The sequence below is a fragment of the Erigeron canadensis genome, chromosome 3 (assembly GCF_010389155.1).
Source record: "Erigeron canadensis isolate Cc75 chromosome 3, C_canadensis_v1, whole genome shotgun sequence".
Lineage (NCBI taxonomy): Eukaryota > Viridiplantae > Streptophyta > Magnoliopsida > Asterales > Asteraceae > Erigeron > Erigeron canadensis.
Window position 1 is genome coordinate 8,520,004 of NC_057763.1, and position 72,089 is coordinate 8,592,092.

The 72,089-nt window shown below is 35.5% G+C and overlaps 4 protein-coding genes across 4 annotated transcripts; all 4 read right to left on the bottom strand.

The window, feature by feature from the left end:
* Positions 1 to 24,837: 24,837 nt before the first annotated feature.
* Positions 24,838 to 27,455, bottom strand: LOC122592773. Its single transcript, XM_043765082.1, has 5 exons — positions 27,262 to 27,455; positions 26,052 to 26,136; positions 25,423 to 25,536; positions 25,196 to 25,297; positions 24,838 to 25,116 (listed from the first exon to the last, which is right to left on the bottom strand). The coding sequence occupies exons 1-5, from the start codon at positions 27,384 to 27,386 to the stop codon at positions 25,072 to 25,074; spliced, it is 471 nt and encodes a 156-aa protein (XP_043621017.1). The 5' UTR covers positions 27,387 to 27,455; the 3' UTR covers positions 24,838 to 25,071.
* Positions 27,456 to 33,855: 6,400 nt separating this feature from the next.
* On the bottom strand, positions 33,856 to 34,901 carry LOC122594565. Its single transcript, XM_043767003.1, has one exon. The coding sequence runs from the start codon at positions 34,880 to 34,882 to the stop codon at positions 34,139 to 34,141; it is 744 nt and encodes a 247-aa protein (XP_043622938.1). The 5' UTR covers positions 34,883 to 34,901; the 3' UTR covers positions 33,856 to 34,138.
* A 506-nt stretch (positions 34,902 to 35,407) lies between these two features.
* LOC122591466 lies at positions 35,408 to 36,385 on the bottom strand. Its single transcript, XM_043763734.1, has one exon. It carries the CDS (start codon positions 36,383 to 36,385, stop codon positions 35,408 to 35,410), a length of 978 nt encoding a protein of 325 aa, XP_043619669.1.
* A 22,075-nt stretch (positions 36,386 to 58,460) lies between these two features.
* Positions 58,461 to 59,132, bottom strand: LOC122591467 (EG45-like domain containing protein). The gene is made up of 3 exons (XM_043763735.1): positions 59,024 to 59,132; positions 58,646 to 58,904; positions 58,461 to 58,549 (listed from the first exon to the last, which is right to left on the bottom strand). The coding sequence occupies exons 1-3, from the start codon at positions 59,130 to 59,132 to the stop codon at positions 58,543 to 58,545; spliced, it is 375 nt and encodes a 124-aa protein (XP_043619670.1). The 3' UTR covers positions 58,461 to 58,542.
* Between the last annotated feature and the right edge of the window lie 12,957 nt (positions 59,133 to 72,089).

The following is a 72,089-nucleotide window of genomic DNA, read 5'->3' on the forward strand; positions in this document are numbered from 1 at the left end:
TTTATGATACAATTTATATAGCTACCGTACATCGTACGGGTATTAGGGCTAGTAATATAACTAAAAGAGGGGTTTGGGGTACACTTGGCACCCATAATCCCCCTCCTTAAGCCTAATACTCTCTTCTCATTAATCCTCTAAATTTTTAATATTAATCTAAATTAATTTACATTTTTTGGTTTTTCATCACCAATTTACACTTTAACCCAATTTAAAAATAATTAATTATACTTTTTGGTTTTTCATCACCAATTTACATTTCAAAATAATTAATTTACACTTTTTGATTTTCCATCACCAATTTACAATTTCACCCAATTTAAAAATAATTAATTTACGCTTTTCGGTTTTATTGGTAATCTATAATATAACTCACGTACGACAACAAAAAAATAAGCTACGATTAACTACAAAAGGGTTTTTCTTTTTATATACTTTGCACATAATTAATCATTATTATTATTTTTTAACATTGAATTCTTATGTTATTGTTATGATTATTTCTTTTAATTTAGTTTGTTGTCCATTATAGGTTCGTTATGGCTTTTTCTTCAACAACATAAAATATGACCACATTAGTTCATCTTAAAGATTTTAAGCTAACACATGTTAAACATCATTTACGACTCTGTGTTGTGCATGTATGGACTGTTTCGGAATGAAACAACCCAAAGAAAATCAAAACGTTCGAGATGGTCTTGGTTGATGAATTGGTATGTATTTTTCAAATTATATAGTTTACACTTTTAGAATATAAGAAAATGTAAAATTTTTATTTAACTAAAGTTGAAAAAAAAGGATAAACTGAAATCAATATTTATATGGAGTTAATTTTCATTTCTTTCTTCTTTGGCTTTCGTATTGATTAAGTTGTGATATATGTATTGTAACCGATATTAACTCTTAGGATTTACGATTACATCTAAATAAGTTGTGATATATGTGATATATGTTCTTCTTAACTAATCTAAATATTATATATTAAATTTTGTATTGTAACCTATATTAACTCTTAGGATTTACGATTATATCTTTTTATAACCTTTTAGATATAAAGTCTAAATTTGCTATGAGTACGGTTTTGATTACTTTAATATATCGACTATGATTATTTTGAATCTGTTTTGAAACTAGCTCATTAATGGTGTAATTTTTTAGCCGCTGATATTCTATCAAGGGAAAATGCTACATATTGAGATGGTATGATTATTTAGCATTGTGTATGACAGATATACTTCGGATCTTATGAAAAACATGATATCAATTTTAAATAATACCTTCAGATAAAACCCTTTGAACCACGTTATGTTTAGGATTTAATACCTTCAGATAAAACCCTTAAGATAAAATCATTTGATCTACGTTTAAAATGTCCTTGGTCCTGGATCTATATGCAAAGATGTTTATTCGATTCTTATGATTAGTTTGTTTGGAGTTTATTTTTTTAAATTTGTTTATTTTTCCATGTTTTTTTTGCTATTTGCAGGGCACTGATAATACATGGCTCGGTCAATAGTGAATGAGTGGAAAATTTTAGGAGAATTTTGACCGATGTAGTGGCTATTGAGCTAGCAAATTTCCAAGTTAATTTCGGTATATCTGTTTAATACATTTGAATTTCCAATTTTTTAGCTTTCTTTAATATATTTTGAGACTACCCATCCATTGGATGGGTCTAAACACTAGTAAAAAATATATATATCAAATTTAGAGTTTTAGATTACAATATATTGTAGCACAACGAATCATATACATATGAATATTTACTTATTAAATTAATAATATATTAATACAAGATGTAGTTATTAATAGATAAAAATAAATAGAAAGTCATTTTTAAATGCATAAGTTTAAAGAAATTAGTTATTTTTTATTTTTTTTTATCATTATTGCTCGATGTATCTAATAGTAACCATTATAATTAATTTAAACTATCAAATATATAACATATATAAATGCAATGCTTTTGTTATTTGACAACTTATAGGGATCTAGTAAAACTAATGAATTATTTTTTCGTAAGAAACACGTTGACGTATTGACTAATTTGACTAAATCATTATCTTGATCTCTATTTTTATGTGTACTAAAAGATAACAGACCTAACAAATAATAACTTATTTATCAATCATAGTTCTCCATCCCTTAAATTTGTTAGAAATTCAAAATAGTGCTTAGTTGTATTTCTTTACATTGTTAATTTGTATGTTTAATATAAGGTTGAGGGGGAGCTTATGTATTTTACTTAGAGTATAAATACCCCTCAAGCCTTAACCTTTTGTAACCTTTTGTCACATTTTGCCAATAACATTTTCCAAGCTTTCCACACATACATATCTTCTCTCTCAATACACACACTAACACACACACATCCACCATTGTTATACACCTTACTTCCGCACCCGAACACGAACAATTTTTGGTATATTACATGTGGTATCAGAGCTAAACAACAATCTGTTGACGATCCAGAACAAATTCAATACAGATTCGTTGAATTTTTGTTCAAATTCTTCTTCTTCGTGTTCAAAGCAAACTTTTGCCGCCATTTCTGTTCTTTAACAATTTACCTTCAACTATCATTCAATTTTCCAGTTTTTGTTCACAGAAACATTCCAAATCATATTTAAAAACATCTTGTTAAGTTTCAGAATCAATTTCAAAGTTTTGATTAAAAATCAAAATTTTAGAAAATTTGATCAAAATTTGATTTTCACAATTAATTTGATTTGAGATATGGAATTGTTTCTAGGGTTGTGCGCGATCATTTTCTGAGCATTTTGATGTTTGATCAAATCCTAATTCTCAAAATTGAGTGAGAATTGACCAATTTTATATCAAAAACCAACTATTTTGTCTGTTCTGTTTGTATTTCTGGTATACAAAACGATCTCTTTTGGAGGAACTAAACGATCTTTTTTAGATCGTTCTAGTTTTTGGCCATTTTGAAGTTAAAACGATCTAATTTAGATCGTTCTAGCTTTTGTGATTCTGTGTGAATTGTGTGTTGTGTGGATCGTGATTCTGAAGTTGTTGTGATTCGGAATCACACACTTCCTTGGGTAACTGATCTCCTTGAGATTGGTTTTGCTCAAAAACTTCCAAATCATTGTGTTACTCTGCCCAAATTTTCAAAGTTTACATACTTAGAAAATTTTTCACCCAAAATTGTTAAAACGATCTAAATTTAGATCGTTCTAACTTTTCTTTACAATTCCTCAAAACGATTTCTTTTAGAACGTTTCATTTTTTTTCTTTCTTCTTTCTTCTCCATCACTTAGAAAAATTTTTCAAGATTCTAAAACGATCTAATTTAGATCGTTCTAGTTTCTTTTTTTTCAATACTTAGAAATTTTTTCAAAAAATCTAAAACGATCTAAATTTAGATCGTTCTAGTTTCATTTTCTAATTCAAGTTTTTTATAAAATTCAAAATTTAAAAAAATATATTCTTTTTCAAGTTGTAAATCAATCATTTCAAATGACAACAATCAACATCAATTCAGACATTTCATCTAGAGAGGTACAATTTTTTACTCAAACTGACTACTTGTCTCTTCAAACAACTGCTGATACTTTGACAAAGCAAAATCTTACTTTGAAAAGAAATTTGAACATAGCTAAACAAGAGTTTGATAAACTTAACGAAGATTTTTCTCAACTCTCAATAGCTCATGATGCTCTCAAAGTTAACTATGACTCTTTGAAATAAATGCATTTGTCAAGTAACAGTTCTCAAGTTGTTTCACCCAATGCCCATTTAACCAATAAATGTCAAGACCTTGAAAAGACTGTCCATTCACTCAAGCAAACCATTGAGACCTTACAGCTTGAGAAAACCAATGAATGGATAAAAGCAAATGCAAGACAAGCAGATGTTGAGTTTCTCACAAACAAAATGAAAGATATGAGACCAAATTGTGAAAAACATGAAAGACAGATTTTTTGACTTAAACAGTTCTTGTTTTCTCAAAGGAGTTGAAATTGAAACTCTTCAAAAACAAATTGAGGATTTGAAAGCAAACATTTTGTTCTACCAATAGAAAATCTACAAAATAGAACAAAATCCTTTTCTGGATTTCACTGCTTATTACAATAAATCAAAGATTAATAAGCCATCAACATCAAAAGCAGCTCAAGATTACCAGAAAAGAAAGAACAAGAAATGACGAGCAGAGAAAAGAAGGAGGAGAAACAGGAGGGACCGATGAAAGACAACCAAGCACTAAGGGGGAGAATGTTAGAAATTCAAAATAGTGCTTAGTTGTATTTCTTTACATTGTTAATTTGTATGTTTAATATAAGGTTGAGGGGGAGCTTATGTATTTTACTTAGAGTATAAATACCCCTCAAGCTTTAACCTTTTGTAACCTTTTGTCACATTTTGCCAATAACATTTTCCAAGCTTTCCACACATACATATCTTCTCTCTCAATACACACACTAACACACACACATCCACCATTGTTATACACCTTACTTCCGCACCCGAACACGAACAATTTCTGGTATATTACAAAATTTGAACATTTATGATGTCATTATTAATCTAAATATATACTAAAAAAATTGTAATAATCATTATCCAAATATATTAGTATATTAATATTTATATTATTATTTGTAGGAAAAAACTCACTAACTTACAAATTTTTTTTGTTTTCTATCGATATCTTATATTTTTTAGTTCTATCAAATACTTAATTTATAATTATTATATTTTGTAGTCATCAACTTGAAATAAAAAATATTCATTTTTATCATTTATGTGAAATCCTAATCTTATAAAGGTAATAATTAGATATATTGATAGTATTTATAAGTAACATGTGATAATTATTTAACTTAATAGTTAGGAAAGGACTTAAAATGTTAGAGAATAAGACCTAAAATGTTACAGAATGAGTGCAAGGCCTAATTTTGTAAACTAGCTCAAAGTTTAGGGCTAGATGTAACACCCCAAATTTTGTATTATTAGTATAAACTAAAAGTAATATCTATCAAATGAATAAATGCCGAGTTATTTAAAAAGTCGCATAAATAAAATGTCGGGCCTAGTTTTTAAGCGACGTTTACTAAAAGGACTAAAAGTGCAAGATAGTTATAAAGAGAGAGGTGTTAACGAAAAATTGAAATTAATTCAATCTATATAATAATAATTAAATGGTCATTTGATCATTCTAAAACAAAAACAAAAAAGAGAGTAAGTCGGCTAGAAAGAAAGAAGCAGCGACAAGTCGGCCGAAGAGGAAAAGAGAAGAAGAAGAGGAGGAATAGCGGGTTTCAGGTCAAACCAAATATGTCAAATCATTCCTAATCGATTATAGGCTTTGATTATCATCTTTTTAAGGTATTATTTCTTAGTTTTCTAGTTTGACTAATAGTTATGTAAAAATATATTAGGTTAAGAAAAGGTGGTTGTTTGGGTCTATATTAATTTCTTAGTATCTGGACTGAGCTATGAAGCATATATTGAAATTTGATAAAATCTGGAGATAGATTTTGTCACGTTATGTGACATAAAAAGTTTAAGAAAAGCTATGATTTTGTAAGGTAATGATGAAATAATGATAAGGAAGTGAAAATAATTGGCTTGAGAAATATTGGGAAAAGAAAAACTAGAAAAGACGGTATTTCTCAATATTGATGGGTTATATTAATTTGGTTAATAGGTAACCAAGGATTTTGAAGAATACAAGTGTATGCTGTAACAGGATCACATGTGAGTATATAGGATTTAAACTGGCAGGTTGATTATCTTATGACAGATTACTTATGCATAAGAGATCTCATATTATCGTATAGTTATATAATGCCGTATATAGTTATATAATGCCGTATTTGTTTAGTTGTTCTAATGCTTGGAAATATATGTTGAAATTGTTGTTATTAATTAAATTATGCAAGATTGAGCCGTAACATTGAATTATATGGAACTCGGTTATATATGTGTGATTGATTGTATGTAATAATGAAGTTGTCACTAATATAGTAGTAGTTGTGCAGTCTTGTTTAGTTATGTGATATGGTTTTGTTAAAATTTTGAAGATAAATAAGTCATAGCAATGAGATTACTCATTTGATAAGATTATGGTAATTAGCAGGGTAATAGAGAAGTTAGTGGTAAAATTGGTTGTTATCGATAATATTAAGCTTATAATATAATGAGCAGAAGCCTTATTGTAGTTGTAAGTTTTAGGCAATAATTAAGCAGCCTGAAGATTAATAGCCAATATTTGCAGTTAAACATTGTTATTGGCCTTAGATAATGATCATGCCAAAGGCAGAATCTAGATAGTTAATGTTGTATATTGAGGTATGATTATATCGCTAAATCGACTTAATTGTGAGCTAGAACGCTAAGGAGGCTAGATTGGTGATATCCGTGCTATTTGTTGGATTAACAATGGGTTACCTAGATGTTTTGTTGTGTCAGTGTGTATGTTATGTAATCACACATGCCTTAAATGTTATGTGATTGTGTATTGTTAATTTGGATACGTGAGGCTAATGTGCAGATTTTGTGGATATATGCGGTTTGACGATGTAGAAGCAGTTAATCCTTGATGCAAAGAGCTGTATTATTTACTTTTTTTATAGTTTGTTACGATGAATCTATTTTAGCAGGCAAAGTCAGAGTTGATTATATGGAGGTTGGCTATATACGTGTAGTTTGGTCCATATAACTGAATAGTTGGCTGATTAGAGTTGAAGACTATCATGCAGTTTATCTTACGCAGTACGATATACACACAGTTTATATAATGTAGAAGGTTAATATATATACACACAGTTTATATAATACAGAAGGTCAATATGATTCCTTTCTATACATTCACCAAGCGATGTGCTTATTCCTTTAACTATAATGTTGTAGGTGCTTATGGATTTAACGTTTAATGATGAGCAACTGGATAGGATGAGCATGAGGAAAGTCATAGCCGTGGATGATCACTTGCCGAAGGTTAATGCAAGTGGTACCTTTAAATTACAACCTAGTATATTATGCTTGTTACATTAATAGCCCATATTTTCGAACTAAATATGTAATTCCCTTTAAGTTAGCAATGTGGTCATTAAACTAAGCCGTGTCAAGTATTTTGGCTGGTTAAAGCAGGTTATTTTGAAAACTAGCAGGTATTGATTGTTGATATCACGAGGAGGTCATGCCGAAATATATAATTTTTCATATGGTCGTTTTAAAATAAAATGGCATTCATTGTGGTTAAATAGATATGTATTTACTGAATACATATTTATTTATATAAGTTAAATGAAGTTTAAAAAAAATGGGCGTAACAAGTGGTATCAGAGCTGTGGTTTAAGGGATTTAGATGATCCACGATAGGATTGTCTGGACTTAAACCAATAGAATATGCATGATTAGTTGTGTTGATTTTATGTTGTTAACTTAGTTTTTGTTTCGAACTGCTATGATGCCCCCTAGATGTTTATTAATTGATGATTAATTACTGTTATATGATTAGTATTGCTTTAAGAAATTTGGGTAATCCAATGTGGGTTATCTAGACTTAAGTTGTTATAATATGCATAATTAGTTAAATTAAATGTCTATAGCATGTATTTAGTATGAGGACAATTAATGAATAAAGTTTTGTTGGTTTGATGATGATCAAATGTCGTTGTTAAGTCCTCGAAAGTAGATTTGATATATGTGATGTAAAATGAATAGTCAAATTGCCTATATATTAGCAAATAAGGTTATTATATTTTGAGAATTCTTATGAATAAATTACTGATTTTCTTGTAAGAAATTATTAAAAGGTAGAATTGCAGTTGACCAGGAATGGGTAGTATGTGATGTGATTAAGAATCATCACTTCTAAGAAGTGTACGGAAATGCTGATGGCTGATTATATATGTGTGTGTAGACAGTATAAGTGGTTGTAGAACAATAATCGCTCCTAGCTTTAGTATTTAGTTGATATTTAGCCGTGATTTTTCGTGTAAATTAGTTGAAATTGTTATGTATAGATTGTTGTTAATTATAAGTACATTTTGTTGTATACATGCTGAACTGGGACAATAAATATTTGACTAATATGTGATTAGCAGATTTTATAACTATGGACTGAGATGTTTTATGTTCACGTAAGATTATTTATTGTTATGTGTTACATTAAGACAAATGTTTACTCTTCCTGGAGGATAAAGTATAGCAGGATAGAAAATGATTGATTGTAGTATATAGATGCATATTTATGTATACTGGGAACAAATAAGCAAATATGGATGAGAAAACTGATGAACATGTTGTAGATAGTCCCTTGTAAGCAGAATATGTATTAAATGTCAGAATATGGACAGTAAATCTGAATATTTGCAGGTTTGTCCCTTGTAAGCAGAATATGTATTAAATGTCAGAATATGGACAGTAAATCTGAATATTTGCAGGTTTGTTCGTACGGTGAGTACGATGACTTAGAGTTGTATCTCAATGAATATAATATGTCGATAGCGAATAGAAGTAAGATTGACAAAGGAAATCGAGAATAGATGTATCGACATCATGTGATTATACGTAAGTCTACTGGCTGTTAGCAGATTTCAGTATAGGGAGTAAATGAATAAATAGCCATATTTTATTGATAATTGTTGAATATGCCGTAAATAAAAGAAATCTTTCAAAGTATAAGATGATAGAAAATGATAAGCTGGAGTTAGAAGGAAATGATGCTTGCAGATGGTGTTTGTACCATATGTACATTAAATGGACGATATTTTGTATTGAATGGACTACGTTAGTAATGACTAATAGGCTAACTAATAGCTGAAAAATCGATATAAGACATCGAAATCTTTTGGTTCTTGTAATCTGATCTGGGTAAGACTAGCAGTCAGCTTGGGATTAGCCATAAGTTTGGAAACACTCAGACAGCTTGATGCTTTGACAAATGGCCTAATGTTCATTGTAAATTTGGTGATGACAAATCTGATAGATAAACACTTAAAAATCTTTTGGTTCTTGTAATCTGATCTAGGTCAGACTAAGCTGACACAACTTACGATCTGTTTCTGACCCAGATCATGCTTCATGTTTTGTAATTGTAATTTTTATGGAAGCAAGTGTTGTTCAAGCTGCATCAACAATGATTAAAGCATTCAATCCAATTCGAAGAGGAGGATTGTAGATAGAAGACCAAGCTGAGAGTGGAAGACAACTTGTGATTAGTAGTCAGCTTGTTAGACAGATTGGCGCTTTGACAAATGGCCCAATCTGTGTCTGACAATCAAGTGAAGATAACAACCTGGATTTGTTGATAAGGACAAATGACGTGACTAGGAAGGTTCCTAGGATCCAGGTTGGTGGTTTGTTTTAAATATGAGTGTCCATATTCTCACTGCATGATAAAGAATGTGATGCGGTATGTTGAGGACCACAAGTACCATGAAAGATACGATCAAATATTCCTTTGTCATCTAGCAGAAAAAGAATACGTGGCTTGATTGAATACCAAGAAAGAAGGGCTTTCGCCTATAAAAGCCCCATTTCTGGATCGCATATGTGTGGTATTCCTGAGAATCATTCTTCACAAAAATTTTCCTTACTCTTACACACAACTTAGCCTATTTGAGATCAACTTCGGCTGATTCTCTTGAGTAGAAACTTATTGATTCAGTATTTGATCGTCTCACAACTTAAAAAACACCGTCATTGTAACACCCCACTTAACCACAACACAATATTGTCCGCTTTGCCCGCAGGCTCACAACTTTGTTTCTCGTTGCTCGGGCAAACTTCCCAAAAAGGTCACCCATTTGGAATTGTTGCCGCCCGAGCACGTTTAACTGTGGAGTTCTCATCTCATCCACAGCCAATACGCCCAAAATGTGTTGTGTTATGCTAGACCAATGATGTCACTTATAGACACGATTCCCCTTGTATGTTAAGATGTATGATGGGGGCAGCAACAATGTCATATGGATGACCCTTCAGGGAAGTTTTCCTGAGCAACCAGAAACAAAGCCGTGAGCCTACGGGCAAAGCGGACAATATTGTGTTGTAGTAAGACGGAGTGTTACAAGTGGTATCAGAGTAACCCTTGCGATTGTTGGGAGTGTATGACGCACTTGCATAACTCAACGAGGACGTTGAGTTGTGTTGAGGGCTGTGAAAGCATACATCTTAACATATAAAGGGATCCTGGATATAAGTGACATCATTGGTCTTACATAACACAATGCGTTTTGGGCGCATTGGCTGTAGATGAGAGGAGAACTCCACAATTAAGCGTGCTTGGGCGGCAGCATTGCCAAATGGGTGACCATTCTGGGAAGTTTGCCCGAGCAACCAGTATCAAAGTCGTGAGTCTCCGGGCAAAGCGGACAATATTGTGTTGTGGTTAGGCGGGGTGTTACAAGTGGTATCAGAGAAACCTTTGGATTGTTAAGAGTGTATAACTCAACGAGGACGTTGAGTTGTCTTGATGGTGTGTGAAAGCATACATCTTAACATACAAGGGGGATCCTGGATATAAGTGACATCATTGGTCTTACATAACACAACGCGTTTTGAGCGCATTGACTGTGGATGAGAGGAGAACTCTACAGTTAAGCGTGCTCGGGCGACAGCAATGTCAAATGGGTGACCCTTATGTGAAGTTTACCCGACCAACAAAAAACGTGTTAGAAGTGGTATCAGAGAAACCCTTTGGGATTGTTAAGAGTGTATGACACACTTGCATGCCTCAACGAGGACGTTGAGTTGTCTTGAGGGGTGTGAAAGCATACATCTTAACATACAAAGGAGATCTTGGATATAAGTGACATCATTGGTCTTACATAACACAACACGTTTTGAGCGCATTGGCTGTGGATGAGAGAAGAACTCCACAGTTAAGCATGTTCGGGCGGCAACAATGCCAAATGGGTGACCCTTCTGGGAAGTTTTTCAGGGCAACAAGAAACAAAGACGTGAGTCTGCAGGCAAAGTGGAAAATATTTTATTGTGGTAAGGCAGGGTGTTACAGTCATAGTTAAATCTGACAATGGACATCACTTGTAAGTACATGATTTAAACTTTCCATAGTCACAAATAAACCTTATCACATCAAGAAATAAATAGAATTGCACTTTCTTAAAGAATATGAAAACGAAAAAATTAGAAACAAAGACTAAACACACTTAATAAAGAAGTCGGAAAAAATTATACTCCTTCCGTCCCAATTTAAATGTCATAGTTTGACATTTTTGGTCTTTCATGGTAAACTTTGACCATCTAGAATTCTACTTGTATTATGTAATACTTGATGTAATATATATGAATCGATTAAGTTTTCAATATATTTTATAATGATATAACTTTCGCCAAATATTATAAAACACAAACAATAATATTAATGGTCAAAGTTACGAAAAAAAGACTTGGAAAGTCAAACATGGACATTTAAATTGGGACGGAGGGAGTATCATTCAGTATGTAGGGTTGTGATTCGGTATGTAGGGTTGTGATTGAGAACAGTTGTAAACATTGATGTATTGTAAAAGGAACTACTTACTAGGTAAATTGATACCATGTCAATAAAAAGGTATAGTTGTCTAATACATATCAAATGAAAATATTGGGTATATTTGTTATTTAAGTTTTTAGTTATGGATATTTATAAATTTAAAGGTGTCTTTAGGGATATTTGCAATTGTCCCTATTTTTAATTTGTGTAGTTGTGGTGAAAGTTATATAACTAGTTTATAATCAACAACAAATGTGAAGCGGATACAAAAAAGACTATTTCCTTGTCTCATATTAAACGTCCAATTTTTACTTGTCAAGTCTTCTGTTTTAATTTTTGATCGAATATGTTTATTTATATTATATAACACTTCATATAAAATATATGGACGAATTGAGTTTTTAATATACTTTTCATTGATATAATTTTTATCAATTAATATATAAAACAAACAAAGATATTTATGGTCAAAGTTGTAAACAGAAAACTTGTCAAAATTAGACATTTAATATAGGACGAGGAGTATTTTTAAGGGTGATTAAATTTAAAATTTTTTTAATGTAGCATCGTTACTTTACAGGGAAATGACACGTCAGCCGTTGAATGGTCGAATGGAGGGAAATGCTCACGTGGATGGAGTCGCTAGAGTCCCAGCTTGCAAGGAAAATTGGAAACCTTGTTGGACTTGACACCATGCCTTAGCTCTTCAATTATTAATTGTACTTTATCTTCTCTAAAATTATAAACTTTATCAGCACCAAACGAAATGCAATCTGTCATATTCTGATCAAAGTTCTGGGGAGTTTAATAACAAATCAATGGAATTCTCAACATCGAACACAGTATAGAAATAAATTTGACAGTATAAAACAAGTATTATTTTTATATAGCAATACATTTTGGACAACAACTCCAACTCATCAATATTAAGAGTAATCAGACACTACAAGATGTACATAATTGTCTTAATTGTGCTCCGCCTATTATAGAGTGACTTCTTAAGAAAATCCCTAAGCTAGAACTTGAACCTCCGTCTCGTAGGTAGAAGCCCATAGATGCACCGGTTGAACTGACATCATCGACTTCAATTTCTTATACTTTGATATATGAATTGTAGGGTTGAGCAAAAAAAAAAAAGTAAACCAAAAAATCAAACAGCCAAAATTGAGAACCGAACGGAAGCGAGTGGTTTAGATTTCATTTTTTAAAAACTGAATGAATCGGTTCAGGTTTAAGTTTCATATGCGAAAAGACCGATCAAAAATCGAACCGAACCAAATATATTTTAATTTATTTTATATTTAAATCATATTACATTTATATCTGTTACTTATAGTTAATAATATGTTAAAATAATTAAACTTCTTGCTTTTTTAATGTACTATTCAAAATAAGTTTTATGTTTTAGACGGTAACACATAACATTTTGGTTTATAAAAAATTTAAACCGATTTTAATACCTAAAAGATAAAATTAGTTATTACTAAAGCATCCGTATATTTTAGTTTTAAATTATAACTTTTTCTTAACAATGGAAAGTTTAATTTATAACATAATAAACTAAAAGTATAAAGAAAAAAATAAACTTTTAATCTTGACAAGTGGCCACTTGGTCTTGTTTGAGGGAACGGGTGAAGGATGTGCTGCTTTGGACACTCGGAATCCAATCATGAATTTCTGTGGTTTCGAGCATTTTTCTATTGAATGTATGGACGTGTGTTTTATCACTCGTGTTATGTGAAAGTGCGCACATTTCAACTTCCAACATACTGTTAGAATGTAAGTATATAATCAAACATATAATCACGAGTATGCGCAACGGAAGAATCGAAACATATATGCAATCAAATTAACTAACAAAGAAAGGGAATTGAAATGTGTACCTTAAGCAAAACTTCCAATATAGTTATTAATAATACCGAGCCCTTGCGCTTCTTTGTGCGTTCAAATTAATTGAAACCTTTGCCCTTGCACTTCTTTGTGCGTTCAAATGGAGCTACCGAGCTCTTTTGTGTTGTTAAGACTATACAAATGATTTTATTGAACATTATGTTATGAAGATTATGCATGAGTCTTCATACATAAACTTTTGATTCACATCAAATGCATTACCCGGTTAAAGTTAAGTCATTGCCACCCACTTTGATTAGAACACTTGCCAGTGCTTTTCGCTCCTATGTGAGACCATAGGTGAATTCTATCTTTTCAAGGTAGATTAGCACTCCGTTGTGAGATCAGTGGTGGACTATCTACATGTTCTTAATTGGGTGACTTAAAACGAGTTAAGAGGTGAGATCCTTAACCCGTGGCATAAGATGAGACAAACATGTTTACAAAATACTTAACACCCCTTTAAAGTGTTGTTGTAAGTCCATAACTCTAGGAGTTACATGAATGCAATTATCGATCCTCGATTACCTTTTGAATACCGTCATTTCTAGATGATCAACAGATGAAATGATTGTATGTCAAGTTGGATCTTAGCCTTAGTGAAAAGTAATTGTTAGATGAATTTAACAAGGGTAATTACATTTCTTAAGGATTTATTATCGAAAATACCGATAATGAAACTTTTTGTCTATTTTGTAGATGGCAACAACGAATCCTACTCAAAACATACATCAATTGGCTTTTAGGTCGATGCTAGAAAGGGAAAAACTTTCTGGACCTAACGTCAATGATTGGTATCGTCAGCTAAGGATTCTTTTAAGAGCTGAGAAGAAATACCAAGTCCTTGAAGAGCAGACACCCGTTTCTCCGGGAGTCAATGCTACTACAACGGAATTGGCGGATTATAATGTTGCGTAAGATAGAGAAAATGAGGTTGCTTGTTTGATGTTGGGAAGCATGAATGCCGACCTTCAAAAGCAATTTGAAAACTATTTTCCTCGTGATATGCTCGACGAGCTCCAGTCTTTGTACGAAAAGCAAGCCGGAGTGGAGTTGTTCGACCTAGTTGACACACTTCATGACTTGCGAGATGAGTAAGGAGCACCGGTTAGCCCTCATATTCTCAAAACGAAGAGGTATTTTGAGCAATTGGAAAGGTTGAATTATGCTTATCCACTGCCTATTGCTATTGGCATGATTCTGAAGTCCTTATCTAAGGATTTTGAGGATTTCGTGCGCAATTACACTATGCATAGCATGAATAAAACCATTGCTGAACTTCATGCCATGGCGCATGAGTATGAAAAGAAGCTTCAAAAGAAGTCTGCTACACCCCAAGTTCTCATGATCAAGGGGGGAAAGATCCAGAAAGGCAAACAACCGAAGGGAAAGGGCAAGAAAGAAGGTAAAGGAAAGCAAGTTGCTACTCCTAAACCTAAGAAGACTCCTCCGACGAAAAAGGAAAGTTCTGCTAAGGACCAAGATTGTTATCATTGTAATGAAGTGGGACATTAGAAGCGAAATTTTCTAAGTATCTAGCTGAGTTGAAGAAGAAGCAAATCGGTTCGGCCAGTACTTCAGGTATCTTCACAATTGAATTATATTCATTTTCTAAGCGTAATTCATGGGTTTATGACACTGGATGTGGTACTTATATCTTTAATTCGTTACAGGGGCTTAGAAGGAGAAGGAAACTGAAGTCGGGACCTTTACAACTGTTCGTGGGAAATGGCCTACTGGCAGCTGTAGAAGAAATAGACGATTATCATTTGGTTTTACCTAGTGGTTTAATAATTGTTTTAGACAATTGTCATTATGCACCGTCAATTACTAGAGGTGTCATTTCAGTTTCTTTGTTGAAAAACAACGGATTCATTAATGTTTTTAATGATAATGGTATTTCAGTTTCTAGATATAATGTTCATTATTTTGATGTTATTGCTTGTGATGGTATTTATGAAATTGATATGCGTGATTGTGATTCAAAGGATAATTCAATGTATAATGTTAGCAAACGAGTCAAGCCCAATTTGGACTCGACTTATCTTTGGCTTTGTCGTCTTGCACATATTGGCAAGAAACGCATTGAAAGACTTCAAAGGGACGGTGTCTTACAAACAAATGATGAATCATTTGATAAATGTGTGTCTTGTGTTTCCGGCAAAATGACAAGGAAACTGTTTCCAAATAAACCGGAAAGTGCTAAAGAGCTACTTCGACTAATACACATGGATGTATGTGGCCCATTTAGGCATGTGTCAAGGAAAGGTGCTAGCTACTTCGTCACTTTTACGGATGATTTCAGTCGTTATGGTTGTGTTTACTTAATAAAGCATAAACATGAGGTGTTTGAAACGTTCAAGGAATTTAAAAGTGAATTGGAGAATCAACTCGGTAATTAAAACCATCAAGATCCCTCATTCGGATAGAGGTGGTGAATACTTAAGTCAAGAATTTAAAGATTATCTTAAAGCTTGTGGAATTATTCAACAGCTTATTCCTCCATATACTCCTCAACATAATGGTGTTTCGGAGAGGAGGAATCGAACATTGTTGGAAATGGTTCGATCAATGATGAATCATACAACTCTTCTTTTTTCATTTTGGGATTATGCCCTAGAGACTGCTGTTCGCATTCTCAATATGGTTCCAACCAAGAAGGTTGACAAGATACCGCATGAATTGTGGCATGGGAGTGTTCCCAAGTTGTCTTACTTAAAGGTCTGGGGATGTGAGGCACTCGTGAAACGAGATACGCCTGACAAGCTTGAATCTAGATCTGTTAAGTGCATCTTTGTAGGATGCCTAAAGGAAACAATGGGTTACTACTTCTACTTTCCTACGGAAAACACTGTCAAGGTACATCCATTTGCTGAGTTCCTTGAAAGGAAACTCATATCTCAGGAGGACAGTAGGAGGATTGTTGAACTTGATGAGGCTCAAGAAGATGTGTCAACTTCTGAAAATACTAGCAATCTTCAACTTGGGGGGGGGGGGGGGAATGTTCAAAGAGATGAATCTCTAGGTGAACTACAACTTGAAGATGAAGTGATTCCAATTCGTAGGTCTTCAAGGACAATAGGTGCTTGTGAAAGATTAAATCTTATGATTGAATCTGACGAACACGTATTAGGAGATTTGAATGAACCTCCTAATTTCAATGCTACATTATCAGATCCGGAGTCTGACAAATGGCTTGAAGTTGCGAATGTGAAAATAAAATCTATGAAAGATAATCAAGTATGAAGCTTGGTTGATCTTCCACCAAATGGTAGAACTGTTGGGTGTAACTGGATCTTCAAGAAGAAGACCGACATGGATGGAAATGTACACACCTATAAAGCTCGTCTTGTAGCAAAAAGGTTATACTCAACTTTATGGAGTTGATTATGAGGAAACGTTTTCTCCCGTTGCGGACATTAGAGCTATTAGGATCATCTTAGCCATAGCGGCATACAATGACTATGAGATATGGCAAATGGATGTCAAAAACCGCTTTCTTGAATGGTTTTCTAGACGAGGAAGTCTATATCGTACAACAGAAGGTTTTGTCGATCCAAAATATCCCAACAAAGTGTGCAAACTTCAAATGTCTATTTATGGATTGAAGCAAGCATCAAGGAGTTGGAATAAAAGGTTTGATGAGGAAATCAAGAAGTTTGGTTTTGCTCAAAATCCTGATGAGCCATGTGTATATCGCAAAGCTAGTGGGAGTAATGTTACTTTCCTAGTTTTGTATGTCGATGACATATTGATAATAGGAAATCACATTTCAATGTTGAAAGACGTTAGATCTTATCTTGGAAAGTGTATGAAAGACTTGGGTGAAGCGGCATTTATACTTGGAATCAAGATCTATAGAGATAGAAGTAAACGGTTGATTGGATTAAGTCAAAGTGCTTATATAGATAAGATCTTAAGGAGATTCAAGATGGATAATTCTAAGCGCGGGAATTTGCCGATGTAAGAAGGACTTAACTTATCTAGCAAGAACGGTGCTTCTACACCTGAAGAGGTGCAACATATGAAAAGAATTCCTTATGCTTCGGCTGTGGGATCTATCATGTATGCGGTAAGATGCACTAGACCTGATGTTGCGTTTGCGCAAAATATTGTTAGCCGTTATCAGCAAAATCCTGGAGAGGATCATTGGACTGCTGTGAAAAATATTCTTAAGTACATGCGGGCTACTAAAGAATTATTTTTGGTGTGTGGAGGAAATCCTGATGAAGAGCTTAGAGTCACTGGATACTGCTGTAACACCCCAATAATTTTAAGATAAATAAATTAACCCCTTTTTGTAGTTTTGACATTAAAATAATTTCCCAGTATTTTCTTTTTGGATATGGGGTTTATTTAGTTGGAACTTTAACGGATAGCGGGTAAAATACCCACTATTTTTTATTTTGGGTCGTGGCATTACAGGAGGGTGCCAGCCTCCCATCTTTTTTTTGTTAGTCACATTTCCACTTTGCTCCCCACCATTTCTTCATGCATTTTCTTCCTAATTCTTCAAAAATCAAAGCTTAATTCCTTCAAATTCAATAATAGAAATCATAATAATCATCACCATCAAATAATCTTCATTCAAGAATTGAAAAGTTAGGATTGGTGGGTTTGGTGTGGTGGCCGAAATTCTAGAGGAAGAAAGGAAGAATAGAAGTGTGATTTTGATTGTTTTCAAGTGTGTTTATCCTAATTAATCAAATCCTTCAACAATAATAATAATAATCACTACATTCAGTTAACTAGTGAATTGGAGAATTGGGGGTGTGTGTGTGTGTGTTTATGTGTCGAACCACACCAAGAAAGAAAAGAGGAAAGAACTTGATTCTAGTTGTTTAATTTCACTATAGTAGATTACTTCTCCAAGGTAAGAATTTATTTAACCTAGTTTTGATTCTTGTGAAATTAGGGTTCATGTATTCACCAAATTTGGGGTTTTTGGGTTGGATGATAATTTGGTTAGTAAATTCCCCATACTCTAATTACATTTTGATATATAAACTTAGTATTGCATGAACTTATTGGTTTGAGTTGTTAGTGACCATTATGGACAAAATGAGAATTTGATAATTTTGAGCAATAAGATGAAATGGCCACATGATGGTGGTAAAATGAGATTTTTAGCAAAATGATAGATATTTGAGATTGATGGGTTTGAAAGATTGAACTTTGTTAAGTGAAACTTCAATTTAAGCCAACTCAAATAAATTGAGTTTGGAAGATTAGGAATGCTAGTGAATTGATGGTGGCTATGTGAGCTAGCCAAGTTGTGAATAAAGTCTTATGCATATTGTATTGATTTGCTAGGTTGAAAGCTTTGCACTTGTTGTAGCATTCTTGATTGTTGTTAGTCGCGGAGGAGGTGAGTACTCTTGCATACTCTTATATGCGCGTTGGGTCGATTACCATACGATAGTGGATTCCATGTGTGGTAATCGATTCGGCGTTAGGGCCTAATTTGAGGCCGGGGCCTAAGAACCCCATAGTTGAGATGAGATAAAGGCCTAAGAACCTTTGAGGCCTAAGAACCTCTTGAGATTATTGTTTAGCGTATATGGATCCATGTATGTTTTGTCAGCGCAAAAGTGAGTATGCAAGTGATGATATGACGGTATCATTGGCTACATGCGATAATCTTTTGTGTTTTTGCCCTCCTTCGTATGTACAATTGTATGCAAGTTTATTCACTAAGCATTCACTTACTTTTTAGTTGTTTACCATTTTTATAGGTAGTTCCGGAAGAAGGAACTAGTTGTTGATTTAAAGCTTGAAGTATTAGAAGTAAAGATTTTGCAAGACTTGGAGGTATTTAGGTCATTCATGGATGAATGACAATCTTGTGGTTTAGAGGCTTAGTCATCCCTTTCCTTATGGCTCTTGGTACATTTTGTTTTGATGGTCATTCTATTGTCAAATTTCTGTAAATGGTCAAGTGTGGTTCCATGAATTTGCAAAACTTGTATTTTGACTTAAAAAGCGTCAAAATGGGTAAGATGACCCATTTACTTGTATTAACTTGGTTTGTATAAATGGATGGTATGGAGACTTTTGGAAATGTTGTGTTAGATGATTTATGTCAAAACTAAGTTGCTAATCAGTCGTCGGAAGCTCGGTTTTGAGAAAAAGGGTCGAAAGTTGTTTAAAGTGTCAAAAGTACGAAACCTGAAGAGGACGACCTTTGTGTAGAGGACGGCTCTTGTGGACGGCCTCTACAGGACACAAGAGCCGTGCTCCTCTGTAATTTTTACACTTTTTTTTACCGAGGCTTCGTTCGACCTTTCCGGGACCTGAAACTCATACAATAGACTTATATTAACATTCTAAGAAGGTTCAATTTGTCATTTTTCAAATTTGAGAACTTTGATTTTTGGCGAAAATTGGCTTAAATTTTCTAAGTATAAAATTGTCTAGCTTGTTTAACATGAGTTTTCAAATGATTGTATGCCTTTCGAGTTAATATGGTTTGGGGCGTTTCAACTGTGATGCTGGATTTCAGACTGATAAAGATGATACAAAATCTCAGTCAGGATATGTCTTCGTTTTAAATGGAGGAGCAGTAGATTGGAAGAGCAAGAAGCAATCTACCGTTGCTATGTCTGCTATAGAGTCTGGTTATATAGCTATTTTGGATGCGACCATGGAAGCTATCTAGATCAGAAAGTTTATTTCTAGGCTTGACGTGATGCCCCTCAAATAAACCTATGGATCTGTACTATGATAATTCGGGAGCAATTGTCATTGCCAATAAACTGGGAGTTCAAAAAGGTGTCAGACATTACTAGAGAAGATATCACTATGTTCGTGAGCAAATCGAATCGCGTGAAATCAAGTTACTCAAAGTTCACACAGATTATAACTTAGCGGATCTTTTTACAAAGGCATTGTCAAAAGGAAAGCTCAATAAGCATGCCGAGGGCATAGGTCTTAGATATTGCTAGTTATCTCATGTAAATCTGTGATTGGTATTTGGATAATGGGATGTTAAACGATTGTTATTTTTAATAAAGGAATTTTTATGCGTGATATAAGTGGTTTCATTTTTATAACAATTGTGTCGTATATTTGCATGTTTAAATCGTTGAATATTTGGAAATATTCTAAATGTCCATTGTCTATTAGTTATATGGGAATATAGTTAAAATAAGGCAAATGTGAAAGATTGGTGAAAATATTTAAGGGAATATTTTGATCGTACCAAATTCACATGGTATTCAAAGAGGTGAATATCGGACTTACCCCACTTGATGAATTTTCATTTTATGGATCGACATCATTAAATGAAATTCGTGAATGGTTACTTTATTTATCCTTAAACTTGAGATACAAGTGAGTTATGCATGTGTGGATTGAATTTTTTAGATGTAGTTCTAACTGTCCTGAACAAGGTAGTAATAAAGGGCTATTTTCAGAAATGTTAAGAAACGACATGGCGAGACACTTGTAGTCAATATAGGATTTATTCCTTCAATTTGAAAATGAAGTATGATACCATTTGGCGTCCTCATTAATTAATTAAGATGTTTGTATGGCCATACCCAAATGAACTCAAAAGGAGGTCTTGATTAATTTGGTAATCTTGATTAATTGTAGAAATGAGAAACATAATCGTTAAATTATGAAATGACATTGATCTATATTCATAATTAACAAGGGCATTTGAAACAAAGGGATATTAAAGATTAAATCATCTCAAATGATGGCTTTAAGAAACTATTCTTAAATATTTCTGGGAGCATTAGCGTGTTGCTAGACGCTAACCAATGTTATTGGTTTTATAATAACATGCTCAAGTGGGAACTGTTGGTATGTGATCACGTTATAATAATCGCATGTCCGGAAATAATTTAAGCCTACCGGGTCACACGAAATGACAAGGTAACTCTATATTATTAATTAGTATATTGTGAAATATATTAATTAAAATATAATCACGAATTAATTAATTATGGATTTAATTAATTAAAATGGAGGTGTTTAAGTGAAATTAGGAATCAGTGATGTTTCCTAATTCTAAAAGAGGGGGTCGAAATCTCACCCTTAAGATTACTTGGTCACCAAGTTTAAAAACCCTAAGAATTAAGCCTATAAATAGAGGGCTTAGGCTTAAGGGTTTTTCATTCTTTCATACACAATAACTCAAAAGTTAGGGTTTTCTCTCCCCTCTCTCTTGGGTCGGTCGAAGCAAAGGAAAAAAGGAAAAAAGGGTTTTCGGGTTTAAGGGTTTCGACTTCACGGGTTTAACAAATGGTTGTTTGGTTCGTGATCGGGGTACCAGCATACGGTATAGGGGTGTCTAGTGTGCGATCGTAGTAGAGGGGTTTTACTTTAAACCCTACAATAATTATATTGGAAGCTTTGCTTAAAGGTACACATTTCAATTCCCTTTCTTAGTAATTAATTTGATTGCATATATGTTTCAATTCTTCCGTTGTATATACCCATGATTATATGTTTGATTATATACTTACATTCTAACACATAGTGTTCACTTTAAATATCTTCATTGTTAGGGTTTGAATCATCAAACATTTAACACTTTAGTGTCAAGTGTTAAAAAGAAGTATGCTTTAGTACTAAAATATCACAGTATATTTTGTTTTGGCTGCCAATTGATGTTTGTCGCATAGCAAAATTTACATTCAAATTCAAGAGAACCGTAAACTAAAATGACTTGTGTAAATCTTATAGGATAAACAACTGTATGTGAGGTTTAATTCATAAATCTGAATTCTTTGTCTAATACGGAGTATTGATTAAAGAACGTGATATTGGTCTTTTGTGTTATTTCGCAAGTCACAACCATTACTTTTGTGGATGTGGACTAGCTTGTTGTCGGCATCTTAAGGGTCTACATGCATCCATATGAAGTGTCATATATTTGGACAGACGCGAACGTTTGTCGCACAACTATTATATATGTACGATATATATATTACAATTTCCAAGCTTATATGTTATTTCCAAATATGTATTGTACCCAAGTGACTTATTGAATGAGTAAGTGACTCTTGTTTTTCTGGGTGAAGTATAGAATCCTATATTTGGTTCGGATTATATGGGTAGTTTTTTTTAAGGATAATCTATAATATAATTAAAAAAGGGGGTTGGAGTACATTTGACACCCTTAATCCACTTCCTTGAGTATAATCATCCCTCCTTATAAATCCTATAATTTTGTTAATATTAATCTAAATTAATTTACATTATTTGGTTTTCCATCACCAATTTACACTTTAACCCCAATCTAAAATAATTAATTTACACTTTTTGGTTTCCCATTACTAAGTTACACTTTAACCCAATTTAAAATATTTAACTTACACTTTTTGATTTTTCATCACCAATTTACACTTTAACCCAATTTAAAAATAATTAATTATATTTTTATATAGTTTACACTTTTAGAATATAAGAAACTGTAAAATTTTATTTAACTAATGTTGAAAAAAAAGGGTAAACTGGAATCAATATTTATATAGAGTTAATTTTCGTATGTTTCTTCTTTGGGCGGATAATTTTGGAGTATTTTGACCGATGGAGTGACTATTTAGCTAGCAAATTTCCAAATTGATTTCGGTATATCTATTTAATATATTTGAATTCCAATTTTTAGCATTAATTATTATATTTTGAGACTACCTGTCCATTGGACGGGTCTGAACACTAGTTTAAATATAGAGTAGATTTGCCGTTGAAATAATAAACAAGTTAATCACGTTGATATAACATGCTAAATTTTAGTTAATGAAAACCTCCTCAATGCGTTTTATATCTGTTTTTGTACTTCTTTATTGACTTTTTACAGTTTGATTTCATGGAATTATTGATTATAAACATGTATATGTATGTAAAAGTTTTTAGAAAAAAAAAAAAAAAAAAAACTATTTTAAGTATCATAAGATGTCAACATTTTTATGATGTACACCATTTTGTTAAAAAATTGTACTCGTGGTAGTAGATAATGTATGAACAATCAACAATGGCTACTTCTATGACCTCTCAAAATGCATCTTTGATCAGGTGGTAATTGTCAGCTCATTTACCATATTATATAACGAGTAATTCAGTAGTAAATGTCATAGAATATCATTAATGTCAACTACATATAAAACCAATAATCCTGAGTTTTAGTAAATAAACAAATTGTAAGGCATCAATCAAATACTACTATCTCCGAACTGATATTTGGAAACAAGCCAACCCCAACAATCTTTAGATGAAATAATTAACCACATAGACGATTTGTGATAATTACCATTCTAATCTAGTAGAAAATAAAAAACCTTTCTATTTTTATAAAAATTAGAAATTAGAAATGAAAAACTAAGAGACATTTTTCACAACCAAATGTAACTTTAGCTATTCTTCATGGATGCTTCTTCGTCGGATATAAATCAGGCTTTTCTTGTCTTTCTATTTTGTTATCTTGCATGATTTTCAAGAACCAAGAGGATCTTACATTTCGTCAAATATTCTGACAATTCTTGATTGATTATGGGTCACTTTTTACTTCCATGCTGATCTTAAGCACCAATACCATAAACTTGTTCAGTGTATAAATATATATTCACAACTCGTAAACACCACATATCACTTCCGGACACAAGATTTCTTCCCTGTGCCATTTGACAAGGACCCGTGCTCCAATCGCTTCATTGTCTGACACCGACCCCCTTATCTGGGTTCCTTATTCTGGTATAGTCAACCAACTTGTCTTGGATCACTCCCTCCGACTCTTTTTTTTCCCAATCGTGAGACCCATCGATCTGCCAACACATCCTTGGCATGGTCCACTCACCCTCCCATATATCTAATTCGGCCCTCACCGCATACGAACTCCACTTCCCTCATTGCAGCCTTTCCTTGGCTAGCCTACGTCTGTATGTCACATGAGCCAGCTGCCTTGGCTGCTTCAGCCCATGGTGCTGCCGGTGGCCTTAGATAATTTTTGGTTATGCGATAGCCACAATTTCCGCCAGCAACGTTATTTGGAAAGTCGGTTTAGAAGGCCCATATTCCACCTTTTCATCATGCTTGGTTTACACGGACCACCATAAACATCATGGCCCGTGTTGGTTGACTGGAATCATTTACTACAATAACAGGCATTTTTCTGAACACTAGAAAACTATTTAAAGTCTATGATGCAAATGGATTAGCTCAAGAAATCGAACAAAACACCAACATAATAAAGATCCGAGCCATTAATATAAAAAACAATGACATCGTTTTATTAAGGTCAAAACACAAGCTATATTTCCTTGATAGTGAAGAAGGGTAGAACAAAGCAGAATCTTTGATGAAATTAACCTTGACACAAGAGGTCTCCCATTTGAGTGACAGTTGGAGGTGAGTTCATATAGTCTTATACAGGCATGTCGAAGAGGGGCATCATTTAGGATTCTCAGGGACGATTTTAGCAGAGTCGGAATTGTACCAAAATTGCACAAAGACTTCACTTAGATTATATATACATTGATTAGGTATAGTTCCTTTCATTTCATATAAAAAAGTTTAAAAACATAAAGAATGATCCAAAGCACTTAATATTGTAGAAAACGTATGTTTCCCTCATGTATCATAAATAAAATAAACAAGTATAGTATTTGAAGCAGATTTGTTTACTAAATCGACTCGAAGAGGTCTGAAGATGATACAGCTTTTTTAGGTAATTGATGCTCCATGTAAAGCCGGGAAGCCTTTAATTATCTTATAAAGAAGCTCACCAGAACTGCCCAATATCCAGTCAACTGCACGAATTGAAATAGATGTTAGCTTAACTATGTTACACCAGCTGAATGACTAAATAACTAAACCACTTGATCTCACCTGAGCCAAAATGTTGTTTCCAGTTTGGCCTTCGATGACTAATCCCGCTGTAAGGCCAAGCATAGCCCATGCACCATTAATAGCTTCTATTTGACGCCTTCTCTGTAATTTAAAAAAAAAAAAAAAGGAAAAGAGAGCAATTTGTTCACTACATGATCCTGGCAGAGATACTATCTTAAAATCACTCAAAAAAGGCATAGATACATATACAACTCCATGGAATTTACTTTAAAAGATTGCTTTTTCTTGATAGCTTCCATTTGTTTAGCAGCTAAACGTTTTGCTTCAACTGGATCAACCATTATCACCTCTTTCTTTGACCTTCCACTAGCTATAGTAACCTGCAAAATCCCAGAAAAGGCCTTATAGTTGAATCATTTGGAAATAAAAGCTCGAATAAGAGACTAGATATTAGATACTGCAACTATTCATGCATTTCCACATTTCAATCCTAGCAGTTTCCAGAAACAGAAATGATATGGATTTGCTTCTTTAAAAATAATGTCATTATCAATGTCTCATTAGAATCTTTTGAATCCATAGCCGTGTAGAAGTTGCACATGATTCTGTTGACTTTAAAAAGTCAAAGTATTTTTTTTTTTATTGAATAAGCATTAGAACAGAACCTACCTTAATCTTCAAATTCTCAGCATATCAACATCTAAGCTTCATTCATATATGTATTACAATTTTTAGATCATGTAAGAACCTAACATGTATTCTAAATAACATGAACGTAATTATCTTTTATCGTATATCCTTTATGGTACATACAATCATCAATAACATACCTAAAACAGCATATTCAAAGCAGATATATTGACATTATACATGTAGGAGCCTTGGTTATGCATACATTAGGATTAGTAGCTACACGTAATGCTTCACCCTTTGTTCTATGAATGCGCTGACCCAGATCAAACTCTCTTCTCAAACCCCATCTGAAAACAACCAAATAGGGAAAAAAAAAAAAAAAACCAATGAGAAGTCCTAGAACATAATGTACTTTTAAACCTCAAAGGCCATACACATATAAATAGTTTGTATCAATTAAATTTGAGCTATACTTTTGCATCTCTGAATCCTACACATTTCTGACTTGTAAGCATATTTGTAATGCTTTAACTCAATTTTCCTTCTCATTTTATTTTTGGTTGAAAGGCAAATTATGTAGTTTATATATAATATAAGCTAGCCAGTTGCGTTGGATCAAGTGGTTGGAGCCCTTGCCTCTGGAGACACAGGTCAAGGGTTTAATCCTCATGCCCAACAAGGCTGGAGGTCCTTTTCAACCTTTAGTAGATACTACAGCCTCTCTACCTTTGGTAGGGGTAAGACTGTCTACATCTCAACCTTCCCCATACACCGTGGAAGACGGTATTGGGCCCAAAACCCGTGGATTCCATATATGATATAAGCTGGCAATTACAACGGTGATAACAGTAATTGCAATTCTGACTATATCGGCCCCAAGTTAAACCATATTTCGGACCATACCAAACCTAAGTTACACAATTATCTTTCTGATAATTCAGAAATCGATAAACTTTAAGTTTTTCAGCCTATCGAATAGAATATGACTGAAATGGAACTCTTTCATTTCATTTGTACCGAACTTTTTGATGTTATAAATTAATATACTCATCGGGGTAATCCCATTACCCAAAAAAACATTAAAACCCCAAAAATTTCTTATAAAATGAAAATTTCAAAATCTTTACAACCGTAACTATAGTATTACCCCAATTTTCATAAAAAGGATTGTAGTGGTAGCCTGGTAGGAGAGACACAACATAATAGGGAGGCTAGCGTTACCCGATTAACACATCTCATATTCACTCTAAGACTTAGGGGACTGATAATGGTTCGGTTATCCATTAAAATGCGATATAATACTATCAAATGGGAAATAACTACCTGCGTAAATAATCACATTTCAAGAAACCCATTTCTGTCTCTAACTATAATTTTTGGAAATCTAACCACACAAATTCAAGAATTCATAAATTGACTAATAAAGCAACAAACTTTGAACAAATGGGAAACTGGGTATTGTTGAAATTTACCTTATTGGTAATGCAGAGTGTTGATTATTAGAGAAAGATGAAGAAGATGATGTGTGCTGTAGTAAAATACCACCATTTGTAGTCCACAGTGATGATGATGATGATGATGTAGAACAAGAAACCATGTTATCTGTTTTTGTGTTTAACTTACAAAAGTTGGTTTGGAGTGGTTGATGAGTTGTAAATTGCTCTATCTTTTCTAGCATCCAAAAAAATATGAGCCAAAGATAAAGTTGTTGTGGACCGGATGTTGCAAGGAATATTTGTATTTTGATCCCTTTCACATTTTAGAGTTATCCATTTTGATTCCTTAGAGACGTTGAAAGAGCAAAATCTAGAATTACAAATACGAGTAAATATTTATATATGCAAGTTTATATGGACCAATTAAAACTAATAGAAGTATTTTATTTTTTTCCTTAATTTTATCATTTGTTTTATTGCTCCACATTAATATGTAAACTATGTATATTTATACTCGATATTGTTAAACTATATAATCTAATAAAATAAAAGTTTTTTAAAATTAAATAATGACATCAACAAAAGTTATATTAATTTACAACACTGGACACAAGACTTCGATATTATCAATATTATATTTTCATAAATTTAAACTATAAAAGCTTATAATTTTAAAGATGTAGGGTTTCAAGTGTTATCCTTTACAAATTGTAGTACAATAATCATAAGTTTGTCACTATCATTATTAACTAAGAGAAATTGATAAAATTATTTTTTGTAGTCATTTCACAATGCAAATGCTATTCATGAAAAAACAAAAAAAATTGTAATTAAATGAGATTTTTTCAACAAATATTAATATAAATACTAAAATAATAATACATTTGGATAATGACTATTATAATTTTTAATTTATAATTAAATAATGACAAGAGCGGAAGTCAATTTGATAAAATTGAGCATTTGATTGGTTAATAAGTCATTAATTTTTGAAATAACTTTTTGTAACAATATTTCATATGTTGGAATTTTTTAATTAATTAAATGATAAAAAAGTTTTAAAAAATCCTCTCAAGTTGATAGCTAAAATAAATATAAGCTAAATATTCATGACTAAAACGTATAAATTATTGATGCAAACCAAAAAGTGTAAATTAATAAGACTTTTTATACAAATTAATATAAATGCTACTATAATACATATTTGGATAATGATTATTAGCATTTTTAATTTATAGTTAATCTATATGATTACATAAGCGAGAGTCAATTTGATAAAATTGAGCGATTTAATTGGTTAATAAGTAATTAGTTCAACTATGTTATAGTATATACTAGATTTTAGACCCGTGTCTAACACTGGACACAAGATTTACGACATTATTAATATTAGATGTTAATACATGTAACTCGTAAAAACTTATAAGTTCAAATTTGAAGATATAAATATATACTAAATATTCAATTAAAATGTCAATAGTTTTAAGCTAATAAAAAGAAAATTAATGTAATAAAAAAACGAAGATTGAGATTGAGATGAGATTAAGATTATAATTTGTCACTTAGAATATTCCGATGATTATTTAAGCTTTTAATACTCAAACCTTTTAATGTCAAGATACTTTGCTGGTATTTATATTATTAAATGTTAGATATATCTCCTCTAATTTTCATCGACTTTGTTTCAACATCTATGTTCAACTCAAACATACGTCAACAACCATAAAGCTAATTGATTAATATTTGTTTTTTTTTTCTTTGTATATCACTGACCACTTACCCTCATTCTTTGTGTCGAAATCTTAGCAATTGTTTTCACTTTAGCAACGAGTCAAGCTAATCGGCCTATAATCACCAAGACCAAGTGAGCCGGGCACCTTTAGGACAAGAGTAACAAATGAAGCCTTACAACTCATTGCGATCTCTATGCCTTCTTTCAAAATCATTGCTTAACTTGCTTTCATTATACATCAACTTGGAATTAGTCATTCATGTGTTTTAGTAGTTCAGCAATTTCGTGTCATCAACCAATCTATATAGTCCTTGAGTTCTTGAGCAATGGAAGTAGTTTATCATTTTCTTGCCCAAAATTTTCTAGAAAAGAAATGTATATGTATAGAAGTTGATAGTTCAAAAAATGGACCACTTAAACATCTACAGCTACAAAGATTTACCCCGCCACGCTATGAGCATGTAGAATGTGATCACAAGAACATGGAATAAGCTCGTAAAGCCAATCACAAAAGGTATCTTTATTGCCAACATTTTCCGTTCTTCAGATATGATGAGTTCGCAAGGAGCAAGTATGACTCGGAGATCCATCAATAAAAATGGTGTATTGAAAATATAATCTGCAAATGTGTTTTTCATTACATTCCCATATGTTTATCCCTAATCGAAATAAGTATATTTCCTATAAAATGACAAAGTACCTTTTACAACCCAACCAAGTCAATTACATGTGAACCAAGGTATTCTTAGTATCGAAAATCTGGTCATTTGGAATAAAGAGGCGTTCTATATTTCTTATAACCTTGATCCAAGCCACCATGGGATAATGCATCATTAACCAACTAGTTCTTTTTCATCAACGAACACATCTTAGAAAGCTAGAAATATTTCTCCGTGGCACAATGAGCACATAGAATTCCCTCATCGTTCATTTTGCATTTGTGATGTAGAATCGTGTAGAATACGAGCACAAAAAGTTTCAGAAAATATTCAAAAGTGATGATCAATGCAAATTCTATGGTCCATCTTGCCCATTCTACAAATATCATGGATACTACTGCAAAAGTCTTTCCAACTATAAAATGGGCAATATTATAAAGCCATATTATAATGAAAGCTTGCAGTCTTTGCCCCTTCATTAGCTCTCTGGCTTTATTAATTGCTGTAAACCCACCGACATTGTCCTCTAATACCGAAACCACAATGCTCATCATCTAAAGAGCATCCATATGTGTATTGCAAATCCATTTAAAAATTTTTGTAAAAAGAAAAAAAGGAATTGATGAATTAACCTTTATTCCTGCCACAGTGGGAATCACTACAAAAGTGAAGATGTAAATTAACTTAAGGCCCAACATCAGCAACAAAATGCAACAGGTGGTGAGAAATGGCTGTTTCAAGTTACTTAAGCTTGTTCCTTTCACGAATGCATTCAAGATGCTTAAGGTAACCCCGGTATAAGATTCAAATGAAGAAGAGATTGTAGTTGTTGCAAAAGGTAAAAAATAGAGACAGGAGAGGATCAGAACAAATAACTTCATGAGTAATAGTGCACGGACGTCTTTGATAACATCGTTTGGTATACTTATGTGAATGTGACCGTTGTGGTGTGACAATTGAAATAAGAAATCTTTTTGGAGGGGTTCCAATTCACTTCTGTTAGCCGCTTCCAACTGGATGTTTGCAATGATAACTATCCATAAGACTACTTTCATGGGCCCCCAGTTTCTGTTTATCGTGTTCGTGGTTTCTCTAATGAGATCGATCATGTTCAAAGCTCTAACTTGAGCTTCAAATGGGGTTTTCATAGTTCTGTATTTATGGTTTAATTTCAGTTAATAAGAACATGGCATTATGCTTAGTTATGAATTAATCAAAATACTTGTTCTTTTAAAAATGATACAAGTGAGGGTTATATCTAGAAAGCGAGCGATGATTACAATGTCATATATACTAGTAAAAGTCAAAGACCATCAAAATTTAGGCCCAACTTGTGCTTCCACTCTGTTTGTTGTTCTTATGAGTACTAAACATTAATTTAAACATGAAAGCCATTAGTGTTCTCTCTGTTTATGTAGAAAGAATACATTCATTTATTTCTTTTTAAGTTTCAACGGTGTCAGATCGTCAAAGTTACACCAAGAATAAGCAAATATTAGGAACACAGTGGGTGTCGTCTATCTATTAAGAATCACTCTGTATGCATATTATCAAACTGAGTTTCATTTCATTGGGAGACACTTAGTTGATTATTCCATTAATCAAGGCTTTCTGTAACTGAAGCAGCATTCCTCTTTCATATAGTTTCATATTAAATAAATTTTATTTTTCATTTTATTTTATATCAATCTACTATCAACAACCCGAAAGCATATCATACAAGTGAGAACTTTGGTCGTAGAGTAAGCATACACTTCATATATCAGAAGAAACGGTAGATACTTCAAATAAAGAAATGATGCAACAAGAGCATAGCAAGAGTAACTTCACAGTCAGCAGCTCATTCATGTATGGGTAACTTCTATTATGTGTTATTACATACGAGAGTTCTTCCAATGAGCATCTAACAACAACTTCCAACTGCCATAGCATCAATATTACTACGAGTAGGACTAAACCCACTAGCTTCCCATTTTCACATATTTTTTTGAAGCATAGTTTCTGATCTCCGAGTATGCTAAAAATGGGATGGTGCTCTAAAATGAGCGTCTTTTTGTTGTCTTGCTTCTCCATTAATTTCAAGATTTATGTTCTGCTTATTGTTTACTTTGTAAAGGGCTTGGCTTTATAGGATATCTTGATTGATGCTATATATATTCCGCATACTTGAAACGGTAGAGCTGTATCTAGAAGTTGCTTTCCATAAAATTATGATTATGATTATCACAATGTTGTAGATGACTGCGACTTCTCGTTACACATTGACTTAGTCCAGGAGACAAATTCGTTTTAACACGTTTCTGCATAATTATTTAAGGCATAAAGCTTGAAGTGTCCTCCTTTTGATCAATGAGAGAGTTGAAAGATAAATTAAGTTTCACCTCAGTGATCCACTATTTTGGAATATCACGAAAATTGCCTTAAAAATATCAACTATGAATTGTTGTCTAATTCAATGATTGATGTATCAAATACGTTAGAAGAATGTTGTTGATTGTCCCAAAGATAAATAGGTAAAAGACTAACCTAGATATGATGTTGCAGAAGAGTTGTTAAAAGTTAGGTTCACTTGAGACTGATGTCTTTATCAGTTTTAGATTCGGCCGGCCTGGTGTTCTTTTGTTCAAGTTGTCAATATTAAAGCACACTTTGTTCTTTTGCTGCTATTATACAAAAACCTTACATAGGTATATAAAATATATATACTTGATTGATTATTGCAAAAATATATAGAATCAAACAATATATTTACCTTCAAATGCTTATATATATTGTCCTTAATTCTGGAAAAATGTAGTGCTAGTTAGATGCTCTTGTGTAAACCAGTTTAGAAGCTTTTGGCTGAAAATCCTGCCTGAAATGTCAGAAGGAATTGAATTCAAATTTGCCTGAAATTAGTCAAGGTTTGTGAGAGTATCAGTATGTTGGCCATGTTGGTCCCTCGTCCCTCTCACTCACGAACACAAAACAATACACACACTAAACTTATCTTCTTATTTCACAACACTTGAACGCACGATGCGTTCTTCTTGTTTTTCACGTTTTTACAAATGGACTTTACATGGGTATTTATAATTACCCAATAGACACATACGAAACAACACACCCTTTCACTAAAGGGTATAACTTTCTAATAGATACATCTCTTCCTAAACGACATGTCCCTTCACTAACTAACTGTCTAACCGAAAATAACTTCCATTCGGTTCTAGACTTTATTCTTGACACTTTAGACCCCTTAACTTATACATCGACACTTCCATGGATTGATAAATTAGTATCCAACAGGCCATACTTATTTTATATGTATATAAGAGATATCAGAAACGGAAGAATGACCGATATTTTTCCATGGGTAACAATAGTAAAGATGGATTCACTGTTACAGTGAGATAAAATTTGAGCAGTGTCTGAATCTGTTGAAATTTTCTTGAAATGAAGTATGTATACATGAACGAACTTTTGAAACATCATACTTGGTTTCTTATTGCAGCTATCGATCATTTCTACTAAAATGTAATAAAAAAATAAAAAGTTCCACCTTAGTGTGGTGTCTTGCCTTTTGTGCTGCTTGTCACATTTGATTGGATTCTGGTTTTTGTGATTTTATATGTATGGAGCTGTCGCTACAACGACCCTTTTAATATCGCCGACTGTTATTACCACTAACCACGCCATTAAGATCTTATTCTCCAGTGTAGATCCCATTACTTACGATATTGCATTTTTTTTGGGTCTGAATGCTAGCCCTGTTACCAGACCCTTACCTCCCCAATTTATAATCACCGTCATAATATTTGCATAGTTACTCCTTGTCACCTGTATGTCAACAGTATATTAGTCCTTGTCCCAGATCCCAACTTTGTTTCAGGTCTGGTCTCAAACCCTCGCCCTATTTTAGGTACGGTCTTGGGTTTCAGTACCATAGCCCGATCCAACTATGTTTATCCAACGCATCTATGTTTCGCCTAAATGGCTTTTAATTCTTCTGCCTCTACTACTTTACGAGGGTTCTTCTTCACGTGCTATCAGATATCATAGTCCTAAATTTACTCTCATGGTATTATTTGAGTTTTTTACTCAATTTGAGGATTAGCTTTCACTTGAATACTGAGAGTATATTAATAAAGTCGATTAGCATAACAGACTCGACCGAACTGTGTAGACGGCTTTTTGATCCATTGGTACCCTTAATGTATCCCTTACTAAAATATATATATTTGTCATTCCAATACACGGGTATCTCTATGGAGTTTTCATAATACTGATTGCATTTGATTAATAATATTGCTGATGTTTGCAATGAAAGAATGAAGATAGAAATAGCAATAGAAAACTCAGTCTTGGTGCTCAAACATATACTCGTCGGCCTCTATTAGGTCAGTTGCGTCAACACTATTCTTCTTGCAGTCGAAATATAGAACTGTGAAGGCCTGAGACTCAAACAATACCGTCAAAGAAAGACAACCTGCTACAAAGAATCCGTAGATTTCCTGAGAAAACTCGGAATGCTTAACCACAATCAACTTTGATGACACATAAAAGAAGATATATGATAGAAGATTATGGAAAGAAACAGAAGAGACCCGTCTAGCCTCTTGCCCTTAACAATCCTCCCTGCTTTTCCTAACGCTTCGATTCCAGAACACTCATCCAACACAGAAACCACCAAGGATAAAACCCATACTACAGAAAAAGATAAATACATACTCACAAGCAAAATGAATAGCATCAATAATATCACTAGCACATAGTTGTTGTCAGACATCATGATTGCAGGTGCCATTAACACAATGAAACCAAATAAGAAGAAGCCCATTTTCATAAGTGTAACATGAAATAAAGTCATGAATAGCCTTGCTGATGATAGCGGCAACCCCTTCAGTAGATCTTTATGGAATATTCTCTTGTCTTTGTAAGAAACTCTTGTTAGTAAGACAATCGCACTCTGGGCAAACAGAGTAACTAAAACTTGTGCTAAACCAAAAGCTAGTTGAACACCTAAGAAGTTTTTAACATCTTTTAGAATAGTAACTAAAATCTGTGAAAAATCAAGGCCTTGTGGATCTAGAGATAGTAACTCCATTGCTTTTGTGATGAAATCAGATATCATAGGTCTAACAATATAGATGCATAACATGAAGCAAAAAGAAAAGAAGATCAAGTAGACTGAAGTTACCATAGCGACAAGTCTGCCATTTCTGGACACAATCGTGATCGATTTCATTAGTATTTCAAGAAACCCAAAAGGTTTATTAAACTTCATATTGCTCAAAAGGTATTATGGGTAAGAAAAAGTTCTAGCAGTGTGCACATTTTATATAAGCTTGATTCCAGGCTGTATGATCTCCATTACTTTCCTGGAAACTACAGTCCACATGTGAATATATTTATCATTTTCAAACAAGTTTCATTTGGAGATGGTTGACTTTAATGTTGAGTTGAATAAGTCAGTAGTTTTTGAACCAAAAAATGACATTGAAGCAAATGGAGGACCCGGGAATAAACCATGAATTGAGTGATTCTATCCAATACAGAAAACCATGAAATGAAAAATAATATGAAGAAAGAAAATACTGGTAACATAGTTGAGAAATTCAAGTATTTCGAACATGATGTCGCATTTTGAGACAACGGTATAGAAAAGATCAAGACCTTATATTAAACATGATTTTATTTTATATCTTTTCGACGTAGCTAGTAACACAAAGAAAATATTCACAACCACATACTAAGGTATGGTAAACAAACAACTTTTTAGCGTAGCGAAGATTAGGGACAGCGCTACTAATTAAACTACTTCATCGGTGACAATAGGAACATACTGGCCTTTCGTTTCTTTTTCATCAAAACTCTCTTTACGTTCATGGTAGAATATAGTAAACACCACATACGCCAAGAGTTTCAATGCGCACAACAGCCCGTTAGAGAAGGGGATTGATATAGCTAGCAGTGACCAATTCTGAAGATTACAGCTTGAAAGAACAGCCGCCATAAATGAAACAGCGACGCCATAAGTAATACTGAAAAGCACCAAAATTAGTGAAGCTTGTAGCTTTTTACCTTTCATTAGCTCTCTAGCTCGTCCAATAGCCTTAAGGCCACCAACGTTTTCTATAACCGAAACTACTAGACTCATCATCCAAAGTGCACAAATGTAAATCCCTAAAACTAGGATTGCGAAAATAAAAACTCCTTGGGAAATATATTCCAAAGAATTTCTAGCAAAAATGGACAACATTCCAAAAGAAATAGACAACACAAAGAATAAGCCCATAGAAATTAGTGTCATGTAGATACTAGTGACAATCGGCTTTTTCCAAGATTTTTTTATCTTCATGATCATTTCTTTAAAGTCTATAACTTTTGCAGTGTAAGCTTCGTACGAAGAAGATATAGTGGCAACCAAGAAAAACAGAGTAATCATCGAAAGGATGATCCACATAAACAGCTTTACAAGGATCACCTCACGGATATCCTTAATCACACCCGTGTAATTTGCTTGATGCATTTTATTACCAAAATCTTGAAACATATTTGGGTTTGCTGCCAATTTCGAAGATAAATCTTTTGCCACTGGTGCAAGTAAGTAAGTTTGAGCAAATTCTAAATGGGTGAAAAGAAGAAACACAAGAACTAGAATCGGAAGAAGCAGTTTTCCATTTCTTTTGATGGTTTTGAAGGATTCCCTTAGGATTCCAAAGATCCCCAACCGAGGTTGAGGTTTGAGGTTGTGGTTCCATTGTTGGTCGATCGTTTGGCTCTCCATATTTTTTGGTGATTTATCTTGTTACTGGATTGAGGTTTTATATACAATTGATTCTACCCGGCCCCCAGACCACGTTGAGATGTCACCACTTTGAAATAGTCTTTTGTAAATTATTTGATAATCTGGATTAAAGATTGATGTCATAAAACACGCGGTTTGTAATTAATAAACTTGGAAATTAAGAAATATCATTGACAAAGACTTGATGAAACAATTTAAGTGGTCGGAGCCATTGTCTCTAAAGACAAACGTCAATCCTCATGCCCAGCAAGACTGGAGGTCCTTTTTACTTTTGGTAAAACCTGGAAGTAGCCTCTATACCTTTAATAGGGGTAAGACTGTCTAAATTTACACATCCCGTCGAAAACTGTATTTGGGACACAAAATCTGTAAAAGACGGCATTTTACTTTATTTTTATTGACAAAGACTTGATGGAGACTAGTTTGTAAGTTGAATTGAATATTTCAAGGGAAGTGTCTAAGAAATTTCAGCATTATATACGTTCTTATATCTACGTAAGAATGATTCAATATTTTAATTGGACAGATCGTTAATCATATCCATGGCCAAGATTCGTTAAAGAGGATTGTCTTATAAATATAGTGACTAAACATTACTTAGGTATGAAAACTTAATAGAGTATTATATAATTGTTGAAAAGGTTCATAGTTGATTAGTAGCAAATACGTACTGTCATATATAATTATACAAAAATGATTAAAGACCTAAAATAATATACCTAAAAGCTCATTAATTCCCCATTAATTATTATGTCTAATCACTGATACACCCTTTTTCTATTAAAAGACCATCGAACAATTTTCTCACCTTGTCTTCATATTGAAAACTCTTTTTATGTATGTTTATTCAATGTAGGTCTGTTAAGTCCAGGATTCGCTGATGAGACTTGCTCACTGACGAGAGTCATCAGCGAGTCATCAGCAAGTCTTCAGCAGGACTGGTGACTTCCTTCAGCTCTTTGAAGACCCTAACATGTGTGTCATGGCGGGAAGAATTTAAATAGATGAAGACAAGAAGTCACATGGTGGTTTATCAACTGTAACTTACCTTATATGGCTAAAAGACAGTTGGGACCAAAACAAAAGTTTTCTCTCATTTACCCGTTTTGATAAAGAAGACAATGACATATGTCTCTAGTACGATGAGCCAATCAAATGTCAACACCACCATCAAGACAAGGCTGTGTTATCTCAATGCTTCGCCTATAAAAGGCAACACAGCCTTCCCATTACATGTGTGTTAGTCACCTCAAAAGTGTGTGTCACTTGTATTTGTATTGCTTAAGTTTCTAGTGTGTCTAGACTTAGCAATTTACTTTTGTTCATTTTTATTTCTTGTAAGTCAAGTGTTTGTAATCGACCATGTATTCACTGTTTAATTAATGAATTATATGATTATGCTTGCCTAGATATATTACTCTTGAACTTGTTCATTGGTCTTGTTTATTTACTTATTTATATTCTTGTCTACTGTAGTTAATATACAAATTGTACGTTCGTGGACTATTTAGTGGTATCAGAGCCACCGTTCCTAATCTATTGGAACAAGATCTGTTTGCCTTCTTGTTATATTTAATTTCTGCAATTTTTCTCTTCTTAAAAATCTCTTTTTCCTTCTCTAAAAAAAAGAAAATGACTTCTGTTCCCAGTCTTGTGAATACACGTGACTTTGGTTATGTGTCTACACCTCCAAAATTCGAGCCCAAAGATTTTGGGTCTTGGAAGGAGAGAATGCTTCTTCACATCTCTGGTGTTGAACCTTACTTAATAACTATTTTAACCAAGGGTCCTTATATCCTTATGTATGTCCACAGAACTCCAGGTGCTACACCTGAGGATCCCGAAATTGTTGAGGACCTGGTTAAACCAGTGGTCCAGTGGACTGATGATGAAAGAAAATTGGTAAATCTTGATGCCAGGCTGAAAAACATGATTGTTGCTACTCTCCCTACTGAAATCATGAAGCTTGTCATCAAGTATCCCTCTTCAAAAGAAGTATGGGATAGGTTGGTCAGTACCTATAAAGGTTCTGCTGACCTTATCAAAATAAAGAAAATAGACCTCAAAAGGGCCTATGAAAATTTCTTCTCTCTTCCTGATGAAAGTCTTGAGGGAACCTATACTCGCTTCCAAGGGTTGCTTAATGATATGACTAATGTTGGCATCACTCATGATAATTTTGAAGTATGCCACAAGTTCATTGATTTTCTTCCTCTCAAATGGCAAAATTTGAGGCAAACTTTACGTACCACAAAGAAAATTCAAGAACTTGATCTTGAAGAACTCTTTGGGACTCTTCAATTTGAAGAAAGGGCCTTGGCTCAAAATGTACGTGCCTCTGCTGATGCCAAGAGACATGTTGGTTCTTCTTCTTCCTCCATCAGCATGTCTTCTCATCCCATTTCTGACCCTCAAGCTCTTGTTTCTACTGAGTCCATCGATCTCTATGATGGTGCGAGTGCTTCTAATCTTCCAGCACCCATCCAAACCCTCTTCGATGAGATGGATGCTGAAGAAAAGCAAGAGATGTTTAATGATTTCATGGGCTTTACCCTGGTTGCTGGTAGAAAGTACTCCAGAAAATGGAACAATCGTAAAACGGTTGGTCCATTTAAACCTTCTGTTGACAAATCACAGGAGGAATGCTGGAAATGTGGCAGAAAAGGCTACTACCAGAAGGAGTGTAGGGTTTCTGTTCCCACTCCAGCAGCTTCTAAACCTAGTTCTACTAAGTCTGCTGATGAGTTCAGGAACAAGTATTATCAGCTAAAGGCAAAGATGGTTGAAAATGAAGAAGCCAAAACTCCAGCAAAAGGCTTAGTTGCTGAAGAACATGATTGGCTGACTCTGATGAGTCAGATGATGATGATTATGTTGACACCATGTGCCTCATGGCACTCGTTGATGGGGATGCACTGACAAAGGACCAAGTCTCTTCAAGTCAGTGGGTTAACATTACTGTTAAGAAGGTACACTCTCTTCCCTCTTCTTCTGACTCTGACAGAACCAAGATAATTGGATCTGTGTCTGGTGATATTCAGTTCGTAGAAAGTCTACGAGCTGATCTCCAATCTAAACTTAACTCTGCTGGTGTAGAGCTAAGTGAAAAATCTGAAAAGCTTCAGAAGTTGAAAAATGTTCATGTGGAACATCAATCTCTGGAGATGATCACCCAAAAACTTCAACTTGAGAATGAAAAACTCAAGGGTGAAGTTGCCAATCTGAAGAAGATTGTGACCTCTTGGGCAAAAGCTTCTAAGTTTCATCATCAATACTTGAGTGAGCAAGTCCCTGCTCAAGTACAAGCAGTGATTGGTGACAACTATGATGCTGCTGCCTCACTCGCTGACTCATTCAAAGATGATGTTAAACCTGAGATTGCTATTCCTCCACCTTCTCCAGTATCTGTCTCTCCTGAAGAAATGAAAAGGTGGTACTTTTTCAAGGGACAAAATGACTACCATGCTGAGATGGATGCTAGTACCTCTTCATCCACCAGCGTGTCCTCTTCTAATGTTAAAAGTACTACCACTTCTAGTACTGATAGCATGTTTGCACATCTTCCCATAGTTGGCATGATGCCAAATGAAGGGAGGATTCAATGTTCTCCTCCCAAATCTTTCAAAGGAGACATCTCAAGTGATGGGTACGTATCCATTGCTCCTCAGCAGCTCCCTATAAAGACTGCTGGTCTATTTAAGAAAAGCACTACTGCTGCTCCTTACGACTACAACACTCCTCAGCGAGTTAATACTGTCAACAGTCTTGTGCTCAATCTTCTTCTACTCAGCATAAACTTATTCATGCTGATTCCCCAAATAGTCAACATGACCGTCTAATGAATAGACGTGTTAGGTTTGCTGACCAAAGATATCAACAAGTTCCCTCCACAAGGGTTGTACCTGTTGGTGATCGCACCCATATGGCATCACATCCCATGCCTGCAAGAACAAATTTTAGGCACAACACTCCTCAAAGGGGTAGAGTGCCTAGTCAAAACAGGTCTGTCACTCCTCAACGAGGACACTTGCCTCATCAGCAAGTGAGGCCTATCACTCCTCAACAGGGATACTTGCCACATCAGCAAGTAAGATCTGTTACTCCTCAAAGACAAATGCCAATTCAACACGGTCCATCATCCTCCCACAGTGAGTACTTGCCTCATAGGCAAATGAGGTCAAATACTCCTAATCATCAAACTAAACCCATCACTCCTAATAGAACTTATTTAGTACAGGAGGACCCCTCTCCTTCTTACCCTGCTGGGAGACAAGCTTGGACCACAATTAGGGGATCTCAAAATTCTCAAACTCATAATGGAGAGTCCATTCTTGGTCCTGTCCCTCAGCAGCCTCCTCATCTTAAACAGAGGAGAAAATCCAAATCGAAGCAAAAGAACAAGGCTTCTTCTTCCTCTACTCCTCAAATCAGTGAGCTTACTTAGCGAATGGACGATCTTTCATCTCAGCTGAGGGAGCTCTTGAATCAGAGTCAAAAAGGCCATCCCTCTGACAAAAGGTGCTATCTTTGTAGCAGTAGAGGACATGTTGCCTCTGAGTGTGATTCTGTCAGCTCAAGGGATGTTCCAGAGGTTGTAGCTCAACCTAATACTTCTATGACTGCTGAAGCATCCTCTTCTACTTCTAGGATCAGTGAGAATCCTTCTGCTGAACCTATCATCAGTGACGCCACTCCTGTCACTAAGGCAAATTACATAGCTGCTCAGCGCATTGAAATCCCCCATTCTCAAAGAGTTATTTCAAACTCATGGGAACAACCCTCAATGCTGGTTGAGTATAGTGCTCCTGACGTCGTCAGCAGCTATGTGTATCTTCGTCCTGAAGGAACAAACATCATGCCATTTAATGAAAATGATCCCTCTTTTGGATATGTCAGCGTGGGTAATCAACTCACTTTAGAGGAGGCTCTCTCAACTGAGCCAATTGTCACCTCTGAATTCCTCCCATCAACCCTGCTGACATGGCCATTGATCATCCTGAAAATGAATCTGCCTAAATCCTTTTATCCATGCAGGGCTCGCTGGGAAAAGGAGTGTGGTACTTGGACAACGGTTGTTCAAAACACATGACTGGCTCTAAGTCCCTGCTGGATAACTACACAGAGGCACCTGGTCCTACTGTAGTGTTTGGTGACAACTCTACTGGCCAAACTGAAGGATATGACATTCTCTTAAATGGTCTCATTAAATTTACCAAAGTTGCTTATGTAAATGGTTTAAAACATAATCTCATCAGTATAAGTCAACTCTGTGATGCTGACTATAAAGTGATTCTTGACAAGCATCAAGCCACTGTAGTTAATGTTAACAAGGAAGTCGTCTTGGTAGCACCAAGAAAAAGAGATGTATATCTTGTTGACTTCACTCCTATCAAAACTGATAGTGAAACTTGTTTCTTTGCCAAGTCAGCATCCGAATTGAATTGGTTATGGCACAAGCGTATGTCCCATGTGAATTTCAAAACCATCAATTCCTTGGCCAAAAAGAACCTTGTTCATGGCCTTCCTCATCTCTCTTTTGAAAAAGATAGACTTTGTGGTGCTTGTGAAAAAGGTAAAAGCCACAAGTCTACCTTCAAATCAAAACAAGCAAACTCTATTAAGAAATGCTTTCACCTTCTTCACATGGACCTTTTTGGTCCAGTGAATGTACAAAGTCTAAAGGGTAGCAGATACACTTTAGTAATTGTGGATGAATATTCACGATATACTTAGACTATTATTCTTCATTCCAAGAGTGATACTGCTGATGAAATCATCAATTTCATCAAAAAAAAATGGAAAATCTCAATGGCATAAGGGTTAAAGAACTAAGAAGTGATCATGGCACTGAGTTCCGAAATCATACTCTCGAATTCTTTTGTGCTGATCAAGGGATCTCACAAAACTTCTCATCAGTGAGAACTCCTGAGCAAAATGCTGTTGTTGAAAGGAGAAATAGAACTCTCATTGAGGCAGCACACACCATGCTCAGTGAGTCCTCCCTTCCAAGCAAATTTTGGGCAGAAGCTGTTAACACAGCTTGTCATACCCAAAATCGCTTCCTAATTGTCAAAAGACATGACAAGACAGCATATGAAGTCTTGAAAGGCAAGAAACCTCAAATCAAATACTTCCACGTATTTGGCTGTCCAGTTTTCATCCTTAATAACAAGGATCATCTAGGAAAATTTGATCCTAAAGCTGATGATGGCTATTTCCTCGGTTATTCTTTCATCAGCCAGGCCTTTAGAGTATACAATACTCGTCTTCAAAAAGTAGATGAATCTATCCATGTTACATTCGATAAAAGTTCATCTGCTCTCAAGGATATACAATCCTCTTCCACTGATGAAGTATTCAGTGAGTTTGTTGATCCCCCCCTTGAGGTCACTGACTCTTTCATTGATGCTGCCAGTTTATTCCCTGATGGTAATCAGCAAACCATTCAAGGTACTTCAGCAAGTGCTGATAATGAATAGGTAGTGGCTCATATTTACTCAATTGAGCCAGTGGAGCCTATCTTAAGATCAATCAATGCTGCCTCAGCCAAACCTAGATCACTGGCTGAAGACGAGATTATTGATGACTCTGCTGAAGATGAGTTTCATGATGCATCAGCGAATGCTGTTGATACAGAGTCTGCTGACGACTCTCCTATTATTGACAACTCATCTCAGTCGAATGGCTCTACTGATCACACTCCTAATGAACTCATAATCACCATTGATTTCTCTTCTTATAATAATCAATCTGCTGATCCCATCACTCAATCTTCCGCTGTCACTCCTCTTGGTTCATCAAGTGCTCCTGCACTAAAATAGACCTCAAGTCATCCTGTTCACCAAGTTATTGGTGATCCACAGCAGGGCATTCTTACTCGATCATTGACTCGAAATACATGCCTTTATGTAAATTTCTTGTCAATGATTACTCCTAAGAATATCGGGGAAGCAATGGCTGATCCCTCATGGGTTGCTGCCATGCAAGAGGAACTTACTCAATTCCAAAGACAGCACGTCTGGTTTCTTGTCCCTCTTCCTCTTGGAAAAGAACTCATTGAAACTAAATGGGTTTATCGTAATAAAATGGACGAAGATGGTGTTGTGACTCGCAACAAGGCTAGACTGGTCGCTAAAGGATACCTTCAAGAAGAAGGTGTTGATTATGATGAAACATTTGCACCAGTGGCCCGTTTAGAAGCAATTCGCTTATTCCTGGCACATGTTGCTTATAGAAACTTCACTGTCTATCAAATGGACGTAAAGAGTGCTTTCCTAAATGGAAAACTCGAAGAGGAAGTTTATGTTGAGCAGCCACCTGGTTTCGAAGACCTAACCAAGCCTAACCATGTCTATCGTCTTTACAAAGCATTATATGGTCTCAAACAAGCTCCTAGAGCTTGGTATGACACACTCTCTGAATTCCTTCTCTCTAATGGCTTTCAGCGAGGATCCATAGACAACACTCTTTTCATCTATAGAAAAGGTGCTGCTGTGCTTTATGTACAAATATATGTCGATGACATTATTTTTGGATCCTCCAGCAAGAAGATATGCTCAAAGTTCAGCTTGCTGATGTCATCTCACTTTGAAATGAGTATGATGGGTGAGCTGACATTCTTTCTTGGTCTTCAGATACGCCAACTTCCTGATGGCATCTTCCTAAACCAAGAAAAATACATTCGAGACAGGCTGGCGAAGTTTGATATGTCTAATATCACTTCCAAATCCACTCCCATGTCTCCTCCAAATAATTTACATGCTGACCCTGAAGGTAAATATGTAAATCCCACTTACTATCGTGGGATGATTGGTTCGCTGATGTATCTCACAGCGAGTCGGCCAGATATTATGTTTCCCACTTGCCTTTGTGCAAGATATCAAGCATCCCCAAGGGAATCCCATTTACTTGCTGTCAAGCGGATTTTTAAGTATCTTAAAGGGACTCCCTCATTGGGTCTTTGGTATCCCAAAGATTCCAATTTTGACCTAGTTGCATACTCTGACTCTGACTATGCTGGTTGCATGTTAGATAGGAAAAGCACCAGTGGTGGATGTCAACTGTTGGGGGGAAGGCTGACTAGTTGGACTAGTAAGAAACAGCATACAGTTTCCATCTCCACTGCTGAAGCAGAGTATGTGTCTGTAGCGAGTTGTTGTGCACAAGTCCTTTGGATGAAAAATCAACTCGCTGACTATGACTTAAATTTCTCTAAGATCTCCATTATGTGTGATAATACGAGTGCTATTGCCATCACACATAATCCTGTTCAGCATTCCAAAACAAAACACATTGATATAAGATATCACTTCATCCGTGACCATGTCATGAAAGGGGATGTTGAAATATACTTCATCCCCACTGATGATCAACGCGCTGATATATTCACTAAACCTCTAGATGAAAAGAGATTCAAGGATCTCGTCAGCAGGTTGGGAATGCTAAATGGTGATCCTTTAAGTTCAGCAACATGATCACTCATGTTTTACTGCCCATCTTCCTCTTATGAAGATGAGCAGCGACTTCTTAAGTCAAAGTCATCAGCGAGCTCTTCCTTTTACTCATTGATCCCTGTTGCTTTGGGAAAAAGCAAAATAAAGGCAATGGAAAGCCAAAAGTTTCCATCCAGTCCACAACAAACGACTGTGGTAACGACACATAAAATCCATTGATCCCTGCTGCTTTGGGAAAAAGCAAAATAAAGGCAATGAATAGCCAAAAGTCTTCATCCAGTCCTCAGCAAACGGCTGGGGTAACGACTTCTAAAATCCGTTGATGGCTTGACAATTTGCCAAAAATTTTCCAAGGTTCATCGGCGAGTACATTCAATGTAGTCGCTGATGGTTACCTTTCTTTTAAAAATGCTCGTCAGCAACCATTCTTCTCTTTCTATTAGTTGCTGATGAAAAACTTGGTTACTATTTTTTTCATCTTTTGAAACCTTCAGTGGATACTTATACTAATTCTTACCTCTATGAGTGTATATCCACTGAAGCTTTTCCTTAATATTTTATTATTAAAATTCAAACGGTTGCCTTGATTCACTCCCTAATTGACAACTTGTTACTGTATTGCCGTAAACACTCAAGTTTATTTGGTATATGGGTACAAGTTCTCATATCAACTTCCTGTACACGTATGAGAGAGAAAGTTGTGACGGTTCGCTCTTTGCAGCTATAGGGCCCACATTCATGCTTATATATATACAAATCTTTTCACATTCCTCTTTTTACGTTCATTTTTTCTCTCTCAAATCCTAAATCAAACTCAAAATTCTCTCAAATCACCAAAAATTTCTCAATTTCTTCCATATCTTTCATATAATCTTCCTTTTTACTCTCAAACAAATGGTTTCTTCTCCACCTCAACCAGAACAACCATCTCAACAACAAAATCTTCCATTATTACCGGCATATTATACTTCTAAAACCTTCAATCATGAAGGTATTCCTTCTTCTGGACATGTGGCCTTTCAAGCCCAGAAGTTAACTGTTAAACCCAATAATTATCTTTGATCTTTGGAAGCACCAGATAATGCCGAAGGGTACTTCCAAATGATAGATTTCATTAAGGCTTGTCCTGCCAGAAGGGCTATCTACAAAGATCCACAAGAGATGCCCATCCATCTCCTTAGAGAATTCTGGTGGACATGTGACTTTTCAGAAATTGATAGTTGCATATCTGGGAAGGTGATGAAGGGAAAGCACACCATCAACATCACCATTAAATCATTGAGGGAGGCTCTTAGACTCCCTCAGCAAACTGCTGAAAAGCCTTTTGTCTCTCCAGCAACCATGCAGGTGTGGAAGCAATGGTTGACGACAGTGGGATATGGAACGAATGTAGTTCCGGCCAACGCTGTCCACATCAATCCTCAGAAGAAGTTCCTTCCTGGAGTATGGAGGTTTCTTTTCACCCATGTAATACAGTGTCTGGGTGGCAACAGTGGCTCTTACGATAAAGCCACTGCTGGTCAAATGCAAATGATTCATGCACTGGCAAATGGTCGCAACATTGACTTTTCCAATGTCATATTTGAGGACCTCAAGACAAAGGTCCAAGCCAAGAATCGATCAAGCTCAGTACCTTTTGCAAGATTTCTCTCCATAATATTCAAGAAGGAGCTGAAGGGAGAGTATTACCCAGAAAGAGCAAATGTTTGCTATGCTCCCAGGATTGCTTCAACAGTGTATAAGGTCCCAGCTTGTGACACTGCTTTTGATGTCAGGTATGCTGTGCTCACTTCAGCGATTATAAAGGTACTTTCTGATACTTATCCTGATATTTATGAAAGAACCCCCTCTGGAGCTGGCTTGCTGGTAAACCTCCCAGAAGCCCCCAAAGCTCAAAAGAAAACCAAGAAAAAGAAAACAAAAACTTCATCTTCCACTTCACCTCCTACTGCTGTCCCAACATAGCGGCAACGAGTACCAAAAGGCCCAACCACTAAGGTTAGGAAGTCCTCACGGCCCAAGGACATTAGAAACCCAGCTAGCCCATCAGCAGTCTCCCAACAGACTGCTGACGAGAATATGGGAAACCTTCAGCAGCCACCTCAAACTTCTGTAGGCGAGGTTGGTGTAGATATTGGGTCAACCCAGCCCACTAGAGTTGAGTCAACCACACAAATAATTCCTTCTTCCTCTCACCCTTCTGAGTCGCTGACAGCAGCCAGATCACAGGTGTTGCTAGAGTCAGCAAGTTCTACGGCCGATGATGAGTTGGTGCAACAACACACTGACTCTGAGGTACCCGGTTCCCCTAACCCCTTAAATTTTTCCTATGAAGTAAGGCAGGTTGGTAGTGAGAATGCTGAAAGTGTGGTGCTGGAGACTAGTGCTGATGTTGAGGCACATGCTGAAAATGTAGTTATTGAAGGTGATGGTGCTGGTACAAATGATGAAGAAAACAATTCTGGTGAAAACTTTGAAGGTACTGATGATTACATGGATGAAGGTGGAGGGTTTGATGTGGAAGATGCTGGTTTTGATGTTACGGATGATGAGGCATTTGAAGATGAGGAGAGTAACTTAGAGTTGGAGGAGTTTACCATTGATGAATTCCAGCTGGACTCCTGCACCCAGGCTGATGAACAACTTGCAAGTGACATGGAGGAGGATGCTGATGAGGACACTGCTGCTGCTGATGATGATGCAGCAGTTGCCTCTCCTGAACTGGCTGCTGCATTAGAGGAAGAAGCTGCTGAAACAAATGCAACGGTTGTGGTTGAAGAGGAAGAAGAACCTGCTGGTATGGTAACACCAACAGTGATTGCACATGCTAATGTGCCAGTGCTGGGCTTGCCTTCCTTCAGCATGCCCTCTTCTTTCTCCAGCATGTTTGGATGTCAATCTGCTGGCAAGCCTGCTGATATTCCCTTAACTGCCAAAGAATTGGGCCTTTCTTACAATACCCACTCTACTGAAAGGCTTGCTAGGATTGAAGAAAATCTGAATGACCTCACCAAGGCTGCTCATCTTGCTGTCGAAATCAAAAATCAAGAAGATGACGCCTTGGTCCGCACACTAAAAAGCTGGTATGTCTGGCAGCAAGAAAACTGTGCCAGCATCGAATCCATTAAAGAAAAATCCATCTCCCTGGCTGCTGATCAAGACAAACTGCGCACCTCTCTCTCTTCTATCAAAAGAGATCAGCAGACCATAAAGGGAACAAGTCGATCGCTGTGCAAGTCTGGAAATGCCACCAAGGTATTGGCTATGAAGGCATCTACAAGCAGCACCTTAGCAGCTGCTGAGGTTAAGAAGCTTGCTGACTTGGTCTCTCCAGTTATCTCTCAAGTGGAAGGCAACACCAAGGCCATCAGTGCCTTGGAAGCTCGTGTGGCCAGTCTTCCTCCTCCTCAAGTATCATTCACTGAGGAAGATCGTAAGTGCCAGCAAAAGTTGGAAGCAAAAGTTGGTGAAATAAAGAACCTGCTGACCCAACTTCTTAATAAGTAGGATGCTCCCACAGCAGTTGTGGAGGTAGTCATCAATGATACTACCTCCAAGGGGGAGAAACTTGATACTGCTCTCTATGACCTTGTCTCTAAAGCAGTTAAAAAGGCTGCAAACGATATAATTGAAGAGACTGCTGACAAGGTCATTGATGAAGATGATAATGCTGGTACAGCTACTGAAACAACCAATACTGAAAGAGAAATAGTGGTTGTACAAGAAACATGTGAAGTTCCCCCTGACGGTGCTGAGGGGGAGACCGAGATGGAAAGTGATACTGTTCCCCCTGCTGGTGCTAAGGGGGAGACAAATGCTGAGGGGGAGCAACATCTGATAGTTGCTGATGCTCCCCGAAATGATACATTCGATGAAGAAGAAGTGCTCAGCCCTCGCACAATTGCAGCAGGTCAGGAAGCTGCCAGACAACAAGCTTTAGAAAGAATGGGGGTTGCAGCAACAAGGGTCCCAACCAGCAGGAGACTAGAGTATTACCTTAATGCTGATAACCTCTCCATCCACTCCCAAGTAGGCAATCAATTCCAAGTGATTGATATTCTTGATCTAATTGCTGAGGGAAGAACGCAAATGGAGGCACTGGAGGAGCTCGATAGAAGAAAATTAAACGAAGAAAATGAAAAGAAAAATCTGGAGCTCATTGCAAGGATGGCCCTCGCTGAGAGGGATGAGATGTATGATGAGCAAAGAATGCTACTACTCACTGGTGGGCCTGAAGCTCTGTATAGGCAAAAACACGCTGATGTTGAACAACAGCTCAAAGAAAAGAGGGAGAAATTTGAAAGAGAAAAGGCCAGATGGTTGGGCATTATGAATGAAAGAAAAACGCCTGAAAAGATTGTTGCTGTGAAGGTTAGAAAAGCTGCTATGGGAACCCAAACAAATCTGAAGTTCAGAAGGGAAGGTCTTACCACTCCAGTGAAACTGGTGAATGTCAAGCTGAAGAACCTTGGGGTGTCTGAATGGTTTGAAGTCTATATGCTGATTAAAGATAAAAAGGTTGCTAGCTATGATCACCTTCAAGACATGCTCAAGAAGTTCTTTGAAAGGGTACTAGAATATGAAACAAAGTTCAAGGAAGACCTCCCCCTTTTAAGAGCTGTCTTTGGAACTCCAATAGTTGTTTCCCTGACAGCAGGCAGACGGGCACCTAAAAGAAAGCATGCTGATAGACCCCTGCTTGCTGACCTTCCTCCCATTCCCACTGATGCTGGTTTGAATCTAAGGCTTCCACCAAGGGCATCTTTTGAAGAAGGAAAAGTGCTTGAGCAACCTGCTGGCATCTTCAACAATTTTGGCAATGACGAACTCTTCTTCAGACTCGCTGAAGTTGAAAGAGCATCCACTGGTTTTCTACTTGCTCTCAGAAGAAGATTTGTCAAAGTACCTAATGCCAGACCGATCGTCAGCAAGATAGAGGAAGAGCTGTTGAAGCCACATAGAAAGGATGACCCGGTGCTGAGGAATGCCAAGCAAGAAGAAGCCTTTGAGATTGAAGCTTCAATGGCTGCTGATGATTTTCATAAGACTTTTTCTTCCCCAAAACATTTCTCAAGTTTCAATCTTTCAACAAGTCTCCTCAGCAAATAGAAGGAGATTGTTAAGTCCAGGATTCGCTGATGAGACTTGCTCACTGACGAGAGTCATCAGCGAGTCATCAGCAAGTCTTCAGCAGGATTGGTGACTTCCTTCAGCTCTTTGAAGACCCTAACATGTGTGTCATGGCGGGAAGAATTCAAACAGATGAAGACAAGAAGTCACATGGTGGTTTATCAACTGTAACTTACCTTATATGGCTAAAAGACAGTTGGGACCAAAACAAAGGTTTTCTCTCACTTACCCGTTTTGATAAAGAAGACAATGGCATATGTCTCTAGTACGATGAGCCAATCAAATGTCAACACCACCATCAAGACAAGGCTGTGTTATCTCAATGCTTCGCCTATAAAAGGCAACACAGCCTTCCCAGTACAAGTGTGTTAGTCACCTCAAAAGTGTGTGTCACTTGTATTTGTATTGCTTAAGTTTCTAGTGTGTCTAGACTTAGCAATTTACTTTTGTTCATTTGTATTTCTTGTAAGTCAAGTGTTTGTAATCGACCATGTATTCACTGTTTAATCAATGAATCATATGATTATGCTTGCCTAGATATATTACTCTTGAACTTGTTCATTGTTCTTGTTTATTTACTTATTAATATTCTTGTCTACTATAGTTAATATACAAGTCGTGCATTCGTGGACTATTAAGGTCTCTTCTAACCCTCACAAAAATTATATGAAACTGATCGATGATCTCATATCATATAAAGGTTTGAATTAATAATTATTAGATTTTAACACTTATGTTATTGGTCGTGCTTTTGACATAGTCTTTATTCCATGTTAGTTCATCTTTTTGTTTCTCTTTTATTTTACTTATTTGAAGTTTCATCACAATTTGTTTATGTAGTATCATACAAAAAATTGAAACCTATAATTGTTAAGAGATATATCAAATGTTAAATTGGATATAATGGTGTATATTCAGTATCTCGTTAATTTTTATGTAATATGTGCAACACAAACATAAACATGAGTATAAGTTTGAACTTCTACAATGATATTAATTATGATCTTTTTTTTTTTTTTATAATAAACGGTGTGCTACAGATATCTTATATTTTGATATTGTTCCTTTTTTTTTTAATTTCAATATAACTAAACGCTTTAGTATAAGGTATGTTCGTATGTTATGTAACGAGTGCGATTTTAGATCTACATATAATTTAATGTATGGTGTTATATGCTTATCAAAGTATTGAGGAAATGCACAACAAATAATTAATTACAGGCGTATTAAAGTAATTAGAAAATGCACAACAAATAAAAACATACTCACTAAATTATCAAAGCTAATTGGAATTGTGTATGAACGAAGCATTACACGAAAAATACTAGAATATATATATATATATATATATAGGAAAAGGTTCAAATGAGAACCATTTAAATTTGAAGAACCATGAGAACCTTTTAATTATAACTTGGTGTTCATATGTGAATAGTTTATATGAACAAATTCATGCACATTTGAACATGTCAAGTTATAGCTAATATTATCTATGTTCATATATGAATGGTTCTCAAATGAACCTATGTGAACGAATATGTTCACATATACCTATCACATATGAACATCAAGTTATAATATAGTGGTTCTCATGGTTCTTCCAATTTAAATGGTTCTCAATTGAACTTTACCCTATATATATATATATATAGGGGTTGGGTATTGTAAAACAAGTATTAAAGTAAAACAAATAGGATAAGATCTTGACCCTTAGATCATGGTTAAATTGATGCACGAAGATTCACGAAACAATTGATGTACTATGATTTTTTTGATGCATGGTGATTATCACTATAGAAAAACCTATTGTTTTATTTGTTTTACATTTATACTTGTTTTATTTTACTTAAAACCTATATATATATATATATATATTATGAAAATTGAAAAATCATAATGAAAAGGATAAATGGAAACAATATTTTCTAAATTAATATAGGGTAAAATTGGAATAAAAATAAATAGGTTTAGTTTTACTAATGAAATTAACAGGTGTCAATAATTTAGGGTTAGGCTAGAAATTAGGCTTATTTAGTAGGCCTTCTTATCACCAATGTTAATTATATTATAAAATTATATATTCGTATACAGGGACAAATTAAGGTAACAAAATTAAATCCATCAAACACATTTCCTGACTTCCTCTCACCCTCCCATCTTTTCGTTTTCTTCTACCCGATACTTATTATATAATCACGTACTTCACTTAATTTTGTATATTTAATGCTTATTATTTAGCCTAATAATATAATTTCAAATTTTTTTCCTTCCAATCCTTTCAAAAAAATGACCTTTTACTTTACAAGTATTGCTTAAGTATGCAACTTTTACTCTTTATTCTTTAAAGTTTTAATCAATGAATAATTTCGTTAGACAATAATAATATTCATTTGAAATAAATAAACTAAAAAAAATGTCAATGTTCAACTTTACCCGACCATGTACTTAAAATTTTGAAGTCTCTTTAATTTATCTTTTTTGATTGTTTAAATTCGATGTAAGTATTTTCAAATGTAACAAAATGATAAATATATAAACTACGAACAAACTAAGTTTGTGCATACTTACAAGCAAGGCTTTAAATGATTGGTTACATGATAAGCAATTCTACCAATGTCTCAACATAAATGTCTAAAACTTTATTCCGTTCTTACTATATACAATAGTCATTAGTTGATTACATTTCAGACCACTTATATCATTGCATCATCATATAAAAGACCTACTTTTTTGTATGTTTATGATACAACCATACATGACACTTGGAATTCACAAGACGGGTCTGTTAACATTAACTTTAAATACAACTATAGCATTATACATGTATGATCTTAATATATATCTAGCAGCAATATTGTCCTGTAATTTCATTTTACTTTTTATAGTATTGTATACTGAATTAAATGGAATCATAACTCAACCCGTATAAGAACTAGGTAAACCCGAAATAGAGTTTCAGATGGATAAGAAGACTAAATAGACTGATCGAGAGCTGTTGGATGTCACAACATGTGTGAAAATTCTATCTTTGTTGATTTGTAAGTCTAAATATATTCCCACGGGGCAGGGACAACAAAATATATCGTTTTAGAACGACTGTAAAAGTAGCCGTAACAGAAAAGCAAATCGAAACAGAGAAGGAGATTAAACATATAAAAAGATTTCTGATAGAGACCAAGAAACAAAAGAACTTGGAAATAAAAGAAAGGGAGAACATACTTGATTAATAGCAATTTTAGGAATCACAGTGGAGAAACTAGTGGAAAGGTGGTTTAGAACTGCAAGTTAATTGCCGCCACCGCCTTGATTGCACATTTGTAAAGAAGCACACATCATAAAAATGGAAGAACATATTTGGTTCTTGATGAAGCAAGAAGAACGCCTACAAAGAAGAAATGGGACAAAGAGAAAGGCTCAGAGATCGATTCATGTAGCGCAGGGGTTGGAGAATATAAAAGTGGATAGAATCAGGCTGTGGATCAAAAGTACAAAGTGAATATTTGGGAACCAGAACAATCAAGGTCGGAATCAAAAGGAAACAACGCAGGACAACTTCAGACAGAACAACAAGAAGATACAGGGATCAAGCATGGGATTGATAGGAAGGAGTCACATACCTAAGAATATGTTGTGTTGGAGATCGAAGAAGGTAAACGGTGGTAGGGTAGAAATGACAAGCATGGTGTTACACAAACTGTGCTAAAACAATTACAGGAGAGAAGTTTTAAAGGCGTATTTGAGATTGTTTGGAGCACAACAGGTTACAAATTCAACCGTAGATGGCAAAAAAAGAAGCAACCACATATTATTTACTGCAGATCGATAGGGAAAACTATTCGGTGATTTTGATAAAGAAAAAACTGCAGATTGACATGCATGGAAAAACACTACAGGTTCAAAGGGAAAGCCGCTGCAGATTGGGAACTCAGATTAGTTATAAGGCAAGAGCTTGGCATGGAATGCGTTAACTTATGGGGGAATGTTGATTTGCATGTCAAAGCACATATGCACATCAACATATCTGCTTGGGTATAAACGATTATTGCTGTCGTTATGTCTAATAATTGTATCTATTCATAATACTTGTGTCCTATTCAATATGGTGTCTGTTCGAACATATATCAAATTCGGTATTCTCATTGTAACTTCTGTTGAGATTTTACTAACCACCCATTAAATTTCTAGCTTTTCCATCATTACACACAGCTTAACAACTGAGATTTTGTATGTGACACACTTTAAAATGAGATTAAAAATCAACATGTGCTAATTTTCAATTTTCATTTCTCATCAACATTGATTGTTGTATTATAACATGCTATACAAGAAGGGTAAAGTACTTCAATACATCTCAAATCAAGATTTGATGTATTTAAACATACATCACATCGATCGATAATTAAATTTTAAGGTATATAGTCATCTACACGGAGTGCCGCAGGTATTTTACTATATTTTACTCTCCCTTGAAGCTCATTCTCTTCACCATGATTCTTCTTGCACGCAAAGTATGCCTGAAACTTGAATATCGCTATCAAACAATTACAACCCATCACAAGGGACCAAAATAAGGTATTAAACAACTCAGAATCTTTAACCAGGATCAACTTTAATAATACGTGAGATAAAGGATATGCTAAAAGATTGATCAGAAGCTTCAACCATCTAACTTCTTCCCTTTAACAAGCATTCCTGCTTTCCCTAACGCCTCGATTCCATAACACTCTTCAAGGACCGAAACAACCAATGACAGAAACCACACAATTAACAGAGGCTCACAAAGAAGATCATTAACAACCGGAATATGGCTTTTGACAAAAACTTGTACTCAAAGCATTATGGTTGAAACCATAAACGTGATTAAACCAGCAAAGTAAAGAAAGTCAACTCTGAGAACGGTTGCTTGAAAAGAAGTAGCGAATAGCCTTAGTAACGAATGTAGTGCCCTCAACATCAAATCTTCATGAGATATCTGTTTATCGTTATAAGAAGATTCGGTGAGTAAAATGACTGCATTTTGCGTGAAGAGAGATGTCAGGATGAGGGCTAGAAAGAAAGCTGGTTCAACACTTAAGAAGGTTTTGACATCTTTCTGGAAAATAACTAGAATTTGAGCAAAAACATGGCCTTGTGGATCTAGAGATGGTAAGACCCAAGCTTTTTATGAGATCAGTTATTATCGGTTTGATTGTTGAGAGATTCAATACGGAGATAAGAGGATAGATGACGATGTAGATTCCAGTTACAACAGCCATAAGTTTACCATTTCTCGGCAAAACTTTGATCAATTACATCAAGACTTCAACAACACCAATAAGCTTTCTGAAGTCCATTTTCGGTCTATAAGAACTAGTGTGATGAAAGAACAAGCAAGCCTAGGTATGACTTTTCTATTTAAAAGATGATCGATTAGTTTTTAGATCATTAGATAAAAATTAAAAAAGCCTTCGATCAAACAAGAAAATATAAGATCATAGAAAAGTGCCAACTAAATGTTGTTGCCCAGTCCCTGGGGAATATATAGAAATTCTTCTGAATTGCTATTATTTTATTCTATCTGCCACTAGCCTAGCTCCCTAGAACCCACCCTGTTCATTTCCACAGACCAAGTCCTTTACTTGAAGAATCCTTGTTAAGTTTACTTGTACCTTATAATTTGGATCCTTATTCGAATAGCTATTGGACATCATCATCAGCAAATAGATATTCAAATATTTCAGGCTATTGTTTTATGCACTTAGTGGGCGATAAGGAAGCATCTGAACGAACTATCCCTTGTCAAAACCATGAAGATTTTTCTGTTCGTTTTTATTCTATCTCAATCTTAGTTATGTTAAAAAATGATGTATTTTACGAGATGAGTGCTTTAATTAAGGATCCTCTCCCTCACATCTAATACTTGGTTAGCTATATCTCCAGGTTGAACTCTAAATTTTCAACGTGTAGATTTTCTTTTAATATGTTTCCGTTAACAAAATGTAATAAATAAATATCGAAATGGAAATAAAGCAACACTCAAATCTAAGAGATACATGTTCCAGACCCTTGAGATGAAAATTGAAGCTATGATAGAATATTAAAAATGATAAATCAACTTAATTTATATATATATGCCTAAAAGTCAAGTTAATTATAAGATGATAACATGTGAAAGAATATAGTGAATTAGTGGAATCCATGCTTCAAATTCTCATTATATTAAGTTAAGCCCACTTTGGTGGCCTCGTTAGGTGGATGGTTATCCATTTGTTATCGTATATGTAAGTGTAAGGTATTGAGTACCTCGTAGATGTTGTAAAAGTTGTCATTATTTGATTTAAACGTGTTGACAATTTGTTAGGATACGATACGATAAACGTGTTGATATGCAACCTTAGTGAGAGTTTGATGTTGTAAGTATCTTAACCCTCGCATATCGTTAACTGATGATATCCCGACATTATGAGTTCTATTGCTAAATCTATGAACTCACCAATGTTATGTTGGCCCGTTTTAGTACACCTTTAAAGTAATCAAGTAAATCAAAGACGTGTTGGATGATTGCATTGCTAGGAGTTTGACTTGGACTTTCATAGATCCGTGATTTATTGCTCTCGTTTTTTGGATATGCTTATGATCATTAACCATCTTTTTTTGGCCAGTTTCTCAACAAATTGATTAGATCTAAGTTTCCTTATATACTTAAACATGTATGCTTTCTTTATTATCTATTATTACTAGCATGGTATCCGCACGTTGCAGCAGAATACCATTAGTAGGGTGCAAATGAAAAAGAAGAGAGAGATATTCAGAGAGAGTTGCGTGTGTAAATAAGTACAAATGAAAAGATGAGAGTTTTCTTGTGGAATGTAGTTTAGACATATCCCCCATGTAGCATTCAACATGGGGACTATTCTTTTTATTATATAGTATAGATATAGAAGTATAGATATATAGTTATACATAATTTATTTACTTATATGAACGAAACTGGTGGTGGAGGTTTGAAGGAATAAGTCATTGTATCGAAAAGAATATTTGTAAATATATAGATATATTTTGCAATTATATAGAGTGAAATATTCATTTGAAAACTAAATTTTTTGTGAAAACTAGAAAACTAACCAAAACACACTGTGATCTGAATTTAACACAATGTGTTTTTATAAAACACAATGTGTTTTTATTATGTAACCTAAAATACGTTGTGTTAAGTTTTAAATCACGGTGTGTTTTTGATAGCGTTGTAAATCGAAAAATTGTTCAAACACACTGTGATATGAACTTAACACAATGTGTTTTCGAGAAACATATTAAAAACACATTGTGTTAAATTCAAATCACAGTGTGTTTGACAGTTTTCTAATTTTCACGAGAATTTTAGTTTTTAAATGATCAAAACCCATAGATGTAGATAGATATAGATATTAGAGATATATATGTATTAGGTTTGGTCCTATAGTTTTGAAAAGGATTATATTAGCCTCGTGTGGAATGCATGTGAGAGAATTAACACACATGAGATGACGGTCGTTATCGAAGAGGTTGAAACATGATAATTTTCTGCCTATATATAAAGGATTATTCCAGTCATTTTGAAAGTTAAAAGAACAAAACCAGAGTACTGTTTAAGCAAACCACAAGGACAAGTCATGTCTATAAATTATTTATGTATCTAGTCTGCGTTTAAATTGGTTGGATTTAATTGCTTATGTAGGATGAGATCAGCTAAATATTTCATGTTTGAAAGCCCATGTAGTTTAATTTATATACTTATCTTGGCCTTCTCTATTTTGTGCTTTCAAAGTTGTGTCCATCATTCCATCGAAGAAACGCATAAGGTTATTTTTTCGGATATTTCGAATATCCGAATATCAGAAAAGTTTGAAAAGTGACATCCGAATCCGAAAATTTAGATATCTGAAAATCCTTATATTTGAATTTTTGAATAATTTCATACTGGATTTTCGGATTTTTCTGATTACGGATTTGGATGAGATATTTTCAACACCGCTAGTGAAAATAACTAAACTTACATGTTTATGTTCACTTGGCTCAATGGCTTCCGTGACTCTACTTGAATTAAATTGATCCGTTCACCCTTTAAGGCTGTTTGGAATTGCGTTTATAAAAAGGATTTGCGTGTAGAAACGATGCTTTAAAAAAGCATGTCTCAATCCGCTTTTCCAAAATTATATTTTCTCTCTGTGAAAACGCAAATAATCACTTATTTTGCCAAATACATTTTTTTTTTATTTGCGATATATAAACACAATAATCAGATAATTAATTGGTACAAAATGCAATTACAAACACCCCTCTTACAATAAGGGCAATACATCCAAATGATGATTAAATATTAATTTTTAGAAAGAAAAAAACAAGTATGTTATTACATAAAAATAGCATTTATTACATATTCAACAATTAGAATATACAACAAGTTTTATTTTATTAATTTATCGGGTAATTAGACAAATAAAACAATATGCTATCACCATCTTTATTCATCAACTCTTTTTTTTATAACTCGCGAAGAGAACTTGTTTCCAAGTCTCTGGCCTGTTTGTATTTTCATATCCTGCAAATTTAAAATGTTAAATTTATCAGTCAGTTTATTAATCATATTAAGAATTTCGAATTAATGAGTAAAAGTAATTTATCAGGTTTCACTTACGGGGTATAATCAATGTTAATTCTTCCAACACCAAGATCAGCAATAGCTGAAAATGCCTCTTGTGAAAGATCAAAACCATTTGCCGCACATGCTGGACAAAGATCAACAATTGTAACATCAACACTACCACCTTTGCATGATCTCGGGCCGGTACAGGTGATCCTGTACCTCCTTCCACATGCCGCCTTATTGGCAAACAAGCCACTATTCGCGGCCGCAATCATATTTCCACGGTCTTCATAACCATAACATGAAGATGCTACAAAACATATATAATAGAAACGTACTTGATTCAGATACGAACGCTACAAGAATAAGCATCTTTAGCGAAGGCATTTGTCCTGGCAACAGAACAAAAAAAAAAAAAATTTATCTTACGAGTAGTGTGCACAGTATAATATGTGGCTTCACCAGCAATTGCATGGGCTATAGAGGTGAGACATGCAACCATGCTAAGTAAAACAAGGACTCGAGTCACGGAACCCATATATTACGGAGTATTATATATGAACTTTAAGTGGATTAAGTAATTAAGAAGATAGACAACGAATATTGTGAAATTGTTTTGAAGAAAGTTAAAATAGAGTTTCCTTTTTATATGAGTAAAATGTATTGGCTAGTGGCTGCTAGAGGTTTAATTACTTGACGTATTTGTATTGCAATTTTTACCTTTCAACGCATGGAACTTGACTTGGAAAGACGTTTGTTATCGCGTTATACTTTTACTAGCCAATTAACCGAAGTTCAATTCGGACATTTTAACTAAAATTTTAAAACTAAAAAAAATTATATAAGAATTATGTAAAAAAATTTGGGTGACATAATATAACTTGATATAGAGTGATACGACTAACACAATGATACATAAAATATGGATACCTAATACGTTAACAAAGTACAAAAAGACATTTCGAATATAATATTATGTTGAAAAATTTTAAAAAAATTTGTGTCAAATAAAAGATTAAAAATTTTAAATAAGCATTAAGTGGTGTTCTTTTTAAAATATGACATCATGAATGAGTGAAAAACCTTATTAAAAATTTGCGATTTTGATGCATCATAATATGTCTAAAAATACTTTTAGAAAACAATCCTTCTTTATTATATATATATAAAGAAGATTTATGGAGTATTATATAAATTGATTTATTTTTCATCTCTGTTATTTATTATTTCTATATATATGAATGGGAAAATCGATAAAAAGACAACCTTTTCACCCTAATTAAATTCATAATAAGGCCGGGAACCTGTTTTCGTATATTAAAAGAATTATGTTTCTATAAATTTCGCAATGAAGGGATTGTCGTTAGTTTTTAACGCTAGTCCTCCGTTAGGTGTCAGCTCACGACTGCCACGTCACTAAATTAGCTTGCGTAGACTTTGACTTTTTTAAATTAGATATATATACATTTTTATATATATATATATTATGTATGTCAATCCATACCCAATTCATTCAAATTGGGATTTTTTTAGATAATTAATTCTATTTATTGGGTATAGACGGTTTTAGAGGATTAACCTATTTCATCGTACAACAGAATAATCTTTTCTTCTAATCGCAAATTCACATAATAAACGAAATTTACGTGTATATTTATACTTCTTTTAAGTTTAACGTTAATTTTGAGTGATTTTCAGGTCTTTATTTACAGTGATTTCAGAGTCATAGTTTTTTATGCTTAACACCTCATCCTTTTGGTTTGCATATCTCTAGTGTTATGTGTTGCTGCGTTGCTTTAAAAATTTACATTGATCATGAACATTTATAAGAATGAATTTAATGGATGTTGAATTAGTTTCCACTAACCAGACGAACAATTTGATTTGTTTGCATCTTCTTACATATGACTTTAGCTTTATTGACTGGATCAATATTGTAATTATATAGACTAATTTCTAAAACAAACAGTTTTATAATAATAGACACTATATGAATATAATAGAAATTAGGATTTATATTTTTGGAGAAATTTTCAATTTGCAAATGTACAAGCAGATATATACATGTTGGAATATATAACTAAATATCATTATTCACGAGTACGCAACAAAAGCAAATAAAATCATGTAATCAAATAATTAACCTTGAAATAGGATTAAAGATTACCTCTTAATGTAGATGATAAAGTGAAGAACTTTAAAAGGATTTGAAATAAATCCTTCTACGATTGCACAGTAGACACCTCTTAAATCATATGCTAATACCCCGATCACGAACAATAAACCCTTTATTTATATTCTGTTAATTCGAAATCCATCAACCGAAATTCATGTGCAGCCGACCCTCAAATAATATCATAATTAATGCTTACATTAATTAAATATGTAAAGCTTACATATGTATTTGAATAGCACAAATTGAAAACCAGGTTATTTCGGCCGAATTAAAATAAGAGAGAAGAGGAGAGATTTCTGAAATTATGAAAAACCTTTTAGATTAAGTCATCTATTTATAAGTAATAATTAGGGATTTTAACTTGGTGGACAAGTAATCTTCAAGGCTTTCCAAAGCCTTAAAATTTCGGCCCCCATTAGGAATTAGAGCTCAACTCTAATTTCCTAATTTCACATTTAACCTCTTCTAATTAATTTAAATATAATTAACCCTTTAACTTATTTAAATTAATTATTTCGTGATCAAACTAATTAATATATTACTTTAATATAGTAATTAATAATATAGAGTTACCGTGTCATTTCGTGTGACCCCTAGGCTTAAATTATTTCCGGACATACGTTCATTCTACGTGATCATATACTAATAATACCTGGATAGAAACAACAGTTAATATGTGTACTTATATATATAACTCGATCACAATGTTATTGTTGGAATATCGTTAGTCACATCATTCAAAATTAATCATGAATCATTTTACACCCATCGCCGTTTGTAATAAAGGGCTGTTGTTTGATTATCATAATTAAGCTAAATTTAATGACGTGGGATGACGTGACACTTTACGAAGGACTGAAATTAAAAACTAACGGCATTTCCTTATTGCGAAACTTTTAGAAACGGAAATATTTTTAATAGACGAAAACTTAGGTTTCCCTTATTAAGAATTTTGAGCAAAAAAATTACCTTTTTATGGATTTTTACCTATATAAATCTCTATCTATCGGCACCTATGTGGCATACATGTGTTTTCATACATGACGTTCATATATTGATGGTATCTTTGATGGTCCTCGAATGCACTGCTTGTGTTTTAATTTAACTAACACATAATGTAAATACGAAATAACAATAACAGAGATGAGATGTAAAGAAATTTGTTTAGTTATATGTATTTCAACTAAACGATGAAAACATGGATGGTTGTTTGATAACAACAACAATAAACAATAAACAGAAAAATATGTTAAGTTTTTGAAAATAAGGTAAACTGTGGAACACACCAACAGTTTGGTGGCTAGGTCAAGTGATTCCTTTTATAGGCAGATAAGGAATCACATGACTATCCTAGTAGATGTTGACACATGAAGGTTGTCAACTATCTATTGGTGGATCATTCAGATGTACAGAAGCCTCTTTCCTTTATCTTGTTTGTTTCCAAAAACGGTATGAAAGATAAACTTCACTGCACCGAAGTAGTACAAGGTCACATGTCTTCATCTTGATCTTTCAACACGTGTCCTTGGGACCATTCTTCTAATCTTCAAATTCCCGCTCATATTTGACTAACAAATACTGGACGGTGAGTCATTGAACATATCCTTTAGACTTTGAAGATAGATTATGCTTGCAGATGTATGAGCTCGCTGACAGCTCGCTGAATGAGCCACTCGCTGAGTCCCTCAGCGAATCTCTGATCCAACAATCTCCCCCTATTCGCTGAAGAGACTCAGCTGAATAGAAGATTAGTTATAATAGATATTTGACAAGACATCTTTGGTATAATGCTGATTTTATAAATGACAAATATGTTACAAAATATCAACATTACAATATCTATAAGCAATCTATTCCCACATGCATTCTTCCTTGGCCTTAATTAATTCTGCATCATTTTGTCGTTCAGGCTTCAGTAGCTCTCTATCAATCAGCTTCACAAACTCTTGATTGTTAGAGGATTTGATGCAGTATTTCCTTATCTTCACCAGAAATGCCGAGGAAGCAATGCCAATCTCATTTGTTCGAAAGAACAGTTCATGACCATGAACGTTGCAAAAACACAAACCTCTCAGCTTTTCATCATATTCTCCATCAATGAAGAGAGTTCTTGATGGCATCTTTAAGTTAAGAAGTGGCTCTTCTTCAATGTTAGATTTAGGGACAGCTCTGAGAATAGAAGGGAGCTGAGAGACTACTTGGCCAACAACTGTCCTCTTGGTGCCACTTCTTGGTTGCTGGGGAGGAAGAGGAGGATAAGGATGTCTGGCAGAGCTGAGCAGGGAATCTTTCACTTTGTATTTTCGCTCTTTGCTTCGGATGTCTTTGATTTGCTCTCCAGCCATCTTGAGTAGAGGATCAAATTGTGGAGTCTTCTTATCTTTGATAAGCTTGAAGATCTCTATCCATTCAGTTGGCCCAAGTGTTGAAGGTTTGACATTTTTCAGATTGAACAACTTGGGCATTCCTCTTCTTTGTATACACAAATTCATACCTTGCTGAGTGAGAGTAGGAGTTACCTTGAGAATTTCTTTTTCTCTCTGTCTGATCTCTCTTGTCTTAAGGTAAGCTGCCTGACTCTCCTCCAAGGTTTTGGCTTTCTTAGCAAAAAATTGCTCCTCATTCCTCTTGAGAGCAGCCAAACCCAATTTCCTTGTCTCCTCGTTAGCGCCTTGTAATTCTTCATTCACAATCTGCTCACTAATGAATTTAGCTGACAGCTCTTCTTCTTTCTTTTTGCTTAGTCTTTCATGCTGAGCTACAACTTCTTCTGGAGAAAGATCAGTGGAGGCAGTTGTTGACTTCGAAAAGGCTCCAGACATCAATTTTTCTTGCTGACGAGGTTTGGGTGGCTTGCCTTGAGAAACCATGACTGCTTTACCCTTTTCAGCAAATTTCTTTTCAAGGGCCAATGGAACTCGGGAGTTGGTTTGAACGAAGATACATTTATTGGCCTCGCTGGCACCACTTCAGCAGGCTTTGGAACAACTTCAGTAAGACCAGCTGGCACCTCCTCAATTGTCTTCTCAATACCTTCTTCATTTGCCTTCTCCCCCTCAACATCACCTTTCTCAGCTTCATCATCATTTGCTTGCTCCCCCTCAACATTTTCAGTTGGGATTTCCTCAGCTGTTTTCTCCCCCTTGGAAGTAGCTGAGGGACTTGCTACTTCCACATGCTGCTTTTTGAGGAGCCCCAACATTTCTCCCATCATGCCTTTGAGGGAGGCCACTTCATCTTCCAGATGCTTTGTTCTGCTAATAGATTCATGAAGCAATTGTTTGTCCACAGCAACCTGGAAGGGAGTGCGGGGAAAGACTTGAGCTTTGAGAGATGAGATTTCAGTGGTGAGAGTGGAGAGGAAATTTTCTTGAGTTTTGGAGAGAGAAGAGATAGAGGAATCGAGTTTATGAAGTTGGGCGGTGAAGAGAATGTTAGATTGAGAGAGTTGATTGAGAGAGGATAAGAGTCCAGGCACTTCAGTGACTTTCAGTGACTTTCGCTGCATTCAGTTCAGATGTAAGTTTGGCAAGCGAAGCAGAAATTTAAGAGTCTGAAGTGCTGACCCTCTTCATACTTTGTTCCAGCAGCAGTTGGTTTCTTTTGAGGAAGTTTCATGAGACTTGTGCTGAAAGTGGTGTTCTTTGATGATACCAAACACTTTGTCTTTTAACTCAGCCATCTCATCGATCATTTCATCATTCCCAGTTATCAACCTCAAAAATTGAGCATGAGCATCAGCATTTAACTCAGCAATCTTGTCTACCAGCCAGCCATATAAATAACCCTGTCTGTTTCCTTGGCTCTGGCAGATTTGCACTCTCCTTAATAGTTCGTGCAGCTGACATGATTCAACATAGTCAAGACCTGGCACATTGACAACAGTGAAGGCAGTCTGGAGATCTTCATCAGCAGAGGGAACCTTGAGGGCCTTTAAAGAAACTGGATATCGAGCACAAGGAACCCTGAAGAAATCCGGATGATGCAAAGGAGGTACTTCCATAATAATCTCATCATCCACCTCCTCAGCTTCGACATACACTGCTGGCTTCATTTTCACAATCTTGCACATCATTATTCTCATTTGAAGCTCAGCATCATCTAATTCAAGTTCGAACTCTCCAAAGTGACCATCAAGTTCAAACTCAGCAGTGGGCTTTGGAGAGAACCTTGGAGGAGGTGGCATGTCATCAATAGACTCTGGGACATCTTCAAAGTGTTTAGGAGAAGAAAGAAGCACATATCCCAAGTCTTCATCTAAAAACCCACTCACCACATCTTCCTCACTTTCTTCAGCAGCAGCGAGTGTGATTTCAGCTTCATCATTTAATGGGTCGAACTCGCTGCCTGCTTCTTCATCAGTCAAATTACCAAAAATGTATGTCTCGGTCCCTGCAAAAGCAGTTTCCAAGACAGAAGTAGATTGGGGGTTAAGGGAACCTGGTGCCTCAACCTCAGTGTGTTGTTCCACCAAGGTATCATCGGCCATAGAGGGTGTTGACTCTAGCATCACCTGTGATCTGGCTGCTGTCAACGACTCAGAGGGTATTTGAAGAGAAGAGGGAATATTTATTTGGGGTGGATTTGGACTAAGACCTCTAGTGGGTTGGGGTGACCCAATATCTTCACCAACCTCTCCTACAGAAATTTGAGGTGGCTGCTTGCTGCTCCCATTTAACTCGTCAACAGCCTGTTGGGAGGCTGCTGATGGGGTGGCTTGGGTACTATCGTCCTTGGGCGTAGAGGACTTCCTAACCTTTGGTTTGCCCTTTGAATCACTCCGCTTTCGTTTTGGGACGACAACGGAGGGTGAAGATTGTAGATTTTTAGTTGGGGACGCTGCCTTAGGAATATTTTTGGTCTTTTTAGAGGCTTTGGAGGTCGCTGGGGGGTTTATCAGCGAACCAGCCTCAAAAGGCATTCCAGCGTCCGCAGCGACCGTATCAGCCACTTCATCAGAAAGAAGTGCTACCTCCCAGTCGCTGCTTTTGGGGTATAAAGAAGAGTTTAGGGAGAAAAGTACCTCTTTTATGTGTGGAGTGAGGCGAGCAACCAAGTGTTCAGCAGGTTGCTTATAGATGTTGTTGCCGACCCGTGCAACTTGTATCGTGGCAGCATTTGGTAGATCATACTCGTCACCCAGCGCCTCTTTGAAGATGAGGGAAAAAATTCTCACAAAGGGCACTGTGTGAGATCTGTTGTTCAGCGAGACCTTGTTCTTCATATCGTTGAAGATCAACAAGGCAAAATCTACAAACCTTCCTTCCGCTAAAGCATGAATAATAGGCATCAAAGTAGAAGACGCCTGATTATATGACCCAGAGTTACCACCCATGCACTGAATCACATGGGTGAATAGAACCCTCCATATCCCTGGGAGATTTTGTTTAAGTGGATTGCTAGGGATAGCCGGAGGGTTTCTCAAGTTGTGATTGTACCCGATGGAAGGCAACCATGCCTTCCACTCGTCATCTCCAGCAGCTTCCACAAACACATTGTCCTCATCTTCTTGTGGGAAGCGTAGAGTACGGCGTAATGACGCTGGAGTGATAGAGATGGACTTTGTTCCTTCTCGAACAGTACCCACTATAGACTCGGTGGACTCGTCATAGTTACACGTCCACCAGAATTCACGAAGAAGATGAACATAAATCTTCTCCGGATCTGCCATTATACAGTGACTGGCAGGGGAAACATGAATGAAATCAAGTATTGGCTTATATCCTTTTGTACCTTTCGGTACTTCAGACGAGCCGAGATGGTTATTAGGTTTAACAACCATCTCAGAAGCATTGAAAGAGATCTTTGAAGATTTTACAATATTAGCAGATGGAGAAAAGGAAGAAGAATTTAGATAAGACTTATGAGTGGCGGCAGAAGCAGATGGAGTTTGAGAAGATGAAGCCATTTTAAAGTTTAGAGAAAAGATATGAAGATGCAGAGAACGGAGAAAGCAGAGATGATGATTTTGAGAAGATGAAGAATTTTTTGAGAGATTTTGAAGAGAATGAATAGTTGAAAGAAAGCATGAAAAAGGAAGTATGGGTATGAAGTTGTATATATAGGGTGTGGTGAAGGAATGTGATTGGTCAGAAATGAAAGGACAAAAGAGAGTTTTTCTCTTTCCTCATTTTCAACATCTACAGTCGTTTAACAACTGTACCCCTATATAAATTTATATTTATAAAACCTTTGTGAGTAACGTTTTGAAAAAAAAGAAAAAAGATATTATCAAAATACTCGAGTATGCGCCGTATGCGTCTGACAGATACAGACCAACAGAGGCGTAGTCATGGTCTCAAGTGGACAGATGACGTACTTGAGTAAAACAAGTGGGTAACTTTTTGAAAATGTGAATAATGTGTGGCTCACAAGACTGCCACGTTGCCAACATAGTTACATCCGAAATAGTGAGTTTCAGATCGAGTCCTATGTTTTATTTAATATGTTTTATTTTATTTAATAGAACATGTCTCAGCGAACGTATCGATAAGAACACATTATATGACACACATATGGTCGCTGAGATACAATATTTGGCAATTTGTCAGCCATCAACGGATTTTAGGAGTCTTTACCAATAACCGTTTGCTATTGGACTAGATGGAAACTTTTTGGCTTTCCATTGCCTTTCTTTTGCTTTTTCCCAAAGCAACAGGGATCAACGGATTTTATGAGTCTTTACCAATAACCGTTTGCTATTGGACTAGATGGAAACTTTTGGCTTTCCATTGCCTTTATTTTGCTTTTTCCCAAAGCAACAGAGATCAACGGATTTTATAAGTCTTTACCAATAACCGTTTGCTATTGGACAAGATGGAAACTTTTGGCTTTCCATTGCCTTTATTTTGTTTTTACGCAAGTAAGACAAACTTAAACTTGCTGACTCCAATTAAGCTTACACATGACATGTAAGTTAGATAGTTGAGTCACCATTCAACATTCCCAACCTGCTGACAAGATCTTTAAATCTCTTCTCATCTAAGGGTTTTGTGAAGATGTCAGCGAGTTGATCATCAGTGGGGATGAAATAAATTTAAACATCCCCTTTCATGACGTGGTCACGTATGAAATGGTACCTAATGTCTATGTGTTTGGTTTTGGAATGTTGAACAGGATTATGTGTGACAGCAATCGCACTTGTGTTGTCACACATAATGGGAATCTTAGTGTAATCTAAGTCATAGTCAGTGAGCTGGTGTTTCATCCAGAGGACTTGTGCACAGCAACTCGCTGCCGACACATATTCAGCTTCAGCAGTGGAGATGGACACTATATGCTGTTTCTTACTAGACCAACTAGTTAATCTCCCCCCTAACAGTTGACATCCTCCACTGGTACTCTTACGATCTAACATGCAACCAGCATAGTCAGAATCAGAGTAAGCAACTAGATCAAAATTTGACTCCCTGGGATACCAAAGACCTAAGGTCATAGTGCCCTTCAGGTATTTGAAGATGCGTTTGACAGCAAGAAGATGAGACTCTCTAGGAGATGCTTGATATCTTGCACATAAGCAAGTAGCAAACATAATATCAGGACGACTCGCTGTAAGATACATTAGCGAGCCAATCATCCCACGATAGTGAGTGGGGTTCACATGCTTACCATCAGGATCAGCATGGAGATTATTGGGAGGAGACATGGGGGATGGCTTTGGAGAAATGTCAGACATATCAAACTTAGCCAACATGTCTCGGATATACTTTTCCTGGTTGATAAAAATACCATCAGTGAGCTGACGTATTTGCAAACCAAGAAAGAAGGTTAATTCTCCCATCATACTCATTTCAAAATGAGATGACATTAGAGAGCTAAACTTTTTGCATAGTTTAGTGCTTGAGGATCCAAAGATGGGCACCTTTTCGAAAGATGAAAAGAGTGCTATCAATGGATCCTCGCTGAAAGTTGTTAGAGAGAAGAAATTCTGAGAGAGTGTCGTACCAAGCCCTGGGGCTTGTTTAAGACCGTATAAGGCCTTATAGAGATGATAGACATGATGCGGCTTGGCTGGATCTTCAAAACCAGGTGGCTGCTCGACATAGACTTCTTCATCGAGTTTTCCATTTAGGAAGGCACTCTTAACATCCATTTGATAGACCTTGAAGTCTCGATAAGCAACATGGGCCAAAAATAAGCGTATAGCTTCTAATCTGGCCACTGGAGCAAAGGTTTCATCAAAGTCGACTCCTTCTTCTTGAAGATAACCTTGTGCAACCAGCCTAGCCTTGTTGCGTACAACAACACCGTCTTCGTCCATTTTATTTCTATAGACCCATTTGGTACCAATAGGTTCTTTACCATGTGGTAAAGGAACTAAAAACCAGACGTGTTGTCGTTGAAATTGAGTGAGTTCTTCCTGCATGGCAGCAACCCAAGAGGGATCAGCCATTGCCTCACCAATATTTTTGGGAGTGATCATTGACAAGAAGTTAACATATAGACATGTGTTTCTAGTCGTTGATCTAGTCACAATGCCCTGCTGAGGATCACCAATAATTTGGTGAGCAGGATGACTGGTTGTCCACCTAAGTGAAGGAACACTTGAAGAACCTAGTTGAATATCAGCAGAAGATGGGGAGATGTGAACAGAGGGAAGAGGATTATATGAAGAAAGGTCAATAGTAACAGTGGGTTCAATGTCAGGATGATCAGTTGAGTTATTTGACTGAGTTGAGTTGTCATTGATGTTGGAGTCGCCAGCAGACTTCATATCCTCAGTGTTAGCTGAAGCATCATGAAACTCTTCATCAACAGAGTCATCAACTTGCACATCATCAGCCAGTGATCTAGGTTTGGCTGATGCTGCATGGATTGACCTTAAGATAGGGTCAACTGGCTCAATCGTATAGATATGAGCAGCAACTTGCTCCAGCTCAGGGTCTGCTGAACTATCCTTAGTGAGTTGCTGATCAAGAGGAGGCGAGCAAGAAGCATCGACATATGAGTCAGCATCCTCCATAGGAGGGTTTATGAACTCATTGAAGATCTCTTCAGTAGAAGATGGCTGGATATCTCTAAGAGCAGAAGAGCTTTCATCAAAAGTGACATGAATTGATTCATCCACTTTTTGAAGACGAGTATTGAATACTCTAAAAGCTTTGCTAATAGAAGAGTATCCAACAAAGTAACCATCATCCGCTTTAGGATCAAATTTCCCTAAATGATCCTTATTATTAAGACTAAAGACAAGACATCCAAATACATGAAAGAATTTGATTTGAGGTTTCTTTCCTCTTAAAACTTCATAAGCAGTTTTGTCATGTCTTTTGACAATAAGACATCTATTTTGGGTGTGACAAGCAGTGTTGACTGCTTCAGCCCAAAACCTACTGGGAAGAGAGGACTCACTGAGCATAGTGCGTGCTGCCTCTATAAGAGTTCTATTTCTCCTTTTAGCAACACCATTTTGCTCAGGAGTTCTAGTGGAAGAGAAGTTTTGTGAGATCCCATGATTAGCACAAAAAGTTTCAAGAGTGTGGTTTCTAAACTCAGTGCCATGATCACTTCTGAGTTCTTTGACCCTTATGCTGTTGAGATTTTCCATTTTCTTAATGAATTTGATGATTTCATCAACAGCATCACTCTTAGAATTTAGGAAAATTGTCCAAGTATATCGTGAATATTCATCCACAATCACTAAAGTGTATCTGCTACCCTTTAGACTTTGGATATTCACTGGACCAAAAAGGTCCATGTGAAGAAGGTGAAAACAACCCTTAACAGAGTTGGCTTGTTTAGTTTTAAAAGTAGCTCTATGGCATTTGCCTTTTTCACAAGCACCACAGAGCCTATCTTTTTCGAAAGAGAGAGGAGGAAGGCCACGAACAAGGTTCTTTTTGGCCAGTGAGTTTATGGTTTTGAAATTCACATGCGACATACGTTTGTGCCATAACCAATTTAGTTCAGCAGCTGACTTGGCAAAGAAACAAGTCTCACTATCAGTTTTGATAAGAGTGAAGTCAACGAGATATACATCTCGTTTTCTTGGAGCGACCAATACGACTTCCTTGTTGATATTTACAACAGTCCCTTGATGTTTATCAAGAATGACTTTGTAGTCAGCGTCACAAAGTTGACTTATGCTTATGAGATTGTATTTTAATCCATTCACATAGGCAACTTTGGAGAATTTGATTAACCCATTTGAGAGGAGACCATAACCTTCCGTTTGTCCGGTAGAATTATCACCAAACACTACAGTAGGGCCAGCAGCCTCTACATTTATCTACCAAGGTCTTTGAGCCAGTCATGTGTTTTGAACATCCACTGTCTAAATACCACACACCTTTTCCCAGTGAACCCTGCAAAAATAAGACAGAAGGTTTTAGTTTAGTCTACTTTCAGACTCACTGACAGGAATGTCAGTAGAAGTAATGATGGGTGCATCAGTGGTGGAGGAAGACTCAGCAGAGAAAGTTTCCTCAAGGGTGAGGTGGTTTCCTAAGTCAGGAAGCATATGAGTTCTGTCATTCTCATCAGTGGGCATCATGTTATTCTCATATTCTTGAAGCACCACTGAGTTGCTAACAACGTTGGGAGCACTGAACTCAACCAGCATTGCAGGTCGTCCCCACGAATTGGAGATGACATTCTGAGAATGAGGAATCTCAATGCGTTGAGAGGCAATATAGTTGGCAAGATTAGATTGATGAGTCCCCACAGACCCAGTGTCAATGAAGAGAGATTCATTTGGAGGACTCTCACTAATCATGGAAGATGAGGCAGGGTTGGTTAGAGAGGCACAGGCTGAAGTGTGAGCATTTGATTGCACAACAACTTCAGGGGCATCTCTTGAGTTACAGCAATCTGTAGCAATGTGTCCTCTCATGCCACAAATATAGCATTTCCTGTTAGAGGTGTTGCTTTGTTGATTGCTAAGAAGGAATTCTTTAAGTTGAGAAGACAAGTCATTGACTTATTGAGCAAGTTCAACAATTTTTGGGTCAAAAGAGGTTGAAGCCTTAGTCTTTGCCTTGGACTTAGGCTTTGATGTCTTGTCTAGACGAGGAGGGGGACCTAAGAGAGATTTGCCAGTGGGGTCATCTAGACGAGGAGTGGAAGAGGAGGCCACTTGTGAGCCTCTTAACACACTCCAAGCTCGTTTTAGATCAGATTGAGACGAGGAAGTCCTGGATTAAAGAACCCTATTGGGAGTGGTGGATCTAGAAGATCGATTAGGAGTGGAAGACCTCCCTTGCCTATGAGGGAGATATTCCATAAGAGGAATAGACGATTGTGACTGCTGGGAAGAAAACTGTCTTTTATTGGGAGTGGAGGATCTCACCTGCTGATGTGGCAAGTGTCCCCTTTGTGGAG

What these genes read in the sequence shown, in the direction of transcription:
- LOC122592773 (XM_043765082.1), bottom strand. Translation starts at nt 27,386, where the DNA reads ATGGTTTCTTGTTCTACATCATCATCATCATCATCACTGTGGACTACA. An exon ending in CACTCTGCATTACCAATAAG is followed by an intron (nt 26,137 to 27,261) that starts GTAAATTTCAAC and finishes GGTTGTTTTCAG; the next exon opens with ATGGGGTTTGAGAAGAGAGT. An exon ending in AGAAAAAGCAATCTTTTAAA is followed by an intron (nt 25,298 to 25,422) that starts GTAAATTCCATG and finishes TTTAAATTACAG; the next exon opens with AGAAGGCGTCAAATAGAAGC.
- LOC122594565 (XM_043767003.1), bottom strand. Translation starts at nt 34,882, where the DNA reads ATGAAGTTTAATAAACCTTTTGGGTTTCTTGAAATACTAATGAAATCG.
- LOC122591466 (XM_043763734.1), bottom strand. Translation starts at nt 36,385, where the DNA reads ATGGAGAGCCAAACGATCGACCAACAATGGAACCACAACCTCAAACCT.
- LOC122591467 (XM_043763735.1), bottom strand. Translation starts at nt 59,132, where the DNA reads ATGGGTTCCGTGACTCGAGTCCTTGTTTTACTTAGCATGGTTGCATGT. An exon ending in TTATACTGTGCACACTACTC is followed by an intron (nt 58,905 to 59,023) that starts GTAAGATAAATT and finishes TATGTTTTGTAG; the next exon opens with CATCTTCATGTTATGGTTAT.